The following is a 72,089-nucleotide window of genomic DNA, read 5'->3' on the forward strand; positions in this document are numbered from 1 at the left end:
TTATCCAAATTAATCTTTCTTTTAATTGTTCTCTTCCTTTTCTAAGCTGGTTTCTATAATTAATTTCTTCGTATAGCCAACTTTGTTTTTCTAACTCTTTGAATATATTCTAGCATTTCTTAATCTGTATAATATCTATCTGAACAATTATCTAGGTAGTAATAGTGACTGTCATCACTTAAGTATATTTTCTCCTAACTCGTCTTCTATCTGATTTATATCTAACTCTTCATCTTCAATGTTAAATATTTTTTCCCATATTATTTTATTTACGTCTATAATTTCTATATCTCTAAGTATGTGTAAAACTAGTACTTCAAAATTATCTATCATTTAGGCGGGTTAGTTAAATGTTTTTTCATAATATTCTTTAGTTGTTTTTTTAATCTTATTAATTCCTCTATATTTTCATTAAGGTATTCTATATATTTTATATCTTTGGTTCTCATATATTCTTCTAAATTTGTTTTCATTAATTTTTCTATTAGTTATATATTTTTCATATCCATTTTCCAATATTGGTAATTTATCATGGTTGATGTGTAGGTTTGATATGTAGGTATTTATAAGAGTAGTTAGGTAGGTGAGGTATGTAATTTATTCTATTCATAAAATATTTATCAAATATTTTTTCCAATATGAATTTACTTATATCTACAATTTCTATATCCTTAAGTACATACAAAACAAGTATTTTAAATTATCTACCATTTCGTCATATAAATAAGTATTCATTTTTCATATGATGCTTTTTCAAAATATTCCCTTCAATCATACACATAACAAAATATGATCATCTTCGATTACTACATACTAGATTATTCTTAAATAACATGTTCTTTGGTCACTATTAGCATAGTAATCTGGATACTTTTCTCTTAAACAGTGCCTTTACTCTAGCTACTCCCCTATCACGACTTTCTTGCCTCACCGTTCCACCTTTAGAATGACATAGTTCTTAGGGATTTTTCTCCTTTTTCAGTTTGCTAATAAACTTCTTAACATGCTATTTTTTGAATAATTCTACTATAAAGTAACTAACATGAACCTATTTTATTATATCATGATTGTTAGGAATTTATGAATTTAGCTATTCATAATCATAAATAAATATACCTGTTCTGGTAGGTTTGATAATTCTGGGCTTTGTTCATCCATAGCTTTTGCTTCGAACTATATCTGTTTTTATTAAATATTCAAATTTTTTTTTTTTTTTTTTACAAAGAAGGAGGCTTGCTTCAACACATGAAGACTTGCCTCTAACTGAGCAAAATGCTCGTCTATTTATAACCTAAGAATGAAAACGTGTATACTATTTTACTTTATACCTATCCTAATATATCTTTACACGTCTCCTACTTTATAATTACATCTTTTACAAAAAGTCTTACAAAGACAAAAAAGTAATTATGGCAAGTGCCAAAAAGTCAACAAAATTTAAAAGCTAATAGTTCCTATGCATTATTTACGTAAAGGAAATCAAGAAAGCTATCTACATGTCGCTTTCATGATTTAATAGCTTGTCTTTTATTTTTTCCAGTATTGCTCCGTTGTTATCTTCTAGCTGGTGTCCTTATCTTCTTGGTTGATTTTTTCTTTTATTCTAGCTGAACTTCTGGGATAATATCATCTCCTCCATTACATCTCAAACATTGATGGTCTAGATATTTGTGTCCAATTATCTTGCAATATCTTGTTAATAATCCATCTGAAATAAATCCTTTCCTAATTGCTCTTGCAGTAGATTATTTTTCTAGGTTAAGTAATGTCATTATCCATTGTCTTACATCTTCCATATCTATTTGTCGTAGTTCTCTTGAATTTGAATAAATCATTTTATGGTCTCTTGAATAATAGCTCCATATTGGGTTTGCATTGATATAATTATTTGCTAATTCTTGAATAATTGTAGTTATTCCAATAAGTCGTTTATTTGCGTAAAAATTAGGTATCTCGATTTTGGGTATCTTTGGCTGTTGCACGATATCTTTCGGTATAATCATATCTCTGGTTAATCCTATTTTTACAATTTGTATAACTGGTTTGATCTCGTCGTATAATATCTCTACTGGTGCAGTATAAAACTTTATATAAAATAGATTTCCTTTGGTTACTTTTTAATAAGTGGTGAATACTTTATGTAATTCTTCTATAGCTGTTAGTTCTTCTCCATCTTGGGTATATACGGTATTCAATAATCCATAGTTGAAATATGTTTTTATTAAGCTTGGGTTGGTTTTGGGTAGTGCGATTAACTTGTTGTAACCTTGCAATTTTTGGGTTGTTTTTCAGTCATTTGATTCATTTAATTCACTATCTATTTCAGTATCTGTTTCATTTTTCGAAATTTCAAATATACTATCTTCGCTTTCAAATTCATAATCTATATAATCTATCTGAATATATTCTGTATTTTCTATTTTTATTTCTGATATTTGTTTATTTTTTGGTTTTTTGGTAATTTATAATCTCTTTTAAATGTCCTAGTTTTCCACAATTATAACAAGTACATTCTTTTATAGATTTCTTTTTTCGATATGGTCTTTTATGTTTGTAATTTTTTACATAATATCTTTTTCTTGGTTTCTTATATTTATATTTTGATTTTTTGTATTTCTTATATTTTTTATGTCTTTTTCTTTTCTTATAATATATTTCTTCACCTCTAAATTGAGGTGCTATTTTATCCTTGCAACATGCTAAATTTCTTATTAATGTTTTTTCCATTTTTATTTCTTCTCTATATTTTTCACATAGATTTCTATACCATTGTTGTAAAAATTTTATTCTTGCTCCTACGGTATCTACTATTTTTGATTCATCCCAACTCTTTATTATTTTTGAACTAAATGGTTCAGATAATTTACTAAAATATAATCTTCTTATTTCTTTACTTTCTTCTATATTATATGTTCCTTTATAATAATATTCTTTAAATGCGCATGCATACTCATCTATATAGCACATATTACATATTGCAAATTTTAACATTAAATTCCTATTCGTATATTTCTCTTTATTTTGATCTTCTTCTTCTGTTGTTATTCTACTAAATTCTTCTCTTATAGCTATTTCATATTTTTTCAATATTTCTATTGGTAGTATTTTAGTAGGTATTGATGTTCCTTCTATTTTATTATCAGATCTTAGTACTTTTTTACTTGCTTCTGCTAGGTTTAAAAACCATAATTTTACTGTTCCTATTAATGTCTTTTCTATATATTTGGTGTGTTTATTGTATCTATTTTATTATCTAATAATTTTTTTGATGTGTATCCTACCCATAGTTGTATTGTTTTATTTGTGTCTATTACACAGTCTAAATCTAAAGAGTTGTAATTAATTATTTGTTTTGGTGTCCATTTATTATATTCATTCTTGGGATTATATCTTTTAAACTTATTTTTGTAATTATAGGTTGGTTTTCTTATTTCTGATGTACTAGATATTATATTTTTATCTGGAGTATTTACTTCTGTATTTATTAATTCTAGATTTTCTTTAATAATTACTTCTTGTTTTTCATTAATTTCTAGTTTTCCTATGTTTTCTAGAGTTTCTGTATGTGTTTCACTATCTTTCGAATCATAATTATTTGTTTCTTCAACATCTATTGTATTTATTTCTAATTCTCTGGTTTCTGGTTCTTTATTTTTTATTTTTATTTTTTTTAAATTGATTTATCTCGTTTAATAATTTTTATTTTTTATCTTTTTCTTCTTTTTCTTTCTGTCTCTTTTCAAATAAATCTTTTAGCATTTGTAGTTCTTTTTCTAATTCAGCAATCCAACTATTTTTAGTTTCTTTTATTTTTTGTATTTTTTTGTGGTTTGTTGTTTTATTTTATCTATTTTCTTTTTTCTGTCTATCTCTTCATTTTCTCTTTCAATTCTTACCATGACTGCCAACTTATCTTCTAATTTTAATACTTCTTTTTTCTAACATTAAATATAAATGTTCACCTATTTTCTTATATCTCCTTCCTAAATTAGAGAATACTATTTTTATTTTTAATCCTTCGTGATTTTCATATGTTTTTTCATCTATTATAAATTTTTCTTTGTTCTTTTTCTTTAAATGTATATAGGTAATGTTGATATCTCTCTCTCTCTCTCTCTCTCTCTCTCTCTATATATATATATATATATATATTCTAGACTATTTATTGTTAATTCTAAATTTGATATTTCTTCTTTTTGTGCATTTACTGAGTTTTTACTAACTACGACAATTATGTTATACTGTAGTCTTTCTATCCTTATTTTTAATTCTTTACGTTTTTCAGATATTATTTGTTTTAATTCTTTATATTGTTGTGGTTTTTGTACGTTATTCATCTAAACAATATTTATAATATTTTGGTGGATATCTAAATCTAATTTTATCATAACTAATAAATTAATTAAATAAATCCAATTATATACTACTTCCGTAACTTTAATTAGCATAGGCTCTGATACCATTTGGAGGGGGGTGCGGATAAATCGGATCACTTAAATAGATCCATTATAGCTATTTAAGTTATCCGATTTATCCGCACCCCCTCCAAATGGTATCAGAGCCTATGCTAATTAAAGTTACGTAAGTAGTATATAATTGAATTTATTTAATTAATTTATTAGTTATGATAAAAGATTGAATATGGTATTTCAATTTTGTTGATTTTCTATTTGCGATTTAAGGAAAAGCAAGCCTCACAGTTTTCTTTAACTCATATTTGAAAATTAATGGTGGTAGTTCTGTGTGTGATTTATAAATTCATTGTTTGGGTTGACTTTTGCCCTCCAGGTGTTTCCTCTTTCCACGACAAATTTCTTATGTACGTGTTGTTTGATTGCATTACAATTAAAGTGTGTGCACACCCCAATAATTTTTAATTTTGGATGGAGGAAGAATACGTGTTTTTTTAACTTAGATAAATAGATTGAAGGAAATGCTGGAAGCTAGAGTTACAAAGCTTGAATATCTACTTTAAGGAATGAACTACCTTATGTGAAGAGTGGAAAATAAACCAATTACTTTTCTTACTATTTTAGGTAACGAACAATGCTTCTTTTCACCCTAGTCATGTGCAATAGTCCAACTGTTTTGTACGATTATGTGATCCTCAGTTATTTTATCATCATGGAGCCTAACATTGTAGTGCAGAGTAACAGGAGGATCTGGTTCACCTGGTAGAGCTTCGCCAGTCAAATCTATCCGAAAATTCCCCAAAATACCATTTGGAATGCCAAATAAAGAATCCATAACCTAACACCGCTAGAATCAAGTTTTGCAGCACTAGTTTTGCTAAGAAATTAAGGGTATTGTTTCTATTTTTGTGCCTTACTAGAACTATCATGTGTATCGAGTTTTTTCCTTTCCACTACACTTATGAGGTTGTTCGATGCAATTGTGGTTTCCTTAACTTCCTCTATAGAATTAGGTATGACTAGATTATGAGTAGCTAATCTTTTTAGTTGATACAACGTAAACAAAAAATATTGCTCCTGAGTTGATACGTTCCTTTTAATTAACAGATTACAGACAATAATTTTAGCAGATAATACTTGAGTAATCTTTTATGGATGATGAGTTGTGGGTGGATCCATATCATTTATCCATTCAGGAGGATTTGTCATATTGAAGCAGAGAGAACCTGTAATATAGGTTTCTTTGTGACTTGCATACTTTTGGTCGACTTTTGTTTTTCCAGCGACCTTTATGTTGTGTTGTTATGTTCTTAGATTTGCTTATACTTTGATGATTCGTTGTGGAGAGGCTCAATTTCTCCTCAAATTTTGTAAGTTCAAGTGATTTGATGGATGTCAACTTAGTTGCACACGTACTTATAGTTATGGGGTATTAAAACCTGATTGTAATGTTGTTGGTTCATTTGATATATCCCCATAATTGGGATTGTGATGATACATTTGAAAGGGTTCCTTTGGTAGCTGCTGATTACGTTAAAGGGATGCGAAGCTGGATGTCTATAATTTGCAATGTAGGAACTATGGGAATTTGAGGTTGGAAAAATTGTTCCAGTTAAAGTCTTTTGTTGAACATATTAACTACTAGCTATTTAATGTCATTACTTTCCATGCTTTATTATTATTTGAATATATAGTAGATGTTGAACCTACTTTAGCTTATTCATGTACTTACTAATCCATATTTTGAAATCCTTAATGAAATTCTGCCACCACCATTAAGTGATACTGACTTGACTGGTGCTTTTCTACTTTCTTTATTGGTATCCATTGATTTATCTTTATTGACAATTTCATAACAAGTATTATCAATGTGGTTTACATCAAAATTTTAATAGAACTTGCTATAGGACTTGCTTTTGGAAGTTTTTTTGTTCAATATTGGTGAATAAGTACTTGTGCCTAGAATATTTGGTCGAATGAAAAGGCTACTGAATAACGACATTGTACACTGTCACAGCGAAAACTTTCACAATAATTACATGTAAAATTTCAGGCAACCGTTACCAGCTCTTTTATCTTTTGCATTAAGGTGAAAAATATGTATATTATAAATCAAAAGGTTGAAAGTTTAAGGGTATATTGAGTAAGGAATAAAGTGTGTTTATATAGTAAGGAGGGATAAAATATGTATAAATCAAAAGCTTGTGGAAGTGTGATGATGATGGAGTTTGAAGCTTTATGGTGAATGGAAATAGTGCGTGTATTGTGTACTTTACAACTTTTGTTGGGTTTTTTGATTTGTATTAGTAATAATACAATCATATGACTTTGATGTTGAAATATTAAAGTTTGTATATCCATTTTCTATTACGATAAAACTGCTAAGTTAAAGTTTGTATGTTCATTTTCTATGACGATAAAACCGCTCAGTTTTGCTTATCCTCCCCATTGCCTATTATCATTCTCATTGTTCAGTTTCTCATATAGGAAATCCAATAGTAACATATACGATATCATAATGGCCGTGCCGCTATCCTAACTAAAATGGAAAGCAAGTTCACCATGAAAATACTATAAGATATCGATCTATTCTAGACATAACATCGTCTTTCTCAATCATTAAGTGAATCCTATTGCTTACTATAATGCAGATACACAGATGACATCATTAGAATTTCAAGTGGCTACAACAAAATTCTCTTTGTCCATGTACACAGATAAATCCACCAGGAAGTGATCATCAAGATTTACATAGTTACATTTAGGCCAATTTGCATACTTCCATATTCAAATCTTTCTCAATTGTAACTTTATATTCAACTTGGCAAAGCACCTTACTCAAGTTCATATAGTGCAGTTATACAATCAAAATTTGCTGACCAATTTGTACTGCATTTTCGCACCTATTTTTGAGAATCTTTCATTTGTAAAGACATGAGCACGGGTGCATCCTCACTAATATTTGTATAGTTGTAAATTATTTTATTAAGGTAAAAGGAGAATTTTAAAATTAATATTTCTAATTATAGTAACATAACATTATTTTGAAACAATCAAAAAATAAAGGATGATACATAAAACAAAATGGAGGGAGTACGATTTATTATTTCTTTACTTTAATTCTGATTTTATTTAATAGTAGTTAGTGTTTTTTTCCTTGTCAAAATGCTTTGTTATACTTTCTGTAGTGTTTTGTTATGATAACTTCTTTGTTTGTTCTATTTTTTTTCCGATGGTCTATTGAAAACCTCTCTTCCTTTCGAAATAAGAATAAAATTTATGTATACATCACTCTTCTTAATCTGTGTTTGTAAGATTACAATGATATTGTTATCATACACCTTACTAATTCAATATATATCAATCAATTATGATGATAGTTATGTATTTTAAACACATAATGTATCAAATAAACATTCAATATAATTGTTACACATAATGTATCATATAAACATCCAATACAATTTTATCAATATCTTCTCTTCATGTATTCCTAGGCGCATTCCTGCATGGACCCCCATATATTTTTTAGATTGATTGATTGACGTGAACACGTGCATGGCTCTGTAGATTGCTCCCCTAATGCGCACCAGACAAACGGCTTGCACTTAATTATCTTTGGGGCAGTTACACTATTGTTGGAACTCCAAATATAGCAACGAAATACCTCACTTGCTTCAATGTTATGTTGACACATACTATATGACTAGTGTTCTTTTCTAATGTTCTTATGTTCCGAAGCTAAAAATATCTTAGAGCATATCAAAATATATTTTAATTTTATAGTCTTAAGCATATCATTAGGGGTGCATCCACAGGTTGTCGAGAGTGTTTACCCATCCTCAGCAAAAAATTACAATAAGCACAAACACACACACATATGTATACAGGTTGTCGAGAGTGTTCACCCATCCTCGACAAAAAATTACAACACAAACATACACACATATATATATATATTACAACAACAACAATAACATATTCAGTATATTTTCACAAAGTAGGGTTTGAAGAGGGTAAAGTGTATGCGGTTCATACCACTATCTCAGATGAAGTTGAGAAGCTGTTTTCGATAAACCCTGGCTTACGAAATATATCAGTATAACAAACAAAAAACATAAAAATAAACAACAAAATGGAATAACACACCGCCAGATAATAAAAGAAACAAGACCCCAACAGAGCAATGCTATAAACTATCTACTCGAGACCACAAGCATCATCATAACACTACGAATAAAAAACTACAAGAAACTACAGGCACAGATACAAACAAACACTCCTCTATACTATTACAGACACACTCCTACCTCTAAATTTCTACCCTAATTCTCATCCTCCACACACCTTCCTATTAAGAGTCATGTCTTTCATAAGTTGTAACCGCTCCATGTCATGCCTAATCGCCTCCCTCTAATATTTCTTCGGCCTACCTCTACTCCATTTAAAATCATCCATAGTCAGTCTCTCACAGCTCCGCACTGGAGTATCCATTAACCTCATCATTACATGCTCGAACCATGACAACCTCACTTCTCACATCTTGTCTTCCACCAAAGCCACTCCTACCTTCTCCTGAATAGCCTCATTTTTAACTCCATCTTTCCTTATGACTCCATAAATCTATCTCAACATCTTCATCTTTGCCACCTTTAACTTTTGGATGTAGAAGTTTTAAACTGGCCAATACTGCACTTCGTACAACATAGTCAATTGGAATGCTACTCGGTAGAACTTACCTTTAAGCTTAGGAGGAACCTTCTTATCACACAAGACTCTCGAAGCGATCCTCCATATCAATCACTCTGTACCAGTATGGTGCATGACATCCTTATCAATCTCTTTATTCTCTTGAGTCATAGACCCAAGATACTTGAAACTATCCGTCTTTTAAATGGCATGAGAATTCAACTCCACTACCACGTCAGCTTCATGTATCCAATCACAGAACTTACATTCCAAGAACTCCACCTTAGTCTTGCTCAACCTAAACTCGTTAGACTCTGGGGTCTATCGCCAAACCTCCAAATTACTATCAACTCCTCTCTAGGTCTCATCAATTAGTACAACATCATCAGAAAATAGCATACACCAAGGCACCTCTTCTTGCATACGCCTCGTCAAGACATCCATCACTAAGACAAATAAAAATAGGCTAAGAGACGATTCTTGATGCAGCCTTATCAAAATAGAAAAGTTCTCTGAATCTCCCCCCATAGTCCTTACATGAGTCTTTGCTCCGTAATACATGTCCTAAATCAACCTAGTGTATACCACGGGCACACCTCTAACCTCCAAGCACTTCCATAGAATCTCCCAGGGGACTTTATCATAACCCTTCTCGAGATTGATGAACACCATATGGAAATCCTTTCTTCTCTCTATAATATGCTCCACTAACCTCCTCACGAGGTAAATGACCTTAGTAGTCAAGCTACCTGGCAGAAAACCGATCTGGTTCTCAAAAATAATCAAGATCCTTCTTAACTCAACTCAACCACCCAAGCCTTCATAGTATGACTCAACAACTTGATACCCCTATAGTTGTTGCAACTTTGAATATCCCCTTGTTCTTATATAATGAAATCATCGTACTCCATCTCTAAACTTAATCATATTCGCCTCCCTAAAAATGATCTTAAACAACCTTAGTAGCCACTTCATACCTGCCCCGCTAGTGCTCTTCAAAAAGTCTACCAGAATCTTATCTGGCCCAGTCGCCTGACATCTCCATATCTTATGCCATAACACCTTTGCCCTCCTTAACCTTGATACGCCTGCAATAACTGTAATCACAACACCTTTTTGCGTGCTCCAAGTTCTCAGCACAAAACCATTATCCTTCTTATCGCTCAAAAGTCTATGAAAATAGGACTGCCAACGCCTCCTAATATATATATTTTGAATCTCCTGAACACAAGACATGATGTTGGCTCAGTGATCTAGAGGGTTCAAAATTTACCTTGAGGTTTCACGTTTAATTCCTAGGTACTTCATTTTTATTTTATGAGTCACCTAAGTAAAAATCCCTAGATCTACTACCATGTAAAAATTAAAATTAAAGAGTTATCAAAAAAATAAAGAGACATTATCTTTAAAGCAAACTAAAAAGAAAAATCGAAATGATATAGTAACATTCAAAGTCCTCTTTATAAATAATGAACCACATCCCTAATAACATGCCTCATCCATTTGACCAATATATCTCATTCAACAAAAATAGAGGAAGATAGTAAATAATGGATATGAAGGGAGTTTTAGTTGGGTTTGTTTTGATTAATTTGTCAGTACTGGCAAGTTGCGAGGCGCCAAGGAGGGCAGTTGATGTGCCTTTTTGGAACAACTATGAACTCAGTTGGTCTAGTCACCATATCAAGTACCTTAATGGTGGTACTAGTGCTTAGCTCCTTCTTGACAAATCTTTAGGTGCTCACCACTTCTCTATCTGCTTAGATATGGGAGAGAATAATATCATATTTTCTATCCTATTTTACATGATATAGTTCACATTAGATAGTTGAATAAGAAAATCACTAATCACGATTTATTCGTATGCCCTCTAAATATTTTCTAGTTAATACTTGTGATTTATACTATTCCTTTCGTCTCATTTCATGTGACATACTCTGACCAGATACGGAGTTTAAGAAAGAAAAAAAGACTTGATGATGTTTATCAAATTGTCCTTTATTAAAAAAATGTACTACTAGTATCTTTAATTAGGTGAGACCTTATAAGTAGGATCAATAAGGATAAAAATAAAATTGTGTCTTTAAATAGTTACCAAATAAGGAAAGATGATATTCTTTTGGAACGAACTAAAAAGAAAATGATGACACATAGACGGATAAAGTACTTTTATATGATTTTTAAATTATCTATATATATATCAATAATATATTAAAAGTGTGAAGAGTCTTAAAAATATTGTTTGGACTTTTTGTCCTTCATTAAAAGTCTTTACTTTAAACAAAATCGTTTATTCACAATTTTTTTCTAATATATAAGAGTTGAAAATTAACTAAATATATTTATGGTAAAATCTTTCCTAATTAGAAGTCATCCGAATTAATGACAACTAATATTTTTTTCCATTAGTTTAAGAATTCTAAATTAGCTAAATTTGATTTTAAGAATATTTGAATAATCTAGACATAAATAAAAGAGCGTTAGAATAAAAAATTTAAGAATGTAATCAAAAGAAGAAAAAAAATTTAAATATAGAAAAAAAGAAGAAGAAATAATCATACCACAAATATGGTTTAAATTGATGCATCTCACTTACCCTCTGTTTGGATGGTGGTTTCCCATGACATGGTATGGTATAGTTATTAAGAGAATCATGTTTGTTTTGATTGTTTCTTATAATGTACGGTATGATATGATTTAATTTCATGGTTTGGTAACCATGAAAACCTCCATTTTATGTAACCACCGATTTGGTGGTATCCCATGGTTTGCTTATTTTTTTTCCAATTATGACTTACTTAATATTATATAATCTTAATTTTTCTTTCACCTTATATTACTTAACTCCATCTCCTACTCCGACCTCTCACCCCACCATCCTCGCCCCCCTCGACCCCACCCCACTGCATCAAATCCCTACCTAATTTTTTTATTTTATTTTTTAAAAAAATATTTTAAAAACTTGTTCTTACCTGACCCTCATCCCCAACCCACCCCTATCCCGACCCCCTACTCCACTAACCCACCCCCAAATATTTTTTTTAAAAAATAATTTTTTAATCCCGCCACCCCTTATCATATTCATTTTCATTATTTTGTGTTAAATACATTCAAATGTTTTTTTTTAAATTCTACTTGTGTTACGAACACAGGAAAAGAAACAATTTATTTTCTTGAATTTTTTTTTTTAATTTCATACCGAACACACCCGTAGCATACATAAAAAATACATTCAAACTTTGTACTTGTCGTTGGTGTCACGTCTCAAAACACCAAAAAGAAATGAAATTTGTTACTATAAAAAATAAATCCTATTATATTTTTTTGATCTACTACTTTGTTGACTTTGTTAGAATTTACATGAATTTAACAACTTAATATATCTGTACGGCATAATTATAATAAATTAGTAGGAAGAAAATTATTTTATTAACAATTATTAATTAATTTAACATTTATAATAATTAAGGGTATTTTATTAAACTTACCAATTACAATGCAGTACCATACTGTCAAACCAAATAATAAAACCATCATTAAACAGCAGTGAACGGTACAGTCTATCCAAACATTATGTTGTACTATACTGTACTGTACTATAACATACCATACAGTACCGTACATTATGAAACCATGACAAACCACCATCCAAACAAAGTGTTAGCCTCTGGGAATAAGGGAAAGAGGTATTGCATGACAAATGCAAGAGTGCTGATTCATCAACCACTTGAAACTTCTGGTGCTAAATTTTTTATGTGTTTACACTAAAATATATGTTTATATTTACATTATGATATTAAAGTGTAAGGATCTTTGAAAAGTGATTTGAACTTTTTACACTTTATTAAAAAAAGTTTGTAATAGATAAAATTATCTAATTTTAAATGATCAAGCGTTAAACGTGTGAGGCACGTGTGGTTGAACAAGTTTTAAAAAAAATGACTCTTGAAATTGAAAAGTTATCATATGTATTGGGACTGAGGGAGTATTTATTATATGTTGAATATTTCTAGCCTAGAATTAACTATTAAAGTTGCTGTCAAGTATCAAAAAGGTTAGCCTACATACAATAGTCCCTTGTCGTTCGGCGGGACTACCCTTTTTTACTTTCTTATATTTTGACTCTCCTTTGTGAAATTCTTTTGCACCATTTAGAATCCATTAAAGGTATGGTTTACTCACTTCTGCGTTTTGGATGATTGAAGGAACTGGATTTCAATTAAAGAGATCATATCTCTTTGGACATTTCATCATGAAATTGAAGCTTTTTGGAGGAGATTCTGTTGGTGTTATTACTGCATTTTATGTAAGTAATCATTTACTCTCTTAATTATTTTTGCTAGTACGAATATGTAAAAAGAGACTGATGTTTTTATTACTGGGATTTATCATCAGCTATCGTCAAGTAATGCAGAACACTATGAGATAGATTTTGAATTCCTCAAGAACAGAACTGGCCAGCCATACATATTGCAGACCAATGTGTTCACTGGAGGCAAAGGTGATGGAACAGAGGATCTATCTCTGGTTTGATCCTACCAAGGACTTCCATTCCTATTCCGTTTTTTGGAACACCTTTCAGATTGTGTAAGCTGACATTTTATTTAAAATTTTTGAGATTAGATTCCTAAAATAAAAAATAGAGATCGAAAGTGGGAAACTAATAACAATAACAACATATCTATATCCATGAGATCCCACAAATATAAGCGGAGGATATGTATGCAACCTTACTCATACCCAGAGGTAGAGAGACTTTTTCTAATAAACTTTCGACTCAAGAAAAGTAATTTCAAAAAATAGTTTGACAAACAAGAGTAAAAACTATAACAAAATACTGTAGAAAATGAATGTTAAAGAAACAACTGTCATAGAATAAAGAAGAAAGAGATAATAATAATAATAATAATAATAAAAATAATAATAATAATAATAATAATAATAATATTGATAATTAGAACCATTCTCTCCATCAGGAAGGGAGAATCGTTTGACTACTTACTAACACTCACTCTATTCTAATCCTTCATCTCTGTACTTTTCTATTTAGGATGTCTTCAGTGAATTACAAATGTTTCATGTCATGTCTATGTCTAATCATTTCTAAAAGGCATAATATATAAACAAGATCTTTAATTTGATACCAAATTATAACTATGATCTTTTAACTTTACCGGCGCACAAGTGAATCTTTTAACTATATAAAATCTAAACAAAAAAACACTCTAATCCTACCTAACAAAATGTGTGTATTGACTCAAAACCACGCGCGTCAGAGTTAGAATTGACGTGTTTTTTTTTGTTCATTTTGTATAGTTAAAGGGCTTACTTGTACACTGACAAAGTTAAAAGTTGTAGTTATAATGTGTCATTTTTATTAGATAACAGAATCTGAGCGGATTACTATGGTAGAATTAGAGTTTCACGTAGGTAAGTTGCAGAATTGGAGTGTTTTTTAGTTAAAGGGCCCTACTTATGCACTAACAAAGTTAAAGGGCATAATTAGAATTTGGTGTCAAGTTAAAGGTACTGTTAATTTATTATGCCTTTCTAAAAACCGCAGGATCTTTGTGGACGACGTCCCAATAAGAGTATTCAAAAGACATTGGTGTGAAATTCCCATTCAATCAGCCAATGAAGATCTATTCAATCCTGTGGAACGCATACGACTGGGCAGTTACTAGAGGAGGATTGGAGAAAAATAATTGGACCGGAGCACCCTTCACCGCTTTCTATACTTCGTTCTACATTGATGGATGTGAGGCTTTCACCTCTCTAGAAATGTAAGTTTTTAACACCAATGGCATGAAGTGGTGGGATCTAAAGGGTTTCCAAGATTCAGATGGCCCTCAGTATAGAAGACTTTAATGGGTTCGTCAGAATTTCACAATATGTAACTATTATACTGATAGGAAGAGGTACCCTACACTTCCGTTAGAGTGTACAAGGGACAAAGATCTTTAATTATGTCATGACCCAAACCGAAGCGTTGGCCGTGATGAGTATTCCAAACCATGAGGCCCGAAACACCCCTATCTGTCTGGTAAATGCTGAAGATACACAATATAACGAAAACATGGTCAAGAATCATATGAAAGTAATATGGGGAATAATGTCCCACAATCTCAACACAACATCTCTATAACGTCTGTGAAATCTCTATTACATGACTAAAATAAATGTCTATCTGAAAACTGGGACAAGGCCCCCAGTAAACCCAAAACTAATAAACGATAAATTAAACTGCAGACATCAGGCCTTCTGAAATATAGAAGGCTTATCACTTGATTCTGCAATCTGTCGGAAGGAATCTACTGGTTTTCTGGACCCCTAGACTGTGCCTTCGAAACCTGGAAGGGGAGGGGGTCAATACAAAAGTACTGGTACACAGAGAAATCAAAACAGAAATATATTATCTTTACACAATATAGGTGAGAGCCATTATAAAGCAGTTTCATATCAAATTATTTGAAAACACATGGGCATAATGTAATAGTTTTCAATACCGATGTTATACGATTGACCTAGGTGGAATACCCTACAATTGTAATTTCACGGCTATGTGGAATCCGCCTCTGGTGCTCGGCGGCCAAGCCTCCAATTCAAGTAGCTACTAGGATTTGGAGCCGGTATACCCCCCATATGAGTACACCGCAGGGAATATCCCCATATGAGATGTCCTAAATTATTTTATTATACTCCCATGTAGGATACAAATATCATATGACCCGCATCAACAACTACGGTTTCCAGTGATGAGCCCTTTTACTCTAACGCCTTCTTCAGGCATCCACCTTTCTCATGAAAATCAATGCATTCAAACTTTGTTCAAATCAATCACATATCATACTCTGTAGGGAGGTTATCAAACCCGAATTGCAAGTCATCAGTATCATATCATCTACTTCATTCAATCATCATATGCAACATATTTCAATATGAACAAAACAACCCTCCCTTTGAAAGTCAAAAACCATATCCAAATCATGACATTTTAAAGATATTTCATGACATGCATTTCAAGATGATTTCAAATGATTCATATCATGTGAAAACTTAAAACAATATCATATCAAGAGAGGGGTTTCGTGTAAATCATGCTCTCAATTTATCATTATTATGAAACACATGCATATCCATATATAATATATCAAATCACATTGGAATTAGGCCTAAAGACCAAATCAATATCATAAAACATTTAAAACATAATCATATTCGTAATTTCAAAACCCCCATTTTGAAAACATGAATTTTTAAAGCCCATGAGATTTTTGAGATAACCCTACGTACCTCTATATGCAAAGATTATAGGTGCTTCTTGAAGCCCACATTCTGGGGATTCCAAATATGCAATTAGTTTCTAAAATCCCCGGTTGACTCTTGAGTTGCTTGGGTTTTTATTTTGAAACCCTAAGGAGAATCCTTGAACACTTTTGATGAATGAAGGTGTATTTTGGGGTCTTTGTAACTGAATTTCATGTTTAGGGCTAAGTAAGGGTGGACAAGGACCATTTTGCCCCAAAAATGGAGTGTTTAAGTCACATGAAATCTTTACATAGGCGCCACCCATTCCATCGCCTATGTTTACATAGGCTCCGCCTAGGCTATCACCTCTGTTTACATAGGCACCGCCTAGGCTATCGCCTATGTTTTCCAGTGGCCATGGACTATTAATTAGGTGACACATACTACTTTGAAAGGCCATAAATTCTTGCTCGGGTGCCGTATTTTAGCAAAATTGGTATTGTTGGAAAGCTAACTCAGAAACCTATCATTTTACACATAGTAGGCTTTCTAATTCGACATATACAAAGAGTCATGGTCGATAGAAGTTGACACAAATTATAATGTCCACTTAAGCTTAATCGTTCGAAGTAGTTTTCAACTCATCCTTGAGTCAAATGACCCCTATGGTCTAAATTCAAGCTTGAATGAATTCACATGCTACACAAATAACTAACATGCTATATTGGAATAGGATTTATGGCTTTGGGATTTATCAACACATCGGAATCATGGTCTATATTGTAGCCCGAAATGCGGGGCGTTACATTATCCCCCCTTAGGATCATTCGTCCTCGAATGATGATGCGAGACACAGACAGACACAATTTCAAGCATAATAAAGGACTAGGAAAGATAAGATAGGAATAGTACCTTCTGTCTCCTCCTCCATCGAAGCAAACAAATTGGGATATCTAATTCTTATGTCATCTTATGACTCCCATGTTTCTTCTTTGACTTTCTGATTCCTCCATAGTACCTTTATTGAGGCTACCTCTTTGCTCCTCAGCTTTCGAACTTAGCGATCTAAAATTTCAATGGGCTCCTCTTCGTAAGACAAGGAATCTGTCACTTTGACACCCTCTACTGGCAATACCAAAGAATGGTCTCTAATGCATTTCTTTAACATGGATACATGGAATACCGAATGAACGGAACCAAAACTTACAGGCAATTCTAGCTCATAAGAAACTGCACCAATTTTTCTCAGAATCTGATATGGCCCTATATAGCGAGGGATCAATTTACCCCTTTTTCCAAATCGAATAACTCCTTTCATAGGAGAAACCTTGAGAAAAACCCAATCACCAACTTCAAACTCTAGTTCTCTTCTCCGAACATCGGCATAGGTCTTCTGAGACTCTGAGCAGTATTGAGTCATTCTCTAATGATCTTCACTTTCTCCATCGCCTGATGAATAAGATTAGGCCCATATAACTGGGTCTCACCCACTTCATACCATTCTATCGGAGACCTACATCTTCTTCTATACAAAGCCTCAAAAGGAGCCATCTTGATGCTGGTATAGTAACTATTATTGTAAGCAAATTCAACCAGTGGCAGGTGATCTACCCAACTACCTTTGAAATAAATGACGCATGCCCTCAATATATCCTCGAGGGTCTGAATGGTACGCTCAGCTTGCCCATCCATTTGAGAGTGGAAAGTTGTGCTCAAATTTACTTGTGTACCTAAACCCTTCTGAAAATATCTCTAGAAATCAGATGAAAAGTGCGTACCTCTATCCGATATAATGGACACTGGTGCCTCATGCAGCCGAACTATCTCCTCAATGTAAATCTTAGCATAACCCTCTCCTAAATAATTAGTCCTCATAGGCAAAAAGTGGGCTGACTTTGTCAGCCGATCTACAATTACCCATATAGAGTCATACTAGTTTCGGGATCTCGAAAGTCCTGTGATGGAGTCCATGTTTATCATCTCCCACTTCCATAAAGGCAGGGATATCTCTTGGGAAGTACCACCTGGCCTCATGTGTTCTACCTTCACTTGTTGACAGTTCAGACACTTGGACACAAAATCAGCTACATCATGTTTCATGTTATTCCACCAATACAAGGTTTTCAGATCATGGTATATCTTAGTAGAGCCTGGGTGAACGACATACCTCAAAGTGTGAGCTTTATCAAGGATCCTTTTTCGCAGTCTATCAACATTCGTAACGCACAACCTACCCTGATATCTTAGAATACCATCACCACCAATTTCAAATGACATTACCTTCTGTTGAACCACATCTTTCTTGATTTGCATCAAGATGGGATCTTCAACTTGCTTCTCTTTAACTTCAGCACAAAGGGATGACTTAGCTAACTCATGAATAATCACCCCTCCATCTTTGAAATCTAAGAGTCAAACTCCTAGATTTATGAGGTAGTGAATATCCTTCACCATTTCTTCTTTTCTTTTTTCAACATGAGAAAGGCTGCCCATAGATAACCTGCTGAGGGCGTTGGCTAAAATATTTGCCTTGCTCGGATGGTAATGCAGACTCATATCACAGTCTTTCAAAAGCTCCATCCAATGCCTCTTCCTGAGGTTCAATTCTTTCTGCGAGAAAACATACTGCAAACTCTTATAGTCAGTAAAAAATCAGCATGCACTCTATAGAGATAGTGTCTCTAGATTCTAAGTACAAGCACCATGACTGCTAACTCTAAGTCATGAGTGAGGTAATTGCGCTCATGCACCTTTAACTACCTAGATGCATAAGCTATCACCTTACCATGCTGCATCAATACACAACCAAGTCCCACATGAGACTCATCACAATAAACCATAAAACCAGCTACACCCTCGGGAAGGGTCAAAATAGGATCAGTACTCAGCTTGTCCTTTAACTTCTCAAAACTATTTTCACACAAGTCAGACCATACAAACTTTATCTTTTTCTGTGTCAGTTTAGTAAGCGGAGCATCTATGGAAGAAAAACTCTACGAACCTTCTGTAATACCCCGCTAAACCCAAAAAGCTCCGAATATCGATTGGAGTCGTGGGTCTAGGCCGTTTTCTCACTGCTTCAACTTTATGGGGATCCACTCTTATCCCATCACTGGACACAATATGCCCCAAGAAGGAAATAACATCTAACCAAAATTCATACTTAGAAAATTTGGCATACAGCTGATGATCCTTAAGGGTCTGAAGAATAATTCAGAGATGATTGGCATGGTCCTCCTCACTTTTTGAATAGATCAGAATATCATCAATGAACACTATAACAAACAAGTCTATAAACTGATGGAATACTCTATTCATAAGATCCATGAAGGCTGCAGGGACGTTAGTCAACCCGAAGGACATAACTAAGAACTCATAGTGACCATATCGGGTTCGAAAGTCTGTCTTGGGAATGTTTGACTCCCTAACTTTCAGCTGATGATAACCCGAACGAAGATCTATTTTCGAAAAACACTTAGCAGCTGAAGTTGGTCAAAAAGATCATCAATCCTAGGAAGAGGTTATTTGTTTTTATTTGTGACCTTATTCAGCTGACGATAGTCTATGCACATACTAAGGGAACTGTCTTTCTTTTGCATAAAAAGTACAGGTGCACCCCAAGGGGACATACTGGGGCAAATAAAACCCTTATCTAGAAGGTCTGCTAGCTGCTCTTTTAACTCTTTTAGTTCCACGGGAGCCATTCTATATAGCAAAATAGAAATAGGACTAGTGTCTGGCAACACATCATGCCAAAATCTATTTCCCTATCAGGTGGTATCCCTGGGAGATCTTCGGGGAAGACTTCTGGAAACTTATTCACTACAGGGACTGACTGAAAAGGAAGATTTTCAACTCTTGAATCTTTTACTCAGATTAGATGGTACATACAACCTTTGGAGATAAGCTTTCGGGCTCTAAGATAAGAGATAAAGTGACCTCTAAGTTCCACAGAACTCCCTGCCCATACAATTAGTGTCTCATTCGGAAAATAAAAAGTGACCTTTCAGGTTCTACAATCAAGTGTGGCATAACACGAATGGAGCCAGTCCATCCCAAGGATGGCATCAAAATCTACCATATCAAGTTCTATAAGGTCGGCCACACTATCCCTACGAAGAATAGACACAACACAATTTCTATAAACCCTTCTAGCAACAATAGAATCACCTACAGGAGTAGAAACAATGAAGGGTTCAACAATGACTTTGGGCTCAAATCCAAAACCAACAGCCACATAGGGGGTCACATAAGATAAAGTAGACCCGGAATTAAGAAATACATAAATATCTCAAGAAAAAATTGTAACGTACCAGTGACAACATCTGGTGAAGATTCTACCTCCTGGATATTAGTCAAAGAATATAATTGGTTGCAACCGCTCCCGGTAGCTGAAGGGGCACCCTTAAGAGGAAGAGCCGTGGGGGCAGCTTGGGGCCTAGTCCCCCCTGTATTTCCTCCAATAGAAGGGCAATCTCTCTGAAAATGTCCCACCTTGCCACAAGTATAACAATTTTTCTCCTCAAAAAAATACTTCCTTGGGTGATTCTTCCCATAAATCTCATACCATGGATAAGTACAACGCTGTTGGGCCACACTCCCCTATGACTGAGTATCTGGGGCTCTCGATCCATGATGAGTCTGGAAACTCTGAGATCGTCTGTCTGCTGGTGGTCCGGGCACTGGCAGCAGATTGTGTATTACTCTAAGACTTATTATTTTTCCATCTATTTCCGCAGTTGTCACTCTGTGGCTGGCTGTGATTCTGATCCATGGTTCTAGCTCTCTTTGCTTGTCTGTCTTTCTCTCTTATTTCTAAAATTTTCTTTTTCTTCTCTTCTATCTACTGCGTATGAACAGTCAGCCGAGCAAAGTCTAAATCCTTGTTCAACATAGTCCCCTGGTACTCAACTACCAGGTTATCAGCAAGGCGGGATGTAAATTTCCTCATCTGGGCTCTCATATTACTAGTCAACTTTGGTGCATAGCGGGCTAGTTTATTAAACTTCAAAGTGTACTCCTAGACACTCATACTGCCCTGCTTCAAATTCATAAACTCTTCCGCCTTGGCCTCCCTCAACTCCAGAGGAAGGAATTGATCAAGGAAAGCTTCCACAAATTCACCCCAAACTATGGGCTCAGCACTCTCACCTTTTGCATCCTCTCAGTCGGCATACCACTGATTCACAACATCTTTGACCTGATAAGTTACCAGTTCTACACCTTCAACCTCATCCATATGCATTACGTTAAAGATATTTTCCATCTCATCCATGAACTCCTGTGGATCTTCCTCTACCTTGGAGCCAGTGAACTTAGGTGGGTTCATCTTCATGAAATATCTGACCCTAGTAGCCTCAGACGTAACAGATGCAGACCCAACATCTTTTGATCATTGAGCCTGGTTAGCTACCAACTGTGTCAGCATATGAATAGACCGTCTGAATTCTGCATTTGAAATATCTCCCTGAGCAGTTAGGGGACGGTTGACATTAGTCCGCGAAGCCCAAGGTGGATTGGTCGAGATTGGAGGGACTCCCAGAGTAGGGATAAGTTCTGAAGTGTGAGCTCTGTTACAGGTCCGTATCCCATGGGTGGGACGGACCTCATCTGCCTGAGCACTCTGATCAATGATACGACGTGAAGTCATAACTGTATGTCTGAAATACAAGAGATCATTATTTAAGGGACAGTTCAGACTCTGAAGCACGAACTAAATTACAAAGAAGGAAAATATTTCCTAAACGCCTAGCAGTCTCCTGCTTATAATTGTGGCGCGCTACATACCCATAAACAAGACTCTATCCGATGTAATTTTGCAGACACCCTGAGACCATGAACCGTGCTTTGATACCAAGTTTTTCATGACCCAAACCGGGCCCTGGCCGTGATGAGTATTTCGAACCATGAGGCCCGAAATACCCCTATCTATCTGGTAATCATGCACCTAATTCATATGATAAAAGAAATACGGAAGATACATAATATAACAGAAACATGGTCAAGAATCATGCGAAAGTAATAGTGGGGAATAATGTCCCACAATCTCAACACAACATCTCTATAACGTCTGTGAAATCTCTACTACATGACTAAAATAAATGTCTATCTAAAAACTGGGACAAGGACCCCAGTAGACCCAAAACTAATAAATGATAGATTAAACTACAGACATTAGGCCTTCCGAAATATAGAAGGATCACCACTTGATTTTGCGATCTTTCGGAAGGAATCTACTAGTTGTCTGGACCCCTAGACTGTGCCTTCGAAACCTGGAAGGGGAGGGGGTCAATACAAAAGTACTGGTACACTGAGAAATCAAAACAGAAATATATTATCTTTACACAATATAGGTGAGAGCCATTATAAAGCAGTTTCATATCAAATTATTTGAAAACACATGGGCATAATGTAATAGTTTTCAATACCAATGTAATATGATTGAGTTAGGTGGAATACCTTACAATTGTAATTCCACGGCTATGTGAAATCCGCCTCTGGTGCTCGGCGGCCAAGCCTCTAATCCAAGTAGCCACCAGGATTTTGAGCCAGTATACCCCCCATGTAAGTACACCGCAGGGAATCCCCCAATGTGAGATATTCCAAATTATTTTATTATCCTCCCATATAGGATACAAATATCATATGACCCGCATCGGCAACTACGGTTTCCAGCGATGAGCCTTTTCACTCAAATGCCTTTTTTAGGCATCCACCTTGCTCATAAAAATCAATGCATTCAAACTTTGTTCAAATCAATCACATGTCATACTCTGTAGGGTATCATCATACCCGACTTAAAATTCATTAGTATCATATCATCTACTTCATTCAATCAACATATGCAATATATTTCAATATGAACAAAACAACCCTCTCTTTGAAAGTCAAAAACCATATCCAAATCATGACATTTTTAAGACATTTCATAACATGCATTTCAAGATGATTTCAAATGATTCATATCATGTGAAAACTTAAAACAATATCATATCAAGAGAGGGGTTCTGTGTAAATCATGCTCTGAATTTATCATCATTATGAAACACATGCATATCCATATATAATATATCAAATCACATTGGAATTAGGCCTAGAGATCAAATCAATATCATAAAACGTTTAAAACATAATCATATTCATAGTTTCAAAACCCCCATTTTGAAAACATGAATTTTTAAAGCCCACGAGATTTTTGAGATAACACATGCAAAAATTATAGGTGCTTCTTGAAGCCTACATTCTGTGGATTCCAAATATGCAATTAGTTTCTAAAACCCCCGATTGAATCTTGAGTTGCTTGAGTTTTTATTTGAAACCCTAAGGAGAATACTTGAACACTTTTGATGAATGAAGGTGTATTTTGGTTTCTTTGGAACTGAATTTCGTGTTTAGGGCTAAGTAAGGGTGGAAAAGGACCATTTTGCCCCAAAAACGGAGTGTTTAAGTCACTTGAAACCTTTACATAGGTGCCTTCCATTCCATCGCCTATGTTTACATAGGCACCGCCTAGGCTATCGCCTATGCTTTCCAATGGCCATGGGCGATTAGTTAGGCGATGCATATTACTTTGAAAGGCCATAACTTCTTGCTCGGGTGCCAGATTTTAGTAAAATTGCTATCGTTGGAAAGATAACTCGGAAGCCTTTCATTTACACATAGTAGGCTTTCTAATTCGACATATACAAAGAGTCATAGTCGATAGAAGTTGACACAAATTATAATATACACTTAAGCTTAATCGGTTGAAGTAGTTTTCAACTCATCCTTGAGTCAAATGACCCCTATGGTCTAAATTTAAGATTGAATGGATTCATATGCTACACAAATAATTTACATGCCGTATAGGCATAGGATTTATGGCTTTGGGATTTATCAACACATCAGAATCATGGTATATATTGTAGCCCGAAATGCGGGGCGTTACAAATTAGTTCTTGTTTTGTTGGGGACAATGTCACTAGAGATTTTAAAAGGGTTTACAGTGTGTAATTACTCTTTTTTGGGTTTCCTTCAGTTTGTTTATATGTTTGGTGCTTACAGAGTGCCCTTTTACATTAGTATAATACTTTGTCTTAGTTTGATGTTCTCGCATTCTTTGATTACTTTATCCATCTCTATTTACTATTTATATAAACTGAACCTTATGTCTAGAAGCGGATCTGTATTTTGAAGTTTGGAGTCCACCAAAGTTCTATTTATGTCATATCATATAAATAAGCCGATGTAATCAGTTAGTTCAATCAATTTATCTTGCATTAACTTGCATTGGCTTTGTAAGAGTTTAATCTATTTAAATAACAATCCAGGTAAAACACATAGTTTAACAAATCCTACAAGAAGGAAAAACATAACTTTTGGAAATTTTAACTAGAAACTTGTTTAATATTAAAAAAAATACACTTCTCAATTTGTAGAGAATGAAAAATCGTCCCCATAGCACAAATTAGTCATTTATTTTATAATTTCTTAATTTGATGCTACAAAGGATTTTTAAAACAATTCATGATTTTCTCCATCAGTTTGACCGACTCCAACTCACAACCTTAGCAAGTTGATTGTACATTTTCATATGCTCAAGTGAAACAACTAAAAGTATTAATAATTGCATCAACTAATTAAACAAAACATCAACATATGAATGATTTGATCATTCTTTCCTCCTTTATCCAGTGAGTTCGTATACTTCTTATCATTAATTACCCCATCTTTATGATGTTGAGAGTTCTCAAAAATGTTCTCAATTTTAGTCTTGAACCACACATTGAGGGCCTTCTATTTTTCATCCTTTGGTGAATTTTTTAGAAGATATTTTCCAGTCTTAGTTTTTCAATTATTCCTAACAATCACATGGAATTCATCAAAGGTTACCAAAAACTAAAAAACCTAGAGTACTTTAAGTGATTGCCCTGGTTGTTCCCAAGAGAAATCAGAAGGGTAATGATCTAAGCTTAGTATGGGCGAATACGGAACATTGCTAACCTATAAGCTTTAGTCCTATTCATCATTGTAGACTATTCTACCCATTACTAAGTAATTAACTTGCTCTTAGAGTAACCTATGTGTATGAGTCCACAATCACTAAGACATTTTATGAATGGGATACTCTTACTTAATATGTTGTATTCTAGTTAAGGATCCTTAAAAACTGCCTCTCTATCTCCATGAGGTAATGGTAAGGTTTTGTGTACACTCTACTTTCCCAGAATTCACTTATAAAATTTTACTACGTATGTAGTGTTTGGTTCAATTAGTGTGAATGAAAAATGGAGAGACACAACCTTTCGAGGAAAAGACACACTATTTCAGAATAGGGGAGACTGTTCGGTCAAATGTGACTATTTAGAAAAGACATGTTATTTCAGAATGGACAAAAATGAAATGTTTCAAAATGATACATCTATCCATGAACCATTGCTTTCTTTCCTAAGGGGAATTTAATGGCTATAAATACTTGAACTTTTTTTCTCAGGTAGTATGAAAAAAAATTTTGTATTGAAAAACACTCTACTTCTAAAAATTCTTTGTGATCATATGCTGTTGAATGTGTTCGAAGAATCAGAAGGTTTGAGGTACCACTACATTCTGATTGTGAGACATTTTATCTTGGAAGGAAAAATTCTACAACCTCGGGTACTTGAGAAAAATTAATTCCTTAAGGATACTCCGTGAATTCAGAGGAGTTGATTCTATTTTTTCTTCATCTTATTTCATTAAATAACATACTTCTTTGATAGTTCTTAAAGAACTTGTGTTGAAGGTGCTAAAAACTTCATAGGTGTTCTTGATATAGTCTTGAACTTGTGTTGAAGTGTTTATGCAAACATACAGATTGTGTGTAATACCTCGAGACTCTAACCAATAGTGCAACCATGACTCAAGCTCATGAGAAAGAATTATAGTGCTTTGGTTGTTTTTTGATCATGGGTGATGTGTATTAAGGCCTCAAATATGTCCTAAAGATTAGGTGAATCAAAACATTCCTTACCGATTGAATTCTTGGGAAGGATATTTCTATATTCAACTTCAAATAAGCATATTTCTCGTTATACTATGAATTTTTGAGCTCATGAGATACCAAAATATAGATAATTGAATTATCTTTCCAATAATACCAATTTCACCCAAATCTGGTATCGGAGCCAAGAGTTATGCCCATTTTACTCCAGCATGTCAGGCTGGAAAATCCCGTGGCGACATTTGTGATAAGTTGTCACAAGTGTGATGACTTATCACCAATGTCGTCAGCCTTAGGCAAATTTCCACCCCCAGTGATGATATTTGTGACAAGTCCTCACAAGTGTGACGACTTATTACCAATGTCATCAGCCTTAGGCAGATTTTCACCCACAGTGATGATATTTGTGATAAGTCATCACAATTGTGACGACTTATCACCAATGTCATCAACCTTAAGACGAAAATAATAAAATCCACCCTTTTATGATGACATTTCATGATGACTTATCACAATTCTGACAACTTGTCACGAATGTCGTCAGCTATTTTTTCAGCAATTAAGGGACATTTTTACAAGGGTATTTTGGTCTTTTTCCATATTTTGGAGGCCTATATAAATATGAGAATTCCTATCCAAAACCTAATTTATTCATTCCCTCTTTCAATTTTCTTAAGAATATATATTAGGGTTTCAATCAAGAAAATTTAATCTTCCAAAAATCATCCATAAATCTTCAAGATTTCTTTAAGAATTAAGTTCCTCATAGTGTGGGCTTCGAGAATCATTTATTACAAGTGCAGATAGTCAAGCACTAGAATTCATCCAATTTCAAAAATTAAGGTATGCGGGGTTTTGAACAAGAGCAATTCTTTTGTTTTTGTGCCCAAAGCTTTGATTTCTATCATGGATTTATATGATTTTGCAAGTGGGTTTATACCTAAATTACTTCATTATGAGATTATGAGAATATAAATTCTTCAAGCATTTTTATATATGATTATTTTGCTATTCCCAAGTTACGACTTGATATTTAATAGTGTGAATTTCATATTTTTACCATGAGTTGACATTTCAAGTGCATTCAAGATATGTGTCAAGCTTTAAGCTTCCTTATGGAAAATTGGATTATTGAGTGTATTGATTCATGAGATTGAGTTATTATAATGAGTCTTGATATTTTTTCAAAGTTATTGATGTTTCCACGATTTAATGAATTGATACATTTTGATATTGAGAAAGACTGATTTGATTTGAGTCGAGTTAGGAATCCACAAGTTGATTATGATTTGATAAATGAGAAAGAGATTTAATTTGGTCTTCATGATAGACCCTTGTGATGTTGTGGTGGATTTCCTAACGCGTTCTGAGCTTGTGTCTGAGAGTAGTATTTAGCACCGAGCGGGAAATGTGGTATTTCCCCGAAACTACGTGCCACCGTAGGATTGACATTGATAATTGTGGGCCAGAGGCCGAGTATGAGATTGTGATCACTAAACTTAGGTTGTACTCCCTGACAAGAGTACGAAGCTCCCGCCAACATGGGGTTCTCTCCTTAGGAGGGAAAAACGTTGGACTCCATGTAGCTCAGATGGTTTATGTCGGTTATAAGAATCTCCCATGTCCATAAGAGTTGAGTTTCTTGAATTACCGAGGCACTTCGAGTCTTGAGTTGAAGAGTTGAGTTATTTATGATGATTTATGAGTTTTTCTTATCATATGATTTATTTACTATGAGATCATGAAAAGTATGTTTCAATCTAACTCAATCCAAGTGAGCCATCATTGTACATATGCATATTTTTATGAAATTTATGATGATATTTGCAATGTTGCATGCACCCTACATACTCAGTACATTCCAAAGTGCTGACCCACATATTTTTCTATAGGCTACATTTTCTCGTAATGTAGGTTCAGATACTCAGCCGCAGTCGCGTTAGTGATATTCGAGTTCCTCAACTATGTTCCCTCAGCGGTGAGTCCTCATGGTTCGAGGACTATGTCTATATTTTTTGTGATATCGTTTTGTTGTTATGGCTTTCAGTACTATTTAAGTCAGTTGGGGGTTTGTCCTAATGGATCCTTGATTTTGATGTATAGAGGCTTTATCATACTAGAGGGTTGGTATGTATAGACATTCAATATATTTTGGTTGTATAGTTTAGTATTCTCCAGTATTTCTCTTAAATCCAATTTGGTATATCTCTTTATTGTGCATGACTATTGTTGAATTGAATTCCTTGAGGTAGTGTCTGGCTCCGAGGGTTAGCTTGGGGCTATGTGTAGCCCTAAGCACTATGTGGCATCTCGGGATGAAATTTTAGGGCGTTACAAAGCTTTGTATTAGTGCCTAAGGTTTAAGGAGTCCTAGGGAGTCTGAAAATCTGCGTTACGTAGAGTCTTGATCATCGGTGTATAGCGCACCACACTTATGAGCAATAGGCTACAAAACATTTTAGAAAAATTCATTTATTTCTTTCTAAAGTTTATCGTGCCTACAACTGTCTCTTTATCAGTAATTAACTCGTGCTCTCTTATAATAGAAGATGCCTCTTCATCGAGATCAAAGAAACAACGAGCAACCTCAATCCGTTGATCCCTTGAATGAGCATGTGTCTCATGCAGAATTTCGGGTAGCTTTTCAAGTGCTAGACCAAGCAGTTACCACTAATGCTCAAGCTAACACCTATGCTACTTTTCTGCCTCTATAAGAGAATAATTTTGTTGCAGCTTGAGTTCATGACTTTATGCTGATGAATCCGCCTGAGTTCTATGGGTCGATGGTAGGTAAAGACCCACAGATGTACTTGGATAAAGTGAGAAAGATCACCCAAATTATGCACGTGACTGAGATGAAGAGTGTTGAATTGACTACCTATCGAATGAAAGATATTGCATATAATTGGGTGGAGATGTAGAGGATGAGTAGAGGGAAGGATGCCGCTCCCATGACTTGGCAGTTATTCTAGGATGCATTCTTGGATAGATTCTTTCCTCTTCAGATGAGGGAAGCAAAGATAGAGAAATTCATAAATTTGAGACAACGCTCTATGACTGTTAAAGAGTATTGTCTTAGATTCAATCAGTTATCCAAATATGCTCCTAGTATGATGGCTGACTCCAGGACCATCATGAGTAAGTTCGTGACCAGTGTGTTGAGTTACATTGTGAAAGAGTGTAGATCTGCTATGCTTAATAGGGATATGGACCTTTTTGGGTTGATGATACATGCCCAACAGATTAAAGCTTATAAGGTGAAAGAGCAGGAGAGAGTAAGAGGGAATAAAAGAGCTAGATCAGAGAAGCAGGGATTTGGTCAGTCTAAATTCCATGGAGGGAACCGCCCTCAATTTTAGGGACATTTGTTTATGCCCGCGCCTTCCTCAATTAGTGCTCCCGCACCTAGAAACAGGCAGGAGCAGGGGAATAGGCCTATCCCAACTAGGTCTGAGGAAAGTTTAAGTAACAGACCTTGTTCTCCTTTATATGCCAAGTGTGGTAGAGATCATTTTGGTGAGTTTTTTGTTAATCAGAGGGGTTGCTTTGGTTGTGGAAAGTTGGGCCACCGATTTAGATATTGTCTATATACTAGACAGGGGATTCGAGATGCTCGTCCCCAGAGTCAGGCTACCAGTGCCCCCGCTCCCGTAGTTTTCCCAGTTCCTTCTTAGGGTGCCTCTTCTAGTACTATTGGCGGTTCATGCCAGAGTCGCTTCTATGCTATACCACCTCTCCAGGAGCATGAGGACTCTCTAGATGTTGTCACTGGTATGATCCGTGTCTTTTATTTTGATGTGTATGTATTAATGAACCCCGGTTAGAGTTTCTCTTATGTGACACCTCTGGTTGCTGTAAATTTTGAGATAGACCCTGAACGGATTCCTGATCCTATTTTGGTTTCTATCCTAGTAGGAGAATATGTTATTGCTAAGCGAGTGTATAAGAAGTATCCTTTCACTGTTCTTTATCGAGTCATATGTGCTAATTTAATTGAGCAAGATATTGTTGATTTTGACGTCATTCTGGGTATTGATTGGCTTAACTCGTGCTATGCATCTATAGATTGTCGTACCCATGTGGTCAAGTTTTAGTTTCCTGAAGAGCCCATTTTTTAGTGGTTCGGGAGTTCTGTAACTCTGAAGAGCCATTTTATATCTTACCTCAAAGCTAGGAAGTTGATTTCCAAGGGTTGTATCTATCACGTGGTTCAAGTTAAAGACCTTAAGTCCGAGACTCCGACTATTCAGTTAGTTAACATTGTTAATAATTTTCTCAATGTTTTCCTGAAAGATCTCCTAGGGGTCCCACCTGATAGAGAAATTGAATTCAAGATTAATCTCCTTCCCAGCACTTAGCCTATTTCTATTTCTCCATACTGTATGGCTCCCGTAGAACTTAAAGAGTTGAAGGAGCAACTCAAAGATCTCTTAGACAAAGACTTTATCAGACCCAATATTTCCCCGTGGGGTGCACCTATTTTATTTGTGTGTAAGAAAGATGGTACATTGCGTATGTGCATTGACTATCGTCAACTCAATAAGGTAACTATCAATAAAAAGTACCCTCTCCCTAGAATCGATGATTTATTTAATCAGCTACAGGGTGTGAGTTATTTCTCAAAGATAGACCTTAGTTCGTCTATAATCAACTTAAAGTGAGAGAGTGTGATATTCCAAAGATAGCCTTCCAAACTCGTTATGGTCACTTTGAGTTTTTTGTCATGTCCTTTAGGTTAACCAATGCTCCAACAACTTTCATGGACCTTATGAATCGAGTATTCAAGCAATATCTTGATATGTTTGTCATTGTATTTATAGATGATATTTTTGTATATTTCCGAAGTAAGGATGATCATGCCGACCATCTTTGAATTGCCTTGCAAAACTCTTAGAGAGCATCAATTATTCGCTAAATTTAGCAAGTGTGAATTTTGGCTAAGGTCAATTGCTTTTCTGGATCACATTGTTTCCGCCAAAGGCATTAGAGTCGATCCCCAAAAGACAAAAGCTGTAAAGAGTTGGCCTAGACCTATCTCCCCATCTGACATTAGGATTTTCTTGGGTTTAGTTGGTTACTACCATCATTTTGTTGAGGGATTCTCTTCCATTGCATCTCTTATGACCCGGTTGACCCAAAAAAAGTAAAGTTCCTATGGTCGGAACCTTGCGAGAAGAGTTTTAAGGAGTTAAATACTCGACTCACTTCAGACCTAGTATTAGGTTTACTCGTTGGCACTGATGGTTTTGTGGTGTATTATGACGCTTCTAGAGTTGGTTTGGGTTGTGTGTTGATGTAGTGGGATAAAGTTATAGCTTATGCCTCTAGACAGTTGAAGCCTCATGAGAAGAATTAGCCAACCCATGATCTTGAATTAGCAGTTGTAGTTTTTGCTTTGAAAATCTGGAGACATTACCTGTATGGTGTCCATGTTGATGTCTTTATGGACCATAAAAGCTTGCAGTATATGTTTACTCAGAGGGAGTTGAATCTTATATAGAGAAGATGGTTAGAGTTGCTAAAAGACTACGATATGAGTGTGTTGTATCACCCGAGTAAGGCTAATATAGTGGCAGATGCTCTTAGCAGGTTGTCTATGGGTAGTGTAGCTCATGTAGAGAATGATAAGAAAGGATTGGCTCGTGATATGCATCATTTGGCTAGGTTGGGTGTTAGATTACTTGATTCCGCTGAAGGGAGTATGTTAGTTCAAAGTAGTTTCGAGTCCTCTTTGGTCTCGAAGGTAAAGAAAAGCAAGACAGGGATCCTAGTTTGGTCAGACTGAAAGAGTCAGTTAAAGACCAAAAAGTAAAGGTTTTCTTCTAAGGGGGAGATGACATATTGAGATTGCAGGGTAGATTGTGTATTCCAGATATTAATGATCTAAGGCAAAGAATTATGGCTAAAGCACATGGCGCATGATATTCTATTCATCCCGATGCTACCAATATGTACCATGATTTACGGGAAATCTATTGGTGGAACGGTATGAAAAAAGACATAGAAAGATTTGTGGCAAAGTGTTCTACTTGTCAATAGGTTAAGGTAGAGCACCAAAGGCCTGGTAGTGTAATGCAAGAGTTTAGCATTCCTACTTAGAAGTGGGAAGAAGTGAATATGGATTTCGTAATTGGTTTGCCTCTTTCTCATCGTCATCATGATTCGATTTGCGTTGTTGTAGACCTGTTGACTAAATCAACTCATTTCTTGCCAGTGCATTCATCTTATACAACTGAGGATTATTCTAGATTGTATATTTAAGAATTCATTAGACTTCATGGAGTTCCTTTGGCTATTATCTCTGATAAAGGTACTCAGTTTACTTCCCAGTTTTGGAGAGCTTTTCAGAAGGGTCTCGGTACCTAAGTTTATCTAAGTTCTACTTTCCATTCGCAAATAGATGGTCAGGCTGAGTGGACTATTCAGACTTTAGAAGATATGTTGTGGGAATGTGTGCTTGATTTAAAGGTAGTTGGGATGAGCACTTGTCATTGATCGAATTTGCGTATAACAATAGTTTCTATGCTAGTATTAGATGGCCCCGTTCAAAGATTTGTATGGGAAGAGATGTAGATCACTTATAGGTTGGTTTGAAGTAGGAGAAACAGCTGTGATTAGGCCTGATGCTGTGTTTGAGGCTATGGAAAAAGTTAAGTTAATCCGAGAAAGATTGAAGACCCCTTAAAGTTGTCAGAATTCGTATGAGGATGTGAGAAAAAAAGATCTTGAGTTTAATGTTGATGATTTGGTGTACTTACAGGTTTCACCCATGAAAGGGGTGAAGAGATTTGGGAAGAAGGGAAAGCTTAGTCCCCGTTATGTTGGTCCGTACAGGATTTTAAGCTGTGTTGGAAAAGTAGCATATGATGTGGAGTTACCTGCAGAGTTGTCTAGAGTTCATCTGGTATTTCAAGTTTCCATGCTTAAGAAGTGCATTGGTGATTCTGTCATGGTTGATTCTTCTGAAAGCTTAGATATTCTGGATAGCCTTTCATTCGAGGAGATTCCGATTAAGATTTTAGATTTTCAGATCTGTAGGCTAAGGAACAAAGAAGTTCCTCCGGTTAAGGTTCTTTGGCGAAATCAATCTGTTGAGGGTTCTACTTGGGAAGCCAAAGCTGATATGCGATCCAAGTACCCTCACCTCTTTTCTATGAGTTTGGAGCGAGCAGAAGGTACCATTCTTTCTTAATTCCACCCTATTCTTATTAAAGATTCAGCTGTGTGTCTACTTCCATCAGGAATTCATGCATTTTGTAGGGTATCCGAAGGTATAGAGTGAAGTAATCTCTTTGAGTGAGTCGTTCCAGCTCTACATCCTCATTTTCTCTTGTCTTGTCCTATTTGGCAACATTCGAGGATGAATGTTTCCAAGGGGGAGATATTGTAATACCCCGATAATCTAACCAATAGTGCAACCATTACTCACGCTCATGAGAAATAAATTATAGTGCTTTGGTTGTTTTCTGATCAAGGGTGATGTGTATTAAGGCCTCAAAGATGTCCTAGCGATTAGGTGAATGAAAACATTCCTTACCGACTGAATTCTTGGGAAGGATATTGCCATATTCAACTTCAAATGAGCATATCTCTCATTATACTACAAATTATTAAGCTTATGACCTACCAAAATATAGATAATTGAATTAGCTTTCCAACTATATCAATTCATCCAAATCTGGTATCGGAGCCAAGAGTTATACACATTTTACTCCAGCATGTCTGGCTGGAAACCCAGTGACGACATTTGTGACAACTCGTCACAAGTGTGACAACTTATCACCAATGTCGTCAGCCTTAGGCAGATTTCCATCCCTAGTGACCAATGTTGTCAACCTTAAGCAAAAAATCATAAAATCCACCCTTTTGTGATGACATTTCGTGATGACTTGTCACAAGTCTGACGATTTGTCACGAATGTCGTCAGCTATTTTTTTCAGCAATTAAGGGACATTTTTGCAAGGGTATTTTGGTCTTTTTTCATCTTTTGAAGGCCTATATAAATATGAGAATCCCCATTCAAACCCTAATTTCTCCATTCTCTCTTCCAATTTTCTTAAGAATATATATTAGGGTTTCAATCAAGAAAATTTAATCTTGTAAAAATCATCCATAAATCTTCAAGATTTCTTCAAGAATCAAGTTTCTCATAGTGTGAGCTTCGAAAATCATTTATTACAAGTGCGGATAGAGTATCAAGCACTAGAATTTATCCAATTTCAAAGATTAAGGTATGTGGGGTTTTGAACAAGAGCAATTCTTTCGTTCTTGTGCCCAAAGCTTTGATTTCTATCTTGGATTTATATGATTTTGCAAGTGGGTTTATACCCAAATTACTTCATCATGAGATTATGAGAATATAAATTGTTCAAGCTTTGTTAAACATGATTATTTTGCTATTCCCAAGTTATGACTTGATATTTAATATTGTGAATTTCATATTTCTACCATGGGTTGGTATTTCAAGTGCTCTTAAGATATGTGTCAAGCTTTAAGCTTTCTTATGACAAATTAGATTATTGAGTATATTGATTCATGAGGTTGAGTTGTTACAATGAGTCTTGATATTTCTTCAAAGTTATTGATGTTACCATGATTTAATGTATTGATATATTTTGATATTGAGAAAGACTGATTTGATTTGAGTTGAGTTAGGAATCCACAAGTTGATTATGATTTGATAAATGAGAAAGAGATTTGATTTGGTCTTCATGATAGACCCTTGTGATATTGTGGTGGATTTCCTAACGCAGTCTGAGCTTGTGTCTGAGAGTAATATTTAACACCGAGCTGGAAATGTGGTATTTCCCCGAAACTATGTGCCACCGTAGGATTGATATTGATAATTGTGGGCCAGAGGCCGAGTATGAGATTATGATCACTAAATTTAGGTTGTACTCCCTGGAAAGAGTACGACGCTCCCGCCAATGTGGGGTTCTCTCCTTAGGAGGGAAAAACATTGGACTCAATGTGGCTCACATGGTTTATGTCAGTTCTAAAAACCTCCCATGTTCATAAGAGTTGAGTTTCTTGAATTACCGAGGCACTTCGAGTCTTGAGTTGAAGAGTTGAGTTATTTATGATGATTTATGAGTTTTTTTTATCATATGATTTATTTACTATGAGATCATGAAAAATATGTTTCAATCTAATTCAAGCCAAGTGAGCCATCATTGTACATAAGCATATTTTTATGAAATTGATGATGATATTTGCATTGTTGCATGCACCCCCATATACTCAGTACATTCAAAAGTGCTGACCCACATATTTTTCTATGGGCTACACTTTCTCGTAATGTAGGTTCAGATACTCAGCCGTAGTCGCGTTAGCAATATTCGAGTGCCTCAACGATGTTCCCTTAGTGGTGAGTCCTCATAGTTCAAGGATCGTGTCTATATTTTTTGTGATATTATTCTGTTGTTATGGCTTTCAGTAGTATTTAAGTCAGTTGGGGGTTTGTCCCAATGGCTCCTTGATTTTGATGTATAGAGACTTTGTTAGACTAGAGGGTTGGTATTTACAGACATTCAATATATTTTGATTGTACAATCTAGTATTCTCCAGTATTTCTCTTGAACCCGATGTGGTATATCTCTTTGTTGTGCATGACTATTATTGAATTGAATTCCTTGAGGTAGTATCTAGATCCAAGGGTTAGCTTGGGGATACGTGTATCCCTAAGCACCGTGTGGCATCTTGGGATGAAATATTGGGGCGTTACATTGTGTACCCAAAAACAATAATCTTAAGGAATTAATTTACTAATCTGTATTGTTTCGTTTATTGTTTTTTCAGTAAATAGTCTGAACTTCATATTGATAGTTCTTCAACTTTTTGAACTTGTGTTTGAAGTTCTTGAAACTTCATTTTGATAGTTCATAAGTTGGTTTAACTTGTGTTGAACTTCTTAACATTTGATTTTGCTATTTTCCAGAAAATGGTTTGAACTTCATTTTGTTGATGTTCATAAGTTGGGTTGAACTTATTGTTAAAAGTTTGAAGTAATAAATACAGAGTTAAAACTTTATTTGATTGTTCATATATTAGTTTGAACATGTGTTTGAAGTTATTGTTAAAAAATAAAAATTTTATCTAAATTGAGAAAAACAACAATTTTTAGAAAAGTATAAAAATATTTAATTTTGTGCTTGTTTGGCGAAGGAAAATTTTTTTATCGCCATTTATAAATCAAGTATTTGGTTAATTGGTATTGGGTCTGATTTTTTGGTGACTAAAATTTTTTGATTTCTACTTCCTCGGTTAGAAGAATATAAAAACTTCATCAAGAAATCAGTATGAGAATTCGGTTTGAAGAATATAAAAACTTCACCAATTCATTAAAATCTCTGTATTGGTTTCTGGAGTTTAAACTCTATGGGATTTCACTCTGTTTGAATTTGATTATGGTTTGAAGTCATAAAAACTTCATCATGTTTCATAGTTTGTTCGGTTGATGATTTAAAGATTTAAAAACTTCATCATTGACTAGAAATAAGTTGGCTAAAGATTAAATTCTTTATTGTTAGTATTCTAAAATACTAAAGAGTACGTCAAAGATTGACAGAAAAATGACGAATGGCACTAAATAATAAATTTATTTAATTGTGAATGGTGTTATTCCAACAACAACTAATATTGCATCATTAAGTTGTTTAGGTATTGCTCTTGCAATGAAAACGACAGAGAAACTAGAAAAATATTTTGTTGTGAACTTCAAAGAATGGCAAAAAATGATGTCATTTTGACTGGCCAAACTTGCAATGAAAATATTCACAAGTATAGATCCTCATATTCATAAATAAAATAATAATTGGAAATTAATTGTCTAATTTGCAAGATCTAATGATTCATTCCAAGATACAAGAGGATAATGAGTTGAATGAAAAATCATCATTAATCAATGATGGTTGCAAATCCTGTTAAGATTGATGCTCCAAATGATAAAAAAAATGAAGAAGTCTTATGGACAAGAGAAAGAGCAGAGTAAGAAAATGTTCAAAGGAAATTGTTGTAGTGATGTTGGCCACAAAGCTCAAAATAGTCAAGTTCTAAATAAGAACAAGAAAAAAATATTAGATAAACATGTTGGAAACAACTAGAAAGATAGAAAATCTATGTGTTATGTTCACTGAAAGCAATCTAGTTGGATATCTAAATGAATGGTTTTTTTATTTAGGAGCCACTAGGCATGTTTGAGCGGACAAAGAAGCTTTTGCTACTTATGATCCTGCTGGTCCCAAAGAAGTGATATTCATGGAAAATAATACAATGCCTATGGTTGAAGAAAGTAGGATGATATTCCCAAAAGTGACTTCTGGCAAGGTGTTGACTCTCAACAATGTTCTCCATGTTCCTACTATTAGGAAAAACTTAATATCGACAACAATTCTCATTAAAAATATGTTTAAGTGTGTATTTATTTTGGAGAAAGTTGTAATAAGCAAGAATGAAATATATGTAGAAAAGAGCTACCTCAATAAGGGCCTTTTCAAACTTTATGTAATGGTTGTTGAAATAAAGAAAGCTGAGGCTTCTTCTTATTTGCTAGAGTCAAATAATTTGTGGCATAGTCATTTAGGACATGTCAAGCATAAAACCTTGCAAAAACTAATTAATTTAGAAGTTTTTCCAAACTTTGAGTGCAATAAATTAAAATGTCAAATGTGGGTGGAATCAAAGTATGCCAATAATTCGTACAAGTCCGTTGAAAGGAATTCAAATCCCTTAGAATTAATACACACTGACATTTGTGATATGAAGTCAACACTATTTCGTGCTGAGAAAAAGTATTTTATAACATTTATTGATTAATGCACTAGGTACTATTATGTCTATTAGCTAAACAGTAAGGATGAAGCAATAGATGCATTTAGGCAATATAAAACAGAAGTTGAAAATCAGTTAGAGAAAAAGATCAAAACAATAAGAAGTGATAGGGGTGGAGAATATGAATCTCACTTTGCAGAAATATATGTAGTGAATGGAATTGTCCATCAAACTACGACCCCGTATATACCTCAATCTAATGGAATTGTGTAAAGAAAAAACTTAACCTTAAAAGAAATGATGAGTGCCTTACTAATAAGTTCAGGTTTACCACAAAACTTATAGGGAAAAGCTATCCTTACCGCTAATCGAATACTCAGTTGAGTTCCCCACAGTAAGACTTTATCAACTCCATATGAAAAATGGAAAGGAAGGAAACCCAACTTGAAATATTTTAAAGTTCAAGTTCCTATTCCTAAAAGGGTGAATATATGACCTAAAACAGTGGACTGCGTGTTCATAGGATATGCTAAAAGTAGTAAAGCATTGCAATTTTTGATTCATAAATCCAAACATGCGGATATCAATGAAAATTTGGTAATTGAATTAGATAATGTTAAGTTCTCTAAACATATTTATCCGTATAAAATGAAACATGAAGAGTCTAGTGGAGGGTCTAAATGACCTTGAGATGAACCAAGTGAGGATTTACATAATGATAAGAATCCAAGAAATAGTACACAACAAAGAACGTCAACTTCATTTGGATCAGATTTTGTAATATTTCTCTTAGAAAATGAGTCTCAAATATTTAAAGAAGCGATAACGTCTTCAGACTCATCCTTTTGGAAAGAGGTAGTCAATAATGAGATTGATTCAATCTTGAGCAACTATACTTGGGAGTTGGTTGATCTTCCTCTAGAAAATAAACCTTTAGGTTCTAAATGGATGTTCAAAAGAAAAATGAAAGCGGACGATACTATTGACAAATACAAGGCAAGACTTATAGTAAAAGACTTCAAACAAAAGGAAGGCCTTGATTACTTTGATACATACTCACATGCAATGAGGATAACGTCAATACGGATGTTAATTTCCTTAACGGTGGTATATGGTCTTGAAATCCATTAAATGGATATAAAAACAACATTCCTAAATGGAGAATTGGAGGAAGAAATTTACATGAAACAACCCGAGAGTTTTGTGGTTCCTAGTAAAGAAAAGAAGATGTGCAAACTTGTTAAGTCTCTCTATGGACTAAAATAAGCACCTAAACAGTGGCATGAAAAGTTTGACCAAACCATGTTGGCAAAATTGTTTAAGATAAACGAATGTGATAAAGCTTTTTATATTAAAGACACTCCAAATTACAAGGTCATTTTTTGTTTGTTTGAGGATGATATGTTAATCATCAGTAGAGATGTTTTTTAAATACTTGAGAGTAAGTTTGATATGAAAGACCTTGGAGTTGCGGATGTGATCTTAGAAATAAGAATCTATAGAACTCCACAAGGGTTGGCATTTTCATAGTCTTATTACATCGAAAAGATACTTGACAAATTCAAGTATTTGGAATTTGATATTGCCAAGACTCCATTGTACGTGAGCTTTGCACTTCAAAATAATAAAGGTGAATGTGACTCATAGTTAACTACGCAAGAGTGTTGGAATGTTTAATGTATATCATGAATTGTACACCACCAGACATAGCATGTGCTATTAGAAAGTTGAGTCGGTACATGAGTAATCCCAATAAAACTCATTGGATGACAATGAAAAGAGTTTTGGGGTATCTTAAATACACTCAAGACTTTGCTCTACATCATAATAAATATCCCATGGTAATTGAAGGATATAGTGATGCAAATTAGATCACCGGATCGAATAAAGTAAAAATTCACAAGTGGATATGTATTTACTCTAGCTGGAGGATTAGTCTCTTGGAAATCATTCAAACAGACATATATTGCTCGCTCTACAATATAATCAGAATTTATTGCATTAGATAAAGCCGACGAAGAAGCAGAATGGCTCCTGAATTTCTTGGAAGATATTCCTTATTGGCCCAAACCATTGGCACCTGTATGTATACACTGTGATACCCAAGTGGCGATAGATAAGGCAAGGACCATGATGTATAATGGTAAATCACATCATATAATATGGAGACATAATACCGTTAGAGAACTACTCTCTAGTGGAATTATCAATGTTGACTGTGTAAAGTCAAAGGATAATGTGTCAGATCCACTTACAAAAGACTTAACTAGGGAGAGATTTAAGAGAACATCGAAGGGAATAGGTTTACGACCTAGCACAAGTCAGCATGGTGGTAACTCTACCAAGCAGACTGGATATCCTAAGAGCTAGGATTAAGGAGATCAAACAAAGTTGTGTCTGACAGGTTCAACATTGTCAATATACCCAACCCATTCTCATTATGAAGATAATTTTTAGTAAATAAAAATAAGACTTATGGTGTGAAGTCTTTTAATGATTCTCTAAATTTGGTAGATTTGACCAAATATTTTAATCCATAGGATTGAACATTTAGAAATAACCTATATGAGGGTGAAGTTGAAGCCGCTTCAAGAAAAATATTAGTAAAGGCCTATTTTCTAAGCCCTCATGAAACCAGGACGTGTTCTTGTTTGAACGAACAAAACCACTAGAACCATAAATGGTAAAAGACTGGTTGTGTGACATGTTTTGTTTAGGTGTATATTAATGCTCGACAATTCAAAGATATTAAATCTATCGATTAACCGATTGTATCCGATGCATGCCCGCTACGGAAAGTTTAAAGGAAAACCTACTTATCCAGATACAATCAGTCTTTGCTTGTTGATCACATACTCATCCATACAGTTTTATAAAGAGTAGCCATTCTCAATTCATGTAGGGGATTTTTGGGTTCAATTAGTGTGAATGAAAAATGGAGGGACACAACCTTTTGAGGAAAAGACACTCTTTTGGAATACGGGTGACTGGTCGGTAGGATGTGACTGTTCAGAAAAGACATGTTGTTTCAAAATGGACAGACATGACTGTTCCGAAATAATACACCCTTTCATGAACCATTGTTTCCTTTTTGAAGGGGCATTTGATGGCTATAAATACTTGAAATTTTTTTCTCAAGTAGTATGAAAAAAAAATTCTGCATTGTAAAACACTCTTCTACTTTTAAAAATTCTTTGTGATCATTTGCTAGTGAATGTGTTTGAAGAATCAGAAGGTTTGAGGTACTGCTACATTCTGATTGTGAGCCATTTTATCCTGGGAGAAAAAATTTCACAACCCTGCGTACTTAAGGGGAATTAATTTTTTAAGGACACTCCGTGAATTCGGTGGACTTGATTCTATTTCTTCTTTATCTTATTTCTTTAAATAGCATACTTCTTTGATAGTTCTTGAAGAACTTATGTTGAAGGTGTTAAAAACTTCATAGGTGTTCTTGATATAGTCTTGAACTTTTGTCGAAGTGTTTATGCAAACATACAGATTGTGTACCCAAAAACAACATGTAGTTGTTGGATACTGTTACTTCATTATGAGATTTTGCAATGCCTCGCCAAATCTTTGGTATGTCCAAGTAGTTTGTTATGTTGTTTAGCTCAAATTAAGTCTTTTGACCTTTATATCAGTTGTATAACATTTGGGGATAAGTTAGCGGACTTAGAAGGGAGTCTTGTATTGGGTTCGAAATCGAGATGGCATCATGCGGAAGCTAATATTTTGCAAGACATAGAGACGGTAATTCAGACGACACATAAACACTATTAAAAAGATATTATTGTATAGTTTGGATAATTGGCCTACATATAAAAAAACTAATATAAAAATATCATAAAATTTATGAGAGAAAATCTCTCCATAAACAATACTCTTTAAAGACTACATTGTGAATACTATTGTGTGATGATATGAGAAGAGGGGTATTCTATTTATAGATGTCCAAAACATTTCTTCCAATAAAGAGGTTTGCCAAATATGAATTTTTTTTTATATTTTTCTTTTAGGAATAGTAAAAGTAATTATGGAATTACTTTTATTTTTCTTTCAAGAAAAGTAAAACTTAAACTTGGTAAGAAAATCAGAGCAAAAACCCTAACAAATCTCCTCTTTTTGGCTTTATTTTCTTGATATAATTTGATCCACCTTCTTCGCATGCATGATCTTCATTGTTTACATAATCTTCATCACTACTGCTTACCATGGTTAAAAATAAAATTTAAAATATTATGGTTACAAGTGGGTTAAAAATAAATATTTTATTTTTATTTTTAAAGATACAGCAACAGGAATATTGAAATATGCTTAAAACTTCTTCTCCACATGCAGTTGGACAAAAAAAACTTCATCATCACCAAGTTGATTGCAAATTTGATCTTAAATTTCCCTCAATCGAACCATAAAATCATTGAACCATAGGCTCTGATACAACTTGTTGGGTTTGAAATCGAGAGAGCGTCTTGCGGAAGCTAATATTTTGCAAACCATAGAGACGGTAATTCAGACGACGCATAAAACAATACTAATAAGACATATTATTGATATAGTTTGAACAATTGGCCTGCATATAAGAAAACTAATATAAAAATATCATAAAAACTATGAGAGAAAATCTCCACATAAACAAGCCTCTTTAAAGACTACATTGTGAATACTATTGTGTTATGATCTGAGAAGAGGGGTATTCTATTTATAGATGTCCAAATCCTTTCTTCCTAGAAAGAGTTTGCCAAATATGGAAAATTTTTATATTTTCCTTTTAGGAAAAGTAAAAGTAATTATGGTATTACTTTTATTTTTCTTTCTAGAAAAGTAAAACTTAAACTTGGTAAGTAAATCAGATCAAAAACTCTAACATCTTGGGCATGAGAAATGGATGGGGTGTCATGTGGAGAGACCCCCACAATGATTCTCGCACCAGGATTGTTGCTAAACTGGAAAATTCCTGCAAAGTTGCAAAGCCAGCCACCTGACCTTTGTAATTGCACCAAGGGGCCGGAAGGCTCGGATGGCCCTCGCACCATGAGGAAGCCAAGGAATAACAAGACTCGCAACTTGAGGTTGCCTTTTTCAGATGAAATTTCCCTAAACTCTATTTATTTAAGTGCATTTTAGTCATTATACCCTTTTAGAAGCCGTCTTTCTAACCTTAAAACACCCTATACTGTCTAAACACTTAGTTATATTGATTCAAATTCCCCTCATTCCTCTCCCAAACTCCATACTCAAGTTCTCAAGAAGAAGCAAAGTTGGGGTTTCTCATCAAGGGTTTGTCATGAACCTAACGTTCATGAGTGACACCAACCTTAATTCTATGGTGGGAGAACCATCTAACCCAACCCTTATCCAATTACTAAAGAACTTACATTAACCATATTCTTTATTTAACTGCCCTTTAGTTTACTAAGAATAATATAATTATCAATACAAAAAAGAAATGAGAGTGCAGAAGTATCTCTAATTATTACAATCCTCAGGACCCAAAAGCCACCTTACAAGAACTCTAAATATTCAAAACAAGATTTAAAACATAATCTAGAATATTAAATAATGAGGAATGCCATTTTCCTAAATGCAAAGGACAAGAAATAAATAGGGATGATCCAATGGCTAACCGAGCATGGTGCTCACCCTTAAATGATATTAGAGTTATGAACTAGAGCTGAGGTCTTGTCTCAAATGTTGGATCATAATCTGCACTCACCTAAAATATGAATACAAGTAATATCAGTAAAACAGCTAAGTACTAGTAGGTATATTGGCCGACCTAACCCAACACCATACTAATATCATATCAATATATATAATCTTAAATCCAATGATCAATGTATGATGACAATCAACAATCATAAATAATGCTCACAAGACAATAACATACAGTTAGTTTAAATGTAAAAACACAGTAAAATCAAGTCTATACTACCACTAAACTATAACCTACCTTAGTTCCTTGCCCAAAACACTATTTGGCTATAGTCTTGCCTTTTTTTCAATTTTTGCTTATACTTGATATATAAGCAACAAAGACACATATTTCAACATAGAAATCTAGACTTCTAAGCATAATACACCCAAACCCATCAAAATCAACCTATGAACTTAACCTAGTTCGTTATTCTAGGGTTTTATACTCTTTGATCCACTTGAATTCTCTACATTTTAAGCTTACAAAGATGAATACTATCATCAGAAGTGTTTTCTAACATACTAGGATCAATAACAACTAAAATACAATTATTCCTTACCGATTTCCACTAGTTCATGAACTTAGGGCTAAATATCAATTTCAACTAAGGCCAGATTCTTGTAACCCTAAGAATCTAAGGAAGTGATTTCAAGTTTAAAGAGTAGAGAACCTTACCTTAAAGATGGAAAACCCCCAATTTGGTGCAAAACAACCTTAGCCTAGCCCTGGAATGAGTTTTTGAAATAAATGGGAATTAAATGCTTTTTTTAGACAAACTATTTTTCTATTTTCATCATTGTAGCGACACTTATATCACTGCAATGACACTTAGGACAAAATGGTCTATTGCTACGGTGACACTTTTGCCGCTACAGTGATGCCACAACAACAATATGTCTATCGCTACAACGACCCAAACCAGTGTGTAGGAATCCATTCCCTAGACATTTTATAACACACTTCTCGATTCTCGACATTATGAACTAATCCTTTCATAATAATTGCTATAATTGGAGTTCTACTAACCTAGTTTACATACAGGTAGTTTCTACGACTTTCAGAGCTCATCATCTAGCATAATATCTAATAAAAGCTACCAATCAACATTCCAGTAGCTACCATATTTTCTTAGATCACAACATACACAAAATACGCCTTAAACTAGGCTAGCCCTAAATTTTAAAATTTTGGTCTAAGAAAAATATAAGTTGAGGTTTTACTCTTAATTTTACCATGACAACATTTTGGTTCATTACATTAGATAACAATTTACCCCTTGCTCATCCATAAATAATAACTAAACAGAACGATACAAAATGATAAGCCAAAAATAGTACTTGCCTTAATGAGGATAGCGCTTGTGCATATCAGCCTCAATCTCCTACGTTGCCTTCTTAATAGGATAATTCCACCACTAGAATATCATAGTCAAAATAACCTTGGTCCACGGCTTTCTCATATCTCTTTCCAAAATAGCTATTGTCTCTTCTTTGTAAGAGATATCCTTGTCAAACAACTCTGAATTCCAATGAATAATGTAGTCTCTATCTCCATGACACTTCTTAAGCATTGATACATAAAATACTGGATGAACTCCTAAAATACTAGGAGGTATAACCAACCTATATGCCACTAACACTACTCTATTTAATATATCAAAGGGTACTCAGACTCAACTTATCCTTTTTTTGAACCGTATTACACCTTTCATGGGTGACAATTTCAGCAAAACATTCTCACCCTTCTGAAATTGCACATCTCTTAGCTTATCATATGCATACTCCTTCTATCGATTATGGGATACTACCAAATTATCTTGGATGACCCTTACTTTCTCCATTGACTCCTTTAACATATCAGTGCCACAAGGTCTCATCTCAAGGACATCAAACCACCTAATTGATGAGCTACATCTTCTTCTATAAATGCTTCAAAAGGAGCAATGTCAATGCTTGAATAGTAGCTGTTGTTGTATAAAAATTCATGTAAATACATGAATTGGTCCCACTAACCATTGAAATCCACCATACAATCCTAGAGCTTATTTTCAAGTATTTGAATCGTTTATTCTAACTGCTTGTCTGTCTGTGGATGAAAGGCTAACTTAGATCCAAAACTCTAAATGGAACTTCTCCTTAAAGTTGGAGGTAAACTGCATACCTCTATCTGACACTATATAAATAGTCACCCCATGAAGTTACAGAATCTTTTTCACAAAGATCATAACCAACTTGGATGCATTATAGTCCACACTTATTGGAATTATGTGTGCAAAGTTGGTCAATCGGTCGATGATTACCCAAATGGAGTCAAATTTTCTAGGGTCGTATAAAGACCCACAACAAAGTCTATGGTTATTCTTTCCCACTTCCACTCCAAAATGGTCATTCTCTGAAAGGTGAAACCAAGTTTTTAATGCTCATACTTAACTTGCTAATAGTTTTAATACTTGGTCATAAAATTGATAACGTCTCATTTCATTCTGCATCACCAATAGTGCTTTCTAAAGCCTTTATACATTTTAGTTCCACTTGTATATATAAAGTACCTAAAATTGTGAGCCTCTACAAGATAATGTAAGTCAAGTCTCCCATATGAGTCACACACATATGCTCTTGAATCTTTAACACTCTTTCTTCATCAAGAATGACCTTTTTGACTCACCTTGTAACACCGTCTTCCCAAGGTTGTTCAACTTTTTATCCTTAAACTATTTTTATTTAATCCTCTCAAGGAAGGTGGACTTATCCTCAACATGAGTTAATACTTCTCCTTTATCGGTCACCTGCAATCTCATAAAACTATTAGTCAGAGCTTATACCTCTTTAGACAATGGGTATCTCGACACCTCCAACTATGCCAAACTCAAAATGCTTATTGGCTTCTAACTTAATATGTATGCCACTACAATGGCCATACCCAGATGATACAAAATGGAAATATCATAATCCTTGATTAACTCTATCCACCTTCTCTGTCTCAAATAAAAATCCAATTGAGTAAATACGTGCTGCAAATTGTGGTAGTCCATGGACACCTCACACTTTACCCCATAGAGGTAATATCTCTATATCTTCAAATGAAATAGCACTACTTACAATTCCAAATCATGAGTAGGGTAGTTATTCTCATACGAATTCCAACTTTATAGAGGGATAAGAAATTTCATTTTGACCCTAAATCAAAACATCACCTAAACTAGACTGTGAAGTATTACAATACATAATAAAATCCTTACCTTCAATAGGTAAGGTAAAAATAGGAATTGAAGTCAACAGAGTCTTAAAATTTTGAAAGTTCTTCTCATATTCATCATTTCATACAAAAGGTTCCTTTTTTTGAGTAAGGTTAGTTATATGTAAAGCAACGGAGGTAAGCTTTTTCACAAACCTATGATAACAATTGGCCAACCTTATAAACTATGAAATTCTATCACATTGGCCAGCCTAGCCTAATTCTTAACAACTTTAACCTATTTTATGTCTACTATAATCCAATCTTATAGATACTATATTTCCCTAAAAGGACATCGAAGACAACCAAAATTCATACTTTGAATACTTAACACAAAGTTGCTTCTCCTTAAGGATTAAGAAACCCCAACACTGTAGGCAATTGAGCTTCTTGCTCCTCCTTACTCTTAGAGTAAACCATAATATCATTAATTAAGAAAATAACAAAGGAGTCCCCAAAGGCTTGAATATACCATTCCTCAATCTCATAAAGAATTTTGGGAATTTGTCAAACCAAAAGACATGACCAAGAACTATTAATGCCCATAATGAGCCCTAAAGGTAGTACTTGGGATATCCTTTACGCGAATCTTAAGCTGATGGAAGCCTAACTTTATATCAATCTTTGAGAACACCACAACTTCTCATAATTGATCAAGTAAGTCATCAATCCAAGGCAAAATATTGTAAATCAGTAAATCCATTGCTCGACATTAGTGTCGGGACTAAATCTGCATAATAACGTAGAAATGGTCGGAATATCTCTTGACTAGAGTAAATAGTATTGGTAAAAGAGTGGCTAGTTATATATGAGAATTAAATTTTGATCCAGTTTCCAAAAAAAAACTCATTTAGTTTCAAAACTCACAATTCATTAAATAAGGTGGTACAATTCTTGTTATAGAAGATATCCATTTTAAAGTGTGGGAATAATCCCTTTTAGAAAACAATTGTAAAATCAAGGTTTTGGTTGGAATTGTACCACTAAGTGAGCATTAATGTGCCTATAAATATGCATTCCATCACCAGTATCCAAAATACAAGTATAAGCATCTGTAAACCACAACCACATCCTCACAAGGGATAAAATACTAATATGGTGCTCAACTAGTACGTAATCATGACCTTGGGCCCATAATATACTATTTAATATGCATTAACATTAAAATTGAAGACTACGGTAAACAAGGGCATCCACAAGGGTCTAATAGGGAATTGTTGTTCCAAATACTAAGTAATATTCTACGTTTTATGCTAAAGGTTTCTTATGCCTATTTGTAGTCAATCAAACCAATCACCAAATATCATAGGATTCTACAGCCTTAAAAGCTAATCTAGGCTAAGGTTTGGGTTACATCTCTATTCTAAATCCCCTAATTAAGCTAAGTCATGGTATACTAGTCATTAAACCATCCTAAAATCGCTACCTAGAATGCATTCTATTCTATATAAAATCTCATAGAAAAAAGTAGATTGAAGCCTACCTCAAGGCTAAACTGCATTCTTGAATCATCCATAATTTGTTCGTCCTTTCTCCATGATTCTGAAATGATGTTGAACTATCAAATTAGTAACATATTTATAGGATTAAAATGATATCCATATTTCTATATGAAACTTTAGGCCCAAATTCGAGTAAAAAATAGGTCTGTGGGGCTTTCAAATAAAATTCCAAAATTAAATTCATTCCAGGTCCCTCAAAGGACAAGGAATATGTGCTTAAAATCACAAATGGTGAGTAAATCGAGGATAAAGTCAACCCTGAAAGATAACAGAAAAAGGGAGGAAAATAAGAACCAAATGAAAGATTTGGTCAAAGACTTATAAATAATGTAGTGAAAAATGATCATCTCAACACTCTCTACTCATAAACAACTCCAACTTATGATTCCCTTCGAATTCCTGAGCTCCTAGAGCTAAGAATGGCAGAAACATAGTGAAGAAATTAGGAAAGAGGGGTTTTATACACCCAGGCCCTTGTCCATTACGAACACAACACTCAAGGGACACGATCATGATGACCAGTAAAATTACCCTTCACGAACACAAGCAAAAGCTCGCAAACGTGAAGGAAAATAAAATAGACTATTGCGAACTCACCCATACTTAAAGCCTTGTTCGTCCTCGAACAACTCTTTACATTAAGCAACATTTAATCATGCCTTGTTATAATTGAAACTCATGAATATTAATTCAAAACACTCTACCCTTAAAAAATTACTCTACCGAGCTGGAAAACTCATGCATATTACTCAATTAAAGAAATCCTATAAGTCGCCTAACTATCATTGAACATGCTCCCTCACCGCAAGTAAGTTACCATACTCATAAAGATCAATTTATCATAAGAATGGGTATAAGAATCAAATTACACTCACTCTCCCAAAGAATTCATATGCGATATAAGATGAACCATAGGCTTGCGTGTAGTGTAATACTCTACTAATATCAGAATATCAAGGCTTAAGACCAAATAGGACCTGGACAGTTGTAATTTAGGCTAAGGGATAGGTAGGAACTGTTTTGGCCAGTAATGGTGACTATCTTCCCTAATCACTTTAGTACATCACATTATACATTAGGATTCTTTATAAATAATAAAACTGTAACTACCTCTACCTTCATACTTCTTTTTTGTTTTTCCCCATCTCTTTAAGCTAGTTCACATATATTAAGGAGGGAGAATCCTCTACCAACACATGATTCAATTTTGCATAATTTTCTTTCTTTTCATTACATCACCTTCAACCACAACATATCAACTTTTTCAACACCACTAGCTGATACTTTGGGGCTTCATTTTCACCTCTTTCCTTCTTAAAGTTTACACTTCTTAACTATATTAATTTTTTAACTAAAACGCTTATTAGCTTTGGATCATGTTACAGTTAATCAAAGAAGGGGAATAAATATGAGGCTACCAAAGAGTAGGCTAAATGCTCAATAGGGATAACTAAGATCACACACTAAGTGTATATAAAAAGGGTATGAAACATGACTATCATAAAAATGCCTATATCATCTTCTAAATCCAACATTCTTTATTTCACTTTGCACACACACCAGGCAAGTTCTAGACATCAATATGTGACAAAGAATAAAAAAAATCTCACTCATATATGGCATATGCTCAAATCAAGTAGGATCACTATAGGATCTAAACCAAGTAATAACAAAAAAATCAGAATTAAGCCAACATCACATAAGAATCATAAAGCTAAGCCTAGGTGTATTAGAAATAGTCATTCAACACAATCAACATGCTCTTCATTAAAAACCACTTGCATTATGTAATCATACATCGCACATAGCAAGAACATCTCACTTATCCTAACATAAAAATTTTAAAATTTACTCCTCAAGATGAAAAGATGAAAAAGGAAACTCAGTTCAAAGGGCACCCCCTTGGAAAAGAATCAAAAAAATCAAGGAGTGGGGGAAGTGTGATGACACCAACAAAAATAGAAATAAGCAACTAGAAAATCTTTTTATAATTTTTTCATATTTATTCAAATTTAATCAAAAGCGAGAAACAACTAAGATTTAAAATTTATAGCAGCACTTCACCCTAATCCGTGGAACGATTCCCCACTCCACACTTAAAAAACACAGTTTGTCCCAAAGTATAATTCAAAAGTATGGATAAAGATACTTTCTGAGGCCTCTAGGACTAGCTAGCAATATCTTTACTCATTAATGAGGTCTGATGGACCCAACACCTAGTCTACGCCATGCTCCTTAGCTTAGGTTTTAGGTTATCAGACTTTCCTACAACTTGTGACTCACAAATGAAAAACAAAAACAAAAGTGATACTAAAGAAAAATAAAAAAGTACTATACTTACCTTAACTTAGTTTTCCTCCCAAGCAAAACCCGATTTAGTGTCACAGCATGACTCGTATCACCACTTCAACCATATTTCTTCAATCTCTTACTCCTACTTGGAGGCTATCTTCTCACTTTTTCTAACACTTAAGTGTTTTCTCTCAAGGTATGCATCTTTTTTCATAACAGCCTTTTTAGGCTCCTTCTTAAGTTTTTTAACTTAGAGCTTAATGGGTGGTTTGGACCCCTATATTAGATAGTTCAAAGATATCGTTAGAAGTTTGCACTACTCCACCCATACTCATCCACTTTCATGGTTGTGATCATACAAAAATCTTTATAGTGTAAAGGAGGATTGAAAGGTTTGTTTACTTTGAAGACCATTGACACTGCCTAAGAGAACACACAAGTGTACATGGTCTTATTAAGTAGTAAAGTGGCCTTAAAGAAAGCCGAATGTCGATCCCACAGGGACTTGCTTCAACAATGATTTAATTCTAGTTCACAGTTTAGATTTATTTAGTGCGAGAGTGCCCAAAAAGAGAGTTTGAAATTTTGTAAATTAAAAATAAAGTAAATAATGCGTAAAATAAAATCTTGGAACAATTAATAGGAGAAAGCCTAGGGTTGAAGAACTTCGAACAATCATACTATGTTATTGATTTCATTCATTAATTTGCTTATCATGGTTGTTGATTCGCAGGGTTAATTGCAAGATCATGGGTTTCCAAGCTCTAAATTTTTACCTAATATGGATATTACAACTACATCGTTGAGAGGGGATGTAATAATTCAATTAAGCAAATTAAAGCTATCATCCTATATTTGAATCAAGTAAGGCATCTAAGTACATCCCTGTCCTAGACGCTAAGTTTAATTCTTTATTTTATAAAAGAGTAAAAACCCAAACTTTGTTTATTCTCATGTTCTATCTCCCTATTACCTCTCTTGAGATCAAATGGTCGACAATATATGTATTTTAAAGGTGATAAATCCATAAAATAATTAAAACAAGAATAAACAAATAACCAAATATGATAAGCAAATCCAATGAAATTAATCCAAAATAATAGTAATCATGTTCTTGGCTTTAACCCCAGAAAGAGGGTTCTTAGCCGATAATATTCATAATCACGATTCCAATAATTGAATACATGATATGATTATTAAAAACTAATTAAAAAATATTAAACCTAAAATAGAGTGTAGCAGCCACCAAATATTCTCCACTATTTGGAACCGTTCCAAATTGTCCAAGTACAGTCAAAATTATGCCTAGGTGTGTATATATATTCTTTAATAATCCTCATTATAGTGGTATTTAAAGGATGGGATGAAAAAAAATTCCCTCATGCCCAATCACGTGCTATGCAATTATATCAATAATGGGAAAAACATCCCTGTGTCGGCAGAATTTAATATTTTGGCCGTGCAATATGCCCATCGCGACAAGATGCTGGATTGAATAAAATGGGGGTCGCGAAGCGAGGCTATAGCCACACCTCTCTGGAATTTGCTTCTCGACAATTGGTTAAGTGGTGAACATTCCTCCCTTCATCCATGCCTTTTGTAGTGTATTTTCAATAAATTTTGAGCCTTTTTATCATTAATATATCACTGTATTCAACTCACAAAGCCTCCTACAATATCACACACCACAAATTAGAGGTCAAAACAACACAATATCCTCAATGATGAATCAAAACAAGAGCTAAGATAAGGTAAATTCGCAATGATCTTCACTTATTATTCCGACTCTAGACTTAATAAAATTGAACTTTGTCCATGAAAAACAAGTTGTTCGACATGCAATTAAACATTTAAACCATTTGGAATAAATTAAATACATTACAATCCAACGAAACCAACTAGACACACAACTAGCTCAAGCTAGTAAAACTAGTTTTCCGGATTGAACTCTAATGACTCAATTAAGCACAAACTTGTTTGAAAAATACTTTGAGCATCATAATCACATACTTGGACAATTAAATTCTTATTAATATCAATATGAACACGTTAAGCACACGAATTGCTCTCAAAACAAGGTGAAATAAGCTATAATAATTATATCAAAGTGTATAAAACCACCTCAGATCATCACCCCACTCTTAAACCCTTGTTCGTCCTTGAACAACTCTTTAATAAATGCATCAAAATCTAAGGTGACGCTATACTTCTACTAAAACAAAGACACTCAAGCTAGTACTACAATGACTACACGGAATGCAAGTTTCTACACAAAGCATGTTATACACAATTGAAACCTCAAGAACACTACTTTGAAACATCCTAGACTCAAGAATTTACTCAAAAAGTTGGCAAACTCAAGATCATCACTCAATCAAGGACATCATACAAATCATCCACATTCATCAAATACGTGCCCCTCACAATAAGAGAGTTACCAAAATCACTCACAATAATGTAATTTATAACATGATGGGTACAAGAATTAATATGCTCACTCTCACAAAGAATTCACAAGTTACACTTAATGAACCATAGGCTTGCCCTTAGTGTAATGCTCTACTAACATCAAAATGATGAACTTAGGATCAATTAAGTCTTTTATGGGTTGTAATATAGCCTAAGGGACAAGTAGGAACAATTTGGGAATAGTGACTAACCTCTCTAAGATCTTTAATACAGTACATTATACATTTAAAACCAATCTCCAAAAACCAAATTACATTATTTTGTCGACCCCCTTTCTTTTGTTTTTGCCCCATCTCTTTTAAGCATTTTCACAAACACTTGATGGGCGTATTGTTTATACCTTCAAGATTCAACTTTTTTTCTTTTTCTACAATCATGGGAATATTTGTAACACCATTTTTACACTCCTAACCACCACACATCAATTATAAACACTAATAAGTATTACCTTGGGACATCAATTTCATCATTTTCTTCTTTAATTTCTCAAACTCCTTACTAATTCAATTTTTCATTAAAGCACTTAGGAGAATTTTGGATCAAATTATAGTCTATCAAAGAAGGGGATTATACTACATATGAGGCTTCCAAAGAAAATGCTAAAAGGTTAATGCGGTTAACTAGGATAATGCACAAAGGGTAGGACAAACAAAAGGTATAAAACAAGACTATCAAAGAAATGCCTAAATCAACTCCTAAACTCACACTCTTTATTTTTCTTTACACACACACCAGGAAAGCTCTAGACATCATCTGTAACAAGGAATATACAAAATACCTCACACGCAATTAGCATATGCTTGACTCACATAGGATCATCATAGACTCTCAACCAAACAATAACACAAATTCAATTTAAGCCACAAGAACAAGAGTCATAAACATGAGCCTAGGTGTCTCAAAAATAGAAATTCACTCAATCAACATTCTTTTACCAAAAAAAAACACTTGCACTATGCAATAAAAAATAGTACCAACAAGAATATCTTACGCAAAAAAATTTAAATTGGGCCCAAAATTGAGAACTTCCCAACCCCACACTTAAAAATCTACTTTGTCCCCAAAGTGAACTTTTAAAGTAAGAGATAGAAATATTATTTAAGGCCTCTAGGCCTAGCTAGATGCATCTTTAAATATCAAGAAGGTTCGGTGACCCCACACTCAGTCTTTGCTATGCTTCAAGCTCAAGTTTATGGTACTCAGACTTTCCATTAACCTGTGACTCAACCAAAAACAAAAAACTACATGAAATAAAAACTAAAAAATGAAAAGAAAACATACCTAATTAACTTGGGTTGCCTCCCAAGCAGTGCTTGATTTAGTGTCGCGGCATGACCCAGCTCAACTCAACCATATTCCTTCATCTTTTTACTCCCCTTTGGGAGCCATTTTCTCATTCATTTTTGACCACTTGAGTTTAGAATCCTAAGGTCAATATCTCGCACAACTTTAACCTTTATCATGTTAGGTAACAGTGGATTCAACTTGGGCCGCTCAGTCAGGTAATTTGAAGAGGTCTTTGGTGGATTAACCTCCCCATACTTTCCCTTTCAATAATATTTATAACATACAGATCTTTATATTGGGAATTTAAGATGGGTGTTTTGTAAACATCAAATACCACCTTTTTATCATCTACCCTCATTTTGAGCGTGCTTTCTCTAACATCAATCAAGGCCTCTACACTTACTAAGAATGGACACCCCAAGATGATTGGTACCTATTTATCTACCTCAAAATTAAGAATAATAAAGTCAGCAAGTATAATGAATTTACCAACCTTTATGAGGACATCCTCAATTATTCCATCTGAATGTGTAAATGACCCATCAACCAGTTGCAACACCACGGTGGTCGATCTAGGCTTTCCTAAGCCTAATGTTTTAAATAGAGATAGGGGCATCAAATTTATGCTGCCTCTAAGTCACTTAGTGCATGGACCACTTTTCTCCCAATTTGAATAGGGATATCAAACCTTCTGTGATCTCTCAATTTCTTAGGGATTTTTTTATGTTATCATAGTGCTATATTCACCAGTAAGTGTTATTTCCTCCACATCCTACAATTTCACCTTATTAGCAATCATATCCCTCAAGCACTTTGTATACTTGAGCATACTCTGCAAAATATCTAGCAAAGGTAGATTAATATGCAGCTCTCTGAATGTATCAAAGAACTTTTTGAACAAAGCATCCTCCTTCGGTTTCATGTGCTTCTATGGAAAGATAGTAGCGGCACTTTCTTCACTTGTTCTATAGCAACTTTTTCCTTTAAATACTTAGACTTTCTTGAATTTTCAGCAACTCTGCCATTTACCTGTTGGGTCACCTCATCATCATCAACCTCCTTATTTGAATTTGGAGGGTCTCCTTAAAGCTCTTTACAAATTCTCATGGTGATTGCCATAACCTGCTTTGGATTTTTCATATCTGCTGGCAAACCACCTAGTCGTCTAGTATTTAATGCTTGTGATGATTGCCCCAACTGCAACTCTAAACTTCTTGTGGCTGTTTGTTGATTTTTCATATCTGTAGTCAAATGGGCTTGATTTGCTAAATATTGCTTTAACATCTACTCCATTTTGCTAGTTGACTGATTTGGTTGGTCCTATGGTTGCTGAATTTGTTGTTGCTTTGCATTCCAAGGTTGCATTTTTCGCTTTATATTGTAGGCATTACCAAAATTGTGTCTTTTTGTATTGACTACATATATCACAGATTTTGGATTTGACACACACATGGCCACTGAATGGCCATTGTTTCCTCATACTTCACACCAACCTGCAGCTTGTTGGATAGCATTGACTATGGCTGCAGGTTGTGCTACTCCCAATTTCATGCTGCTGAACTGAGTGTTGATCAAATTTTGTAAGGCAGAAATTTGTGTTGATAGGCTATGAATTGGTCCACCTACAATATTCCCACAATTCTTTTTGTGGCACTTTTAGAATCTGTATGCCACTCTAGATTTCCTTCTGTTATGCGGTTCAACAATGTGTACAGATCATCATAAGTCAATTTCTTTGCTTAACCACCTACAAATAAATCTAACAAAATATTCATATTGTGATCAAGAGCTTCTACAAAAGTATGAGAAAGTACCTCATTGGACTGTTGATGGTGTGGACAATCCTGAAGAAGGGCCTTAAAGCATTACCAAGCATGATAGAGGTTTTCATTAGGATTTTGTTTGAAACTCACTATCTCACTACAAAGTCTCGCAGTCTTGCCTGATAGAAAGAATCTAATAAGGAAATTTCTGGCTAAATCATCACATGATGTGATTGAATTGGCCGGCTCCACATTTAACTATCTTTTTGCTTCCCCCAACAGTGAATAAGGAAAAAGTTTCCACCTCACAAAATCTATACTCACCCCAGTCGGAATGAATGTGTCAGTAAGCCCAATGAAAGTCTATAAGTGGACTTGTGGATCCTCATGTGAAAGCCCTGTAAACTATCCACTGCTGATGAGAAGCTGCACTATATTGTGATTTAAGTCAAAATTTCCCCTAGCAGCCGGTCTTTGAATTGGGGAATTCAAGTTTGTCGAAAGGGGGACTACCACTTCCCTATCTATCATGCTATTTGTTGTTCTGAAGCCATTATAGCAGGATTCTCTTGGTCTTCTACAATTTGAGGAATTTAGGGGAGAAGGATTGCTTTTCTCCTTCGTTAATGGTAAATTTGTTTAGATTTGGAGCTTTATTCAACCAAATCCCTATCCCTTGCCATCTTCCTAACATTAAAACCTATTTCCTGCAAAAACAAAACCAAGACCAAGCGTAAAAACACCAAATAAATCTAAAAGTAAAACTCAAATAACTAATTGCCAAATAACAAGTCCCCAGCAATGATGCCTAAAATTTGACAGCGCCTAAGTGCACACGCAAGTGTACATGGTCTTATCAAGTAGTAAAGTGGCCTTAAAGAAAGCCGAATGTCGATCCCACAGGGACTTGCTTCAATATTAATTTAATTCTAGTTCACAGTTTATATTTATTTAGCGTGAGAGTACCCAAAAAGAGAGTTTGTAATTTTGTAAATTAAAAATAAAGTAAATAATGCGTAAAATAAAATCTTATAATAATCAATAGGAGAAAGCCCAGAGTCAAAGCACTCCGAACAATCATACTATGTTATTGAATTTCATTCGTCAATTTGCTTATCTTGGTTATTGATTCATAGGATTAATTGCATGATCATGGTTTCCCAACCTCCAATCTTTTACCTAATATGGATATTACAACTGCATCGTTGAGTGGGGATGTAATAATCCAATTAAGTGAATTAAAGCTATCATCCTACGTTTGAATCAAGTAAGGCATCTAAGTACATCTCTATCCTAGATGCTAAATTTAATTCTTTATTTTATAAAATAATAAAAACCTAAACTTTGTTTATTCCCATGTTCTATCTCCCTATTCCCTCTCCCGAGATTAAAAGGTCGACAATATATGTGTTTTACGGGTGATCAATCCATAAAATAATTAAAACAAGAATAAACAAACAACCAAAAATGATAAGAAAATCCAACAAAATTAATCCAAAATTATAGTAATCATGTTCTTGGTTTTAACCCCGAAAAGAGAGTTTTTAGCTGATAACATTCATAATCAAGATCCAAATAATTGAATACATGATATGATAATTAAAAAAAATATTAAACCTAAAAATAGCGTGCAACAGCCACCAAATATTTTCCACTGTTTGGAACCGTTCCAAATTGTCCAAGTATATTCAAAGTTGTGCCCAGGTCTGTATATATATATTCTTTAATAATCCTCATTATGGTGGGATTTAAAGGATGGGATGAAAAAGATTCCCTCCTAAGAATCCCTCCTGCCCAATGACATGCCATGCAATTATATTAATAATGGGAAAAACATCCACTGTGTCGGCATAATTTAATATTTTGGCCGTGCAATGTGACCCATCACAATACGATGCTGGCTTGAATCAAATAGGGGTCGGACGCGAAGCTATCATGACACCTCTCTAGAATTTTCTTCTCAAAATTGGTTAAGTCATCACGTTACCCCCTTCATCCATGCCTTTTGTAATGTATTTCCAATGAATTTTGAGCTTTTTTATTATCAATATATCACCGTATTCATCTCACAAAGCCTCCTACAATATCATACACCACAAATTAGAGGTCAAAACAACACAATATCCTTATTGATGAATCGAAACAATAGCTAAGATAAGACAAATTCGCAATGATCTTCACTTATTATTCCGACTCTAGACTTAATCAAATTGAACTTTCTCCATTACAAACAAGTTGTTCCATATGTAATTACACATTTAAACCATTTGAAATAAATTTCACACATTAGAATTCAACGAAACCAACTAGACACACAACTAGCTCAAGCTAGTAAAACTAGTTTTCCGGGTTGAACTCTAAATGACTCAATTAAGCACAAACTAGTTTGAAAAATACTTTGAACATTGTAATAACATACTTGGACAATTAAATACTTATTTATATCAATATGACCACGTTAAGCACATGAATTGCTCTGAAAACAAGGTAAAATAAGCTAGAATAATGATACCAAAGTGTATAAAACCACCTTAGATCATCCAAATCTTTATCATCCGATCTCATTGTCAGAGTTTCCTCTCTAAACTCTTCAATGCTCATCCCATAGATAAAAATAAAAGTCCTAGTATGGTTGGTAGCCTGTCATCTATATAATAATAAAGAAAAATAAAGTCATCTAGAATAATGAATTCACCAAACTTAAGTAGCACGTCTTGAATTATTCATTTAAGTTGTATTCTAGTTGTATCCACCATTTGGATCACCACAGAGCATGGAATCAACTACCCCAAACCAAGAGTATTAAAAAAATAGTGGAATCAATTTATGCTCTTCTTAAAGTCACTTAAAGCATGGACGACCTCACTATCACCAATTTGTATGGGAAGGGTGAAACTTTTGGGGTCCTTCAGTATCTTTGATATCTCACTTATCACAAAGGAACTATATTTCTCCATCAATGCCATCATCTTAATGTACTTCAAATTTGACGTATTAGCCATCACATCCTTTAAGTACTTAGCGTATTTAGGCATACCCTACAAAACATCTAATAATGGAAGACTAATATGAAGTTCTCTGAAAGTGTCAACGAACTTCTTGAAACATGCGTCCTCCTTAGCGTTTTTAAACTTTTGAGGGAACGGTGGTGGTATCTCTTATGCACAATAATATACCTTTAATTTTGAGTACTCAGACTTCTCTAAAATTTCAACCTCTATAACTACAACTTGTTTCTCCTTTACCTACATTAGGACTAACTCTGTCTGTACCTCCTAATTTTTGTTAGGAGTTCTATCAATGAGATCTTTACCATTTCTTAAGGTGATTGCCATTACCTAATTTGAATTATCTATATCACTATGAAAACCACCTTGGGCTCTAGTACATTGCATCTGAGTTAACTGCCCTAACTACATCTCCAAATTTTACTGGGCAAGTTGTTGATTTTTGTTTTCTGCAGCCATTTGTTCTTAATTAGCCAGGATTTTTTTCAAGGTCTATGATATTACTGGCCTGCATGTTCTGTTGCTATTAAAACTAAGCCTATTTATTTCCCCATGAATAACTGGGTTGACTCTGCCACTTGTGGTTGGAAGCATTACCATAATTTAAATTTTTGTTCTATGCATTGCCTACAAAGTTCACTGACTCTAGATTTTCTCCACATGAGTATGTAGAGTGGCCACTAGTACCACATATCTCACACTAAAATAGGGCCTGCTGAACTGTATTTACCTAACCCTGAGATTGATTCACACCTAACTTGCTAAACTATGTCATCATCTGATTTTGCAAGGCTTACACTTAAGCGACCAAAGCTGTGATGCTATCCACCTCAATCATATTGGTAGGATCTTTCACTGTAGTTTTGGAAATGTCACCATGCCAATCAGGATTACCTTATGAAATTTGATTTAAGAGAGTATAAATCTCATTATAAGTTTTATCCAAAGCTTGAACACGTTCAGATGAATCTAACAAAATCTTTGTGTTGTGGTTAACCACTTCAACAAAAGTATGGCCTAATACCTCATTGATATGTTGGTGATGTGGACAATATCTGAGAAGAGATTTGAACCTCTCCCAAGTGTGATATAAGTCCTCATTTGATTTCTGCTTAAAACTAAAATTTCACTAGTTAACCTTTTAGTTTTTCTGGATGAAAATAATCAGATGAGGAACTTCTTTCTCAAATCAGCCTATGTAATAATGAAGTTTGAAGGTTTTGCCTTTAACCATTTCTTCTCTTTCCCAAAAGTAGGAAGGGTAAGAGAGTGAGCCTCATATATTCAGTAGAGACTCCAGTGGGAATAAAGGTTTCATTGATCTCCAAGAAATTTTACAAATGGACCTATGGATCCTCATGTGACATACCTCTAAATTGCCCACTATTATGCAATAACTACATAATGTTCTGTTTGAGATCGAATCTACCTCCATGTTTTGTTCTATTGATAACAGATATAATATTAGTTGCGAGTGGGATTTCCACTTTATGTACTATCTTGTGGGTTGGTTGATCTTCATCATTTGGTGCAGGAATAGCTTCTTCCTGATGAATTTGAGGTATTTGATAGAGAAGCAATACTTCTCTCCTTAACTGATATAAGCGTCGCTCAGGTTTAGGATATGGGTAAACCAAATCCCTTTACCTTCCTAACTTACTTATGTTTCAGACCCATACCTGCAAATTCAGAAGCTAAGATCAAGTTAAAATCACTTATGAAACACAAATAACAAAATTAAAAATAAGATAGTTGCCAATTTTTAAATTCCCGCGTCCTAGAGCACACGAAAGTGTACGTGGTCACCCAAGTAGTAAAGAGGCCTTTAATAAGCCAAGTATCAATATCGCATAGGGACTTGTCCTAAAAAATAATATAGTTCTAGTATTACTTCAAAGATTACACAAGTGTAGGAGTAACCAATACGTTTGAGATTTTAAAGCTTAAAGTAACTGTAAATGATTCAAAATTAGAAAGTGTTGGAGACAATAATGGGGAAGGATCCAGGTTCAAGGCACTATGAACAATCTTTCTTAGCTATACAATTTTTTTGGTTTTAGTAGTTACCTTGGTTGTTGATTCATGGGGTTGATAACATGAATATAGTGTTCCGAGCCTCTAATTGTCAATCTAACTTAGCTCCACAATTACATCGTTGAACAGGGATATGAGAACTAAGTTAAACACATTTATATTTCATCCTATATATGAAACAAATGGGTCAAATTAGGTATAACTATCCTAAACACAAATCCTAACTTCAATCCTTTGAACGTATAAGATCCCACTCCATACATACCATGTTCTAATCTATTGTTCCTCATTCTAGGCTCACAATAGAGATATAAATTTATCGTAAGGGTCACAAATTTGTAGAATATTAATAAAAAGGATATATGAATGAAAAAAATATGATAATAAACATAAACCAACTCAAATTTAAGCTTATGTATTCATGTTCCTATCCTCAACCCTGGACGAGGATGTTTAACTACTCATGGATTTACAATGAATCACAATTAAGGAATTCATGTGACAAAACTAGAAGTAAACTAAAGTCAAGATAAGTACACTCTAAAAATATTTATCAAGTGTATTTACAGCCCTAAAAGTTGTCCAAGGTGTTTACAACAAAAGAGAAGTGTTCTATTTATACTAGGACAAAAGTTGGCCATTTTAGTCTATTCGCGTGTCATACTTGTGTTGCTCCGTGTTTAGGGGTATGGTATGACCTTAATGTAGATGTAAAATGTTTTATACATATTTATTTTGTATCTTAGGGCATGGCACACCCTTATTTTGGAGGTCCAAGCATGTCCCCAAATTTTCCATATTTCGTCATCTTGACCTCCTTCCTTTTGCCTTTGCATTCCTCATTTCTTGGGTGTCATTCCACTTCAAATTCAGATTGTTTAGCTTACCAACATTGATTTTAACATCATTCATCGTCTCCTATAACATCAAACAAGATGAGTTAGTGCACACAACACAATAGAATCCATCAAGATACACTAGAACAACAATAACTCAAGCTAGTAACACTAGTTTTCTCGTCTAAATGCTAAGTGGTCATTTTTATTCCAAACATGTTTTTAACACAAATTAAACATTATAATCAAGTAGTTTAACACATAGATGATCAATTTATGAATATCAAATTATTACACACACAATAAGTCCTTAATACAAGGCTAATCACATATAAATAATGAGGCTTAGGTGCATAAATCAGCCTTAAATCAGAGTACGACATTAATAATCACGATCATGAGGAGGAATAAGGGATTAGGTGGGTCACTCTTCATCGTAAATGTGAGAGGCAAGAATTGTAATTGCATTAGTTGAGAGTTAAACCCTTTTAAAACACTGCCTAAACCTTATAAATAGAAGAGTGAATGGGACTGTATCAGATGCTAGAAAACCAGCAATTTCCTAAGTCCAAATAGACTCCGATCAGGTGCTTGGGAATTGTTCGAAGCATCGTGCCAACAAATGAACTATGCTAAGATACAAAATTTGATATTTCAGACTCAACAAAATCATCAAAACTTCTATCTGATGTCATTTGATTAAATGTGGGTTCCATACTTAGTTTTGTTTTAACTAATTTCCACGCAATATTCCAAAATGAGTCTGAAAGCATCATGACCTGAACCAAGGTCCCCTTAGCATAAAATCATCATTTTAGAGCTAATGGCATTGTCAGATTTCTCATCCAAGACTGTTTAGTAGAAGTGTTGGTATGGTACCAATTCTTTAACTGTGAAATCTCCAAAACAGGAAATTGAGCCTAAAATCCAAATAAACTGTTCGGTAATCAAACCGATAGTTCCAATAAGTCATAAATGACTTGTATCCACTATGGGAAGGCTTGAGAGGTCGGAAACAAGTGGAAATGGCAAAGGACTTAGACGGTCATTACAATATCCACTGCTAAAAGGACTTTTATCAGCAAAACTCAATGGATACAAAATGATTAAAAGCTCAAAAGTATAAGGTTCTGTGCCCGCATACTCCGAGTAAGACTCCTAGATAATTGATAAGGCAACCAATATTTTCATGGGATTTCACCAAAGGTATCTCTTTATCACGAACATCCTTACTTCACTTCTCAAATAGCCATAAACTCAACCTTAACAACCAATTGGCCTCCAACTAAACTATAAACAACTGGTGTACACAAACTCAAACAACAATACATTGATATCAAGCCAATACAAGCACAATCATGTGGAAACTAAACCAAGCTAAAGAAAATACAAGGTGTGTACCATACAAGCAATTCCAAATTTAAACCAAACATTTCTTTCTTAGTCTAACGTGCTATAAAATCTGATCGGCATCGAATATCATCTGAGTCCTGTCCATGCAATTATGCCACATTGAACTCAAAAGACAAATGCTGATATATCAAAAGTCTATAATGGAAAGTATAAGAATAATCCTATAAAGTGATACGACACACAAATGGAGATGATCAAATCTTGCGGTCTCTAGTCGAAGCTACAACTAGTCTAGATAACCCTCAAAATCAATAATCTTGAATCCTAAAAACAATCCCTCAAAGTTGAATGATCCGCTATAGAATACCCATCAACTGTGGATGAAACCATGAAAAGCCAAACTTAAACACACTTCTTCTTCTATTAAGAAGATATTCAAAATTCTTACAAACACTGAGAACTGAGGTCAAGAGGAGTAGAAATCAACATTGTGTGCCAAAGGACGATCCTTTGAGAATTTATCAAGCATAACTCATCTAAAACAATGATAACCAAATTGATAGGTACTGAATAGACATAGTCCACCTGTAGATGAAGTCTCAATTAAGTCAAATTTTTCAATAGATGTTGCAACCAAGCTCTACAACCCATAACTGAAATCTTAGCATCAAAGCTGGACCACTCAAAGTCAACTTCCCAAACCAATCCTGTTGATAACTAAGACCCTAATTCTAAAATATATCATAACCTTCAAGCCAACCTTCAAAGATACAAATCCAATATTTGAGCCAATAAATCTTCGCTAAGGCCAAATGACCAAATTAACCTCACTATTAGAAATCAGGTATATATACCATAATTCGTTCAAAAGCTAAAATTGAAATGTTTCCAAAGAACATAACCAAAACTAAAGCAAACTACATGCTAAAGATATGAGTAATCAAATCCACATCTGCTGAGAGCATAATACATCAAGGCATAAATAAGAACTCACGAAGGCTGCAAAAGCACTGATGATATCTAACTCTCAAACAACTCAAAAAGACAAACTTAGCCTGAATCTGGTCAACTAATACCTAATATGTGGCAATGAATACTCACTCCCAAAAGACATCTGCTTCAGTTACTGACAATGATATACAAACATATGCCACCAACCAGAAGCATCCGATGAAGTCGTACTAGGCCAAGTAAATACCAAATATGAGAAATTTTTGAATTCAATCATGAAAACCAACCTCAACTCGACAAATCCATGAACCTGATCAAATAAAATACTCAATTCAATAGCAAGATCAACATCAGGAGACAAATCCAACAACCAAAAAAAGCAAGCTTAGACTTTTCAACATTAATGTCAAGACCACTACCAATCTATGAGCTATCCAAATCGAAAGAACAAACCTCAAATTTATCAACCTTAGGAATGGCCATAGAAAATGATAAATAATGCTAGAATCTCAACAAACAAAAAAAGTGAGCCTTAGAATTTTCCATACAAGACACGAGCAATAGGACAAAATTGTCAACTCTGGAACCACAACAAAACTATGAAAGGCTAATCTTCTATTACTCTCTCTAAACAATTGATCTAATTTTGCTAATCAAGAAGGAAAACAACCAATATCACCTCACAAAAAGAGAGGGAACTAACCAATCGAGCTATCCGCCTAAGACAATGAATAAGAATTGTGAGAAAAGGAACTCTAACTAGATAGCTCGTTTAGCCATGTATCAAGTAAGAATAAAAAAACAAAATAATAACAATAGCAACAACAACATAAGGCGCATGAGATACCAAAAATGAAAAAAATAACGAATACTACTCTAAGGTCATAACAAGGCCATAATACCTAAGAAAAAAAAACTTTAACCCAAATGCTACCTCCTAAGGGAAATACCATACTAATATACTTAATCCACTACTAAAATAAATCATCTACTGGATAAATCTACACAAGGGCATACATCGATCAATCAATATTGTAATCAAGGCATATAATCATCGATAGGTATGAATACAACTTAACTCAAATAGGAATTAAAAGATAATAAGTAGAATAACACCTATATCGGTGAAGTCCAAAGTCATAGACCTGACATGATCGAAGGAGCAAGAATCTGAGTGTGTCGAACCCTGGATCGACTGTATGAATCCCCAGTAGAGGTACTAAGTGCAATACCTATAATCAAAGGTGCCATAACTCTATGAGACTGATCTGGATGAATTGAATGGATAGCAATCTCATGTTGGGGACACTCACTACACTAATGACTGGTCTCTCTGCAGTCATAACAAACTATTACGATCCAATTTATGAGTCATGATGACACCTACTTTATCCCACCAGTAGGTAAGCGAAACCATAACCCAAGGCTAATTGCAATGGGTTAACTTGGTGAAAAAATGCCCCAAAGAGAAAAAATAGCAATTCCAACTTTTAATTAAGCAAATCAATATAAAAAGTAAAGAGGTAACCAACAATACAAATAACCATCCTAATACCTAGTAGAGCCAGTACAAGAGCTACTATAAATACAACTCAAGTTCTAAAATAGTCAATACAATCCCATCTCGAAACTAAAGACTAGACATGGATATATAGAAGAAAATGGGAAACTCTAGCTCCAAGATCTCACCCTATCTATAAAACTCAACACATCATGATCCTCAAATCAACGATGACAACTAGTTCTTAAATCTGCACTAAAAAGGTACAGAAGTGTATTAAGAGTACAAAAACATGGGTACTCAGTAGGCATCACCGTTCGACTGAGCTAAACCATGATATAGATATGTTAAAATATATGATAACATAACTAAGTCAAGATAGTGGCAAACCTGAATCAACTCCAACATTATTGTACATGAATAAGTAAATAACCAGAATAATAATCATAATATAAAGGATCAAACTTATGTAATCATAACTATAAATTGGTCCCCATAAGCCAATAGGTGCGAAAAAGTAAAGAACCCAATGCAGGCCCGCAAAAGCCTGTAGGGTACAATCAAGTAAAGCATAAATTAAACCACCTTTATTTTCCCTCTCCCATGATACAATGAGGATTCATCCATGTCTTGCCTCATTATACCCAATATCCTAATTCCAAACATGAACTAATGCCTATATATCAACATCATACCCTATTTCCAAATTTGAGTCGATATCATATAATTATTATCATACGTAGTGGCCAAACTCGAACCGGTAATCATATAATCAATATCATAACCAATATCATGATCAATATCATAGCAAATTACCAGACTCAAATCGGTAATTACATAATTTAACTAAGCCAAATTAGCCCTAAGATAGAAATTTTACCTAAAACATGAGCAACCAGATCAATTATACCTAAATTATGATTTTCGTGTATCCTAGAAGGTTCATTTAACCCAAGTATTCCATTCATCACAAAACCACCAAAAACACATCCCAAAATAACACAATATCATAAACATACTATGAATTAGCTCAATCTCCAAGGCGGGTAAACCTAGCCTACCTAGACGCCGATAAAAGCTCTAAGGATCCTCTAAATAACCAACTTTCCCTTCCAAAAAGCTTCCTAAAGATACCACACTATCAAAATAACATTCTACTCATCAATACAAGAACAATAATACCTATATTACACTATTGTGCTTCTGGTTCAAAAATTGCATCAAAATTTCTATGTGGGTCCTGCTTATGAAAATTGGATTTTCAAAACCAACCCAACATTCTCAAATGCTCAAGGAGTAGTTACCCTAAAAAATGGGTGAAATCCAAGCTAAATTGGGGCTAAAATCAAGCCACCAAGTTTTAGGGATTTTGAACAAGAAATGGGAAAATCCCATGGAAAAGGGTGAAATCTTACCATAAATCGAAAGAGAATCATGAAATAATCATTAAACAATCTCCCAAATCACCCACAAGCTTCAATCCCAAGATTTACCTCTTATTTAGGGTTTTAGACTCTAGAGAATGGGTGATAAATGGCAAAACAGACTGAAAAGGGTTCATTTATACCCACCCCAGGTACCTAAGTGTCGCTATCGCTACTCGAGGCTCGCATTTGCCCCATCTTGAGGCTGCCAAGGTGAGTCGTATTTGTGATATGGCACTATAATTACAGCACTTGGTGCCTGCCAAGGGTATCATCGCGACCCCTGGCATTGCTATTGGTGATTGTACCAGATACAACTGAGACTTGGAACTTTCTAAGTCTCTGCCAATCCCTCGGGATTTATTTAGAATCTCATATATGCAAATGGACTATGCTACCATACCAAATTCAACATTTGGCGCAGTTGAAATTTCCATCCGAGGTACTTTCGACTAAAAGTACGTAGGTCCCACACCTATTTTCCAATTTCTTAACTTTTTGATCAATAGGTTGAAATGAGTATGTGTGCCTCGGCACTCAAACCAAGAGTCCACATAGCCTAAAATCGATGTTTTGGAGCTATTGGAACAATCAGAATTGGAATACGATGTTTTTTGATTAAAGTTTTGTCGGGTGGCCATTTGGAACCAACAAAGACTTCAAAATAAGGAATTGGCTCTAAAAACAAAATGAACTGCACAATAACCAAATTGTCAGTCCTTGTAAGTCATAAATAACTCGAGCCAGCTATAGGAAATCTCAAATAGTAAAACTAAGTGGAAAGATGGAAAATTACCTGAAGGATCTTTATAATAACCACTACTAAAAGGGATTTTGTCTGCAAAAGTCAAGGATTAGGATGTACTTAAAGTCTTGGACAGGTGAGGATATTGGGTCTGCATCTCGCTCTTTATCTCCCATGTAGCCTCCTCCACTCGACAGTGCCTCCACTGAACCTTAACTATAGGAATCTCACTAGTGTGCGACTGCCTGACATCAATAGCCAAAATGAGCACAAGCTCTTCCACAAAGGTCAACCACCAATCCAACCGGACTGTATCCTATCTAAGCAGATGAGATGGATTAGGAATGCATCGCCGCAACATGGAAATATAGACAACCAAATGGACATAAAAAAATTTAGTGGTAAGGTTAACTCATAATCCACCTCACAAACTATGAGAAGAATCTCAAAAGGTCCAACATATTTGGGATTGAGCTTCCCTTTCCTCCCAAACCTCATCACACCCTTCATGAGAGATACACGAATAAATACCTAATACCAACTATAAATCTTAAGGCACAAATCCTACGATCTACATAGGACTTCTACCTATTCTGAGCCGCTCTCAACCTGTACTGAACCACCCTGACTCTATCCAATGACTCCTAAAGAAATTAGTACCATTGAGGTTAATCTCGAAAGTCTCAGACCATCTAGTCATAGAAGGACATCACCAACCATAAAAGCCTCAAAAAGGTGTCCTCTCAATACTCGAATGATAACTATTACAATAAAGAAACTCTGCCAAGGCTAAGTGCTCCTCCTACTGACCTCTTAAATCAATAAAACAGACTTAGAGCATATCCTTGGGAATCTGGATAGTCCGCTCCATCTGACCATCTGTCTATGAATAGAAGATTGTATTAAGGTCCACCTGAGTACACAAATTTTCCTAAAAAGCTCTCCAAAAGCTAGTAGTGAACATGGAAACTCAATCCAAAATAATAGATATAGGCACACCATACAAACGGACTATCTCACGCACATAGATAAAGGCTAACCTCTCAGCACTGAAGGTCATCTGGATAGGAATAAAATTTTCCAACTTACTCAACTGATCCACAATGACCCAAATACTGTCAGAACCATGGGAAGTGTGAGGCAACCCACTAATTAAATCTATGGTAATTTGCTCCCACATTTACTCAGGAATGGTCAATCTCTTAATCAAACCACCCGATCGCTGATGCTCAGCCTTCACCTGCTAACAACAAAGGAAATGAACTACAAAGTTTTCCATATCTCTCTTTATGCTACTCCACCAATAATGTTGTCTCAAATATTTATACATCTTAGCTGTACATGTATGAATAAAATACCTAAAGCGGCGAGCCTCATGCAAAATTAATAGGATCAAGTCATCAAGTCTAGGAACACAAATGCAGCTATCAAACCTCAAAACACCCTCATAATCTATGGTAGCCCTCTTGGACTCACCACTCAACACCTTATCACGGAGGATGCAAAGTCTATTATCCTTAAACCGACAATCCCAAATCTGCTCAAATAGTGAGGGCCTAGCCTCAACTCTAGCAAGAATCCTCTAGGGCTTGAAATATCAAGGGGAACCATTAAGTTGGCTAAGGTCTGAATGTCCCGTGCCAACAGCCTTCGAGATACTGAAATACAAGACAAGCTACCCATACTCACTGCCTTTTGGCTCAAGCAGTTTGATACCACACTCTCCTTGCCTAAATATACAAGATAGAGACATCATAATCCTTAAGCAACTCCATACATCTACGCTACCTAACATTAAGCTCTCTTTGGGTCATAAGATGCTGAAGACTGCAATGATCGGTGAAAATCTCACAATGCACACCATAAATATAATCGCTCCCAATCTTAAGTGCAAAAACTACCACTACCAACTCCAAATCATGTATGGGGTAGTTGCACTTATGCACCTTAAGCTGCCATGAAACATATGTGATAAACTGACCCTCTTACATCAACACATAACCCATACGAACACCAAAAGAATCAAAATACATGATGAATAACTCACCCTCAACAGGAAGAGCCAAAAAAAACCCTAAAGCAAGACACTCCTTGAGCTTAGCAAAGCTTGACTCATACCCCTGAGACCATAAAAAAGGAATATCCTTCCGAGTCAATCTTGTCATAGGTGCTAAAATAGTAGCAAAACCCTCGATGAGTCATCTATAATAACCAACCAAACCAATAAAGCTACGAACCTCAGTCGGAGATGTAGTCATAGCCAAATCACAAATAGCCTCAATCTTCACCGGGTCTACCATAATCCCATCCTTAAATACCATATGCCTAAGAAATGTCATCGACTTAAGCCGAAACTCACACTTTGAGAATTTGGCAAAAATCACATGAACTCTCAAAGTCTGGAGCATAGTACTTAAGTGTTGTGCGTGCTCCTCTCTACTCCTCGAATACATAAGGATGTCATCAATGAACACAATCATAAAGGAATAAAAATAAGGTCTAAACATACAGTTCATGAAATCCATAAATGTAGCAGGGGCATTAGTCAACCCAAAAGACATCACTAGGAATTCATAATGACCGTAACGGGTCCTAAAGGTTGTTTGTGCGATGTCCTCAGCCTGAATCCTCAATTGATGGTAACTATACCTCAAAAAAATCTTAGAAATCACCGCTGCACCCTAAAGCTGGTCAAACAAATCTTTAATATGAGGCATAGGATAACAATTCTTCACCATCACCTTATTAAGCTGCCTATAGTCGATATGCATCCTCATGTAGCCATCCTTCTTCTTAACAAACAACAAATGAGCGCCCCATAGAGACACATTAGATATAATAAAACCTTTACCAAGAAGATCTTGAAGTTGAGAATTTAGCTTCTTAAGCTCGGCAGGAGCCATATAGTAAGGTTCCATAGAAATAGGTAGGGTACAAAGCTCAAGATTTATAACAAACTTAATCTCATAGGCAGGAGGTATACCAGGTAATTGGTAGGGAAAATATTAGGGAACTCATAAACTACAGGAATAGAGTCAAGCAATAGACACTCCTCACTAAAATCACGAATATATGCGAGATAAGACTCGCAACCCCTTAAAATAAGCCTCTTAGCACACATATAAGAACTACTTCCCGTCAGCTCACAACTAACATCTCTCTGCCACTTGATTGGGGTAATATTGGGCATGACTATGGTAACGGTCTTGGCAAAACAATCTATGACCGTATGATAGTGGGACAACCAATCTATGCCCAGAATCATATCAAAATCCACCATATCCTATATAATAAGATCACCATGAGTACCAACATCTCTAACAGTCATGACACAAGATTTGAACACCGATGCACAACTAAAGAATTTCCCACGATAGTAGATACATGTAATGACACTGATAGTAAATCCCAAGATAACTCAAATAGTGGAAAAAATTAAGTAGGCACATAAGAATATATGGATCTCGGATAAAATAAAGAAAGGATCGACTAATGACACCAGAATCATACTCGTGACAATAATATCCAAAGACTCAGCCTTGGGTCAAGCAGGTATTGAATACAACTGACCATGCCCACCACCTGGTTGTGCTCCTAACTGATCACCTCCCCTACCAGCTTAAGAACCATCTTGACCACCTTGGGGACTACCCCTATAACCATGCAAACTACCTCTAGTTAAGGGATGAACTGCTCTGATGGGGGAATACTTTGAGATGAAGCAACATTCTCCTAATGACCAGGGAACTCTTGTGAATAATGATCGTGACCTTCCAACTGAAGCATAACCCATAAAATAAGCCAAAACCAGAAGATTCAATTGGCCCAGAGTAACCACCACCACTAGAATAACTAGAAGGTGAAACCCTCAAAGGCTGACCATTACCCTGACCAAGGCAATCATTAACATAAGACT

The 72,089-nt window shown here is 34.7% G+C and overlaps 1 pseudogene; it reads left to right on the plus strand.

Moving 5' to 3' along the window:
- Positions 1 to 10,651: 10,651 nt before the first annotated feature.
- On the plus strand, positions 10,652 to 15,065 carry LOC124888425 (annotated as a pseudogene).
- The last annotated feature ends 57,024 nt before the right edge of the window (positions 15,066 to 72,089 follow it).

Source organism: Capsicum annuum, chromosome 11, assembly GCF_002878395.1.
Source record: "Capsicum annuum cultivar UCD-10X-F1 chromosome 11, UCD10Xv1.1, whole genome shotgun sequence".
In the NCBI taxonomy this organism is placed as follows: Eukaryota; Viridiplantae; Streptophyta; class Magnoliopsida; order Solanales; family Solanaceae; genus Capsicum; species Capsicum annuum.